This window comes from Dendronephthya gigantea, unplaced genomic scaffold, assembly GCF_004324835.1.
Source record: "Dendronephthya gigantea isolate DGI-Jeju-01 unplaced genomic scaffold, DenGig_1.0 000156F, whole genome shotgun sequence".
NCBI lineage: Eukaryota > Metazoa > Cnidaria > Anthozoa > Malacalcyonacea > Nephtheidae > Dendronephthya > Dendronephthya gigantea.
The window spans coordinates 250873-316948 of NW_021163166.1; the positions used below are offsets into that span (position 1 = coordinate 250873).

The following is a 66076-nucleotide window of genomic DNA, read 5'->3' on the forward strand; positions in this document are numbered from 1 at the left end:
AATTTTTTTCTCTAGGGCTACTAAACTTATTCTTTCTCTTTCATAACAAAGATGACCGATTTTTGTGTGTTTACTAGGCCCAGCCCCTGCCCTGCACTGAGCCCAACCCCTTCCTTAGACCCCTTTGCCTAAATTTTTCTGTTATGCTAATTGTAAATACTATTTTTCTAAGCTCTCGTTTCAGATAAAAGGTTCGTGGTGTTTTTTTGTTGTGTTGTCTTGTGTTGTCCTGTAACATTCGAATGCGTCCACACATTCACGGCTGCCCCACTAGGGCTTGGGTTCGACTCCCAAGAATGTGATAATTTAGCCCTAAATCCTGGTTGTATGCTGGTCGTATATTGCTTTTCCTGCCCCTTTTGGGCGAGAAAGCGTTGCGTTCATCGAAGCTTTGCTTCGAAGTTGGTTATATATGAATGAGGGGCATGTGCTCCGTGAATGAGTGCGTGTGCGAAACGAACAACGCCAATCGTGGGGAGGAAGTCGGCTGCGTCTGATCGTATGCTGGCTTTCTTACCGCCTTCGGGTGAAAAGGCGTTGCGTTAATCGATGTTTTGCTTCGAAGTTGCCCATAAATTATTAGAGGCCTTTGCTCCGTGAATTAGTACGAGAGCGAAACGAACGTCGCCTTGTCGTGGTGGGGAAGTCAGCTGCGTCCGATCGTATGCCACCTTTTTTTCCGCCTTCGGGTGAAAAGGCGTTGCGTTAATCGATGTTTTGCTTCATCGTACCATCTAGTAGCTGGTTCCCTCCGAAGTTTCCATCAGGAAAGATGGAGTTCATACATGCAGTTTTATCAGGTAAAGCGGATGATTAGAGGTCTTAGGGTAGAAGGACCTTAACCTATTCTCAAACTTTAAAATGGTAAGAAGTCCCACTCGCTCGATTGAAGCCGGACGCTCGAATGCAAGCTCTTAGTGGGCCATTTTTAGTATGCAGAACTGGTGTTGCGGGATAAAACTGAACGCCGAGTTAACGAAATGTGTTAGTTGATATTGACATGAGATTTTCATGCAATTTGCCTGAAAAGACAATGGTGCGAAGCTACCATCTTTTGGATTATGATTGAACGCCTCTAAATCAGGATTCGTGCTAGAACGCAACGATTCCTTTTCTCTTGACGACTTTAAGCGAACACGAATAACAGACGCGATCTTTCGCGCCTCCTGCGTCACAACGTGCCCACGGAGCGGACCATGCATGCGCCAAAGCACTACAACGATCAAAATCTAAATTTTCCAGAGCTAAATCATTTGCAGACCACCTGAATAAAGAACAGGGTAATGTAAGCAGTAGAAAGTAGCCTTGTTGCTATGATCTGCTGAGATTAAACCTTTTTTCTGCGATTTGTTTTTTTTTCAAAAAATCGAAAATCCTCGGCGAAGTCGACCTAAGAGCAGAACAAGTCCTGGTCTCTTGAACATGTCCGCATAAGAGGCCAACATCTCGAGGTCGATCGAACATGTTCGGCAGAAGACGCCAACAAGTCGTAGTCTCTCTAACATGAACGGCAGAAAACGGGAACAACTCGAGATCTTCTCTAACATGTTCGGGTAAGTAGCGATTTCGACCCCGACCAAGATGGGAAAAACTCGAGGTCTTTCGAACAAGTTCGAAAAAGTCTCGATTTCGACCAGCACTAAGACGGGTGAAAATCGAATTCTCCCGAACATGTCCAAAAAAGTCCCGGTTTCGACACGCCGTAAATGGGAAAAAAATCGAGGTCTCGCGAACATGTTCGAAAAAAGGTTGTGATTTCGCTGTGGTCGATTCGAGCGAAATGGCGATGTCGCTGAAGTTAGCTTGCACGGGTAATGACCAAGGAGGATGTTTGGGAAGATAGAATGCGGTTTGTGAAACATTGTCAACATCGATCTTTCCAGGAGGATGTTGCGGCAAACGGTTTTCCAGTTAATATTTTTACTATATATGAGGGACATGTGCTCTGTGAATGAGTGCGAGTGCGAAATCAACATTGCTCGTTGTGGTGAGGAAGTCAAATGCGTCCAATCGTATGGCTGGCTTTCTTTCCACCTTCGGGTAAAAAGGCGTTGCGTTAATCGAAGTTTTGCTTCAAAGTTGGCTATATAAGAGGGGTATATGTGCTCTGTGACTTAGTACGAGTGCGAAACGAACATCGCTCGTCGTGGTGGGGAAGTCGGTTGCGTCCGATCGTATGCTGCATTTCTTTCAACTTTCGGGTGAAAAAGCGTTGTTTTTATCGAAGTTTGTGTTCGAGGTTGGGCTATAAATGAGGGGCATGTACTCCTTGAATTAGTACAAGTGCGAAACGAACGTTGCTTGTTGTGGTTGGGAAGTCAGCTGCGTATAATCGTATGCTTAGCTTTCCTGCCGCCTTCAGGCTTAGAAGTGTTGCATTTATCAGGCCGCATTCTGCCATTCTCCAGGTAAGTGCCATCTGGCTGGAGGAAGGTAGGTGTATTTATTTGTTTATGTATTCCCCTCTGAATAGGAATGCACTCTACCCCGTCTCTGGTCAGCATGTACTAATTGTGTAATTCTTTTCTCTAGGGCTACTAAACTTATTCTTTCTCTTTCAGAACAAAGATGACCGATTTTAGCGTGATTACTAGGCCCAGCCCCTGCCCCTGCACTTAGCCCAACTCCTTCCTTAGACCCCTTTGCCTAAATTTTTCTGCCATGCTAATTGTAAATACTATTTTTCTAAGCTCTCGTTTCAGATAAAAGGTTCGTTGTGTTTTTTGTTGTGTTGTCTTGTGTTGTCCTGTAACATTCGAATGCGTCCACACATTCACGGCTGCCCCACTGGGGCTTGGGTTCGACTCCCAATAATGTGACAATTTAGCCCTAAATTCTGGTTGTATGGTGGTCGTATATTGCTTTTCCTGCCTCTTTTGGGCGAGAAAGCGTTGCGTTCATCGAAGCTTTGCTTCGAAGTTGGTTATATATGAATGAGGGGCATGTGCTCCGTGAATGAGTGCGTGTGCGCAACGAACAACGCCAATCATGAGGAGGAATTCGGCTGCGTGTGATCGTATACTGGCTTTCTTACCGCCTTAGGGTGAAAAGGTGTTGCGTTAATCGATGTTTTGCTTGGAAGTTGCCTATAAGTTATGAGAGGCCCTTGCTCCGTGAATTAGTACGAGAACGAAACGAACGTCGCCTTGTCGTGGTGGGGAAGTCAGCTGCGTGCGATCGTATGCCGCCTTTCTTTCCGCCTTTGGGTGAAAAGGCGTTGCGTTAATCGATGTTTTGCTTCATCTACCATCTAGTAGCTGGTTCCCTCCGAAGTTTCCATCAGGAAAGATGGAGTTCATACATGCAGTTTTATCAGGTAAAGCGGATGATTAGAGGTCTTAGGGTAGAAGGACCTTAACCTATTCTCAAACTTTAAAATGGTAAGAAGTCCCACTCGCTCGATTGAAGCCGGACTCTCGAATGCAAGCTTCTTAGTGGGCCATTTTTAGTATGCCGAACTGGTGTTGCGGAATAAACTGAACGCCGAGTTAACGAAATGTGTTAGTTGATATTGACATGAGATTTTCATGCAATTTGCCTGAAAAGACAATGGTTGAAGCTACTATCTGTTGGATTATGATTGAACACCTCTAAATCAGAATTCGTGCTAGAACGCAACGATTCCTTTTCTCTCTGGACGACTTAAGCGAACACGAATAACAGACGCGATCTTTCGCGCCTCCTGCGTCACAACGTGCCCACGGAGTGGACCATGCTCCCAAGCACTACAACGATCAAAATCTAAATTTTCCAGAGCTAAATCATTTGCAGACGACTTGAATAAAGAACAGGCGTAATGTAAGCAGTAGAAAGTAACCTTGTTGCTATGATCTGCTGAGATTAAACCCTTTTTCTGCGATTTGTTTTTTTTTCCAAAACTCGAACATCCTCGGCGAAGTCGACCTAAGAGCAGAACAAGTCCTGGTCTCTTGAACATGTCCGCAGAAGAGGCCAACATCTTGAGGTCGATCAAACATGTTCGGCAGAAGAGGCCAACAAGTCGTAGTCTCTCTAACATGAACGGCAGAAAAGGGGAACAACTCGAGATCTTCTCTAACATAATAATAATAATAATAATAATTTATTTATCCATCTTAGGTATAAAATTACAATGGATTTACAATTACTGAATATGATTAAAATGTATGTATATATACAAATATAATAAATTTACGATTTTAAAATTATGTCTATAATAGTGCATTAGTCCTTGGAATAAACGAAAGTTTATGCCTATTGGTATGAGAGAAGAACTGCGGTAGAGTTCTTGGAGTTCTTAGATTATATGTTGTCGTCACAATATCTGGTATGTATTTCCTGCAAGGGTGCATTTCATTATCCATAATTTTCTTGTATTCACGTATGGCGAGCATGTCACGACGCTGTTCAAGAGACTGAAATGAATCAGACGGCAGAGCAAGTATTTTTAGACTTCGAGTTTGAATGTTCTCCACCTCATCTATTAAATATTGTGGTAAACCACTCCAAATTGGGGCTGCATATTCCAAAACCGGCCTAATTTTCGTGAAGTAACAAGTTAAACCTACTTCCGTCCGTAGGTTTGCTCGGCGGCATTCCCGGAGGTGGAATAAACGTTTGTTTGCCTTTGAGGTAAGTAGGGTAAGTAGCGATTTCGACCCCGACCAAGCAGGGAAAAACTCGAGGTCTTTCGAACAAGTTCGAAAAAGTCTCGATTTCGACCAGCACTAAGACGGGTGAAAATCGAATTCTCCCGAACATGTCCAAAAAAGTCCCGGTTTGGACCCGCAGTAGTTGGGAAAAAAGTCGAGGTCTCTCGAACATGTTCGAAAAAAGGTTGTGATTTCGCTGTGGTCGATTCGAGCGAAATGGCGATGTCGCTGAAGTTAGCTTGCACGGGTCATGACCAAGGAGGATGTTTGGGAAGATGGAGTCCGGTTTGTGAAACATTGTCAACATCGACCTTCCAGGAGGATGTTGCGGCGAACGGTTCTCCGGTTAATATTTTTACTATATATGAGGGGCATGTGCTCTGTGAATGAGTGCGAGTGCGAAATCAACATTGCTCGTTGTGGTGAGGAAGTCAAATGCGTCCAATCGTATGGCTGGCTTTCTTTCCACCTTCGGGTAAAAAGGCGTTGCGTTAATCGATGTTTTACTTCATCGTACCATCTAGTAGCTGGTTCCCTCCGAAGTTTCCATCAGGAAAGATGGAGTTCATACATGCAGTTTTATCAGGTAAAGCGGATGATTAAGAGGTCTTAGGGTAGAAGGACCTTAACCTATTCTCAAACTTTAAAATGGTAAGAAGTCCCACTCGCTCGATTGAAGCCGGACGCTCGAATGCAAGCTCTTAGTGGGCCATTTTTAGTATGCAGAACTGGTGTTGCGGAATAAACTGAACGCCGAGTTAACGAAATGTGTTAGTTGATATTGACATGAGATTTTCATGCAATTTGCCTGAAAAGACAATGGTGCGAAGCTACTATCTGTTGGATTATGATTGAACACCTCTAAATCAGAATTCGTGCTAGAACGCAACGATTCCTTTTCTCTGGACGACTTAAGCGAACACGAATAACAGACGCGATCTTTCGTGCCTCCTGCGTCACAACGTGCCCACGGAGCGGACCATGCTCCCAAGCACTACAACGATCAAAATCTAAATTTTCCAGAGCTAAATCATTTGCAGACGACTTGAATAAAGAACAGGGTAATGTAAGCAGTAGAAAGTAGCCTTGTTGCTATGATCTGCTGAGATTAAACCCTTTTTCTGCGATTTGTTTTTTTTTCCAAAACTCGAACATCCTCAGCGAAGTCGACCTAAGAGCAGAACAAGTCCTGGTCTCTTGAACATGTCCGCAGAAGAGGCCAACATCTCGAGGTCGATCGAACATTTTCGGCAGAAGAGGCCAACAAGTCGTAGTCTCTCTAACATGAACGGATAAAAAGGGGAACAACTCGAGATCTTCTCTAACATGTTCGGGTAAGTAGCGATTTCGACCCCGACCAAGCAGGGAAAAACTCGAGGTCTTTCGAACAAGTTCGAAAAACTCTCGATTTCGACCAGCACTAAGACGGGTGAAAATCGAATTCTCCCGAACATGTCCAAAAAAGTCCCGGTTTGGACCCGCAGTAGTTGGGAAAAAAGTCGAGGTCTCTCGAACATGTTCGAAAAAAGGTTGTGATTTCGCTGTGGTCGATTCGAGCGAAATGGCGATGTCGCTGAAGTTAGCTTGCACGGGTCATGACCAAGGAGGATGTTTGGGAAGATGGAGTCCGGTTTGTGAAACATTGTCAACATCGACCTTCCAGGAGGATGTTGCGGCGAACGGTTCTCCGGTTAATATTTTTACTATATATGAGGGGCATGTGCTCTGTGAATGAGTGCGAGTGCGAAATCAACATTGCTCGTTGTGGTGAGGAAGTCAAATGCGTCCAATCGTATGGCTGGCTTTCTTTCCACCTTCGGGTAAAAAGGCGTTGCGTTAATCGATGTTTTGCTTCATCGTACCATCTAGTAGCTGGTTCCCTCCGAAGTTTCCATCAGGAAAGATGGAGTTCATACATGCAGTTTTATCAGGTAAAGCGGATGATTAAGAGGTCTTAGGGTAGAAGGACCTTAACCTATTCTCAAACTTTAAAATGGTAAGAAGTCCCACTCGCTCGATTGAAGCCGGACGCTCGAATGCAAGCTCTTAGTGGGCCATTTTTAGTATGCAGAACTGGTGTTGCGGAATAAACTGAACGCCGAGTTAACGAAATGTGTTAGTTGATATTGACATGAGATTTTCATGCAATTTGCCTGAAAAGACAATGGTGCGAAGCTACTATCTGTTGGATTATGATTGAACACCTCTAAATCAGAATTCGTGCTAGAACGCAACGATTCCTTTTCTCTGGACGACTTAAGCGAACACGAATAACAGACGCGATCTTTCGCGCCTCCTGCGTCACAACGTGCCCACGGAGCGGACCATGCTCCCAAGCACTACAACGATCAAAATCTAAATTTTCCAGAGCTAAATCATTTGCAGACGACTTGAATAAAGAACAGGGTAATGTAAGCAGTAGAAAGTAGCCTTGTTGCTATGATCTGCTGAGATTAAACCTTTTTCTGCGATTTGTTTTTTTTTCCAAAACTCGAACATCCTCGGCGAAGTCGACCTAAGAGCAGAACAAGTCCTGGTCTCTTGAACATGTCCGCAGAAGAGGCCAACATCTCGAGGTCGATCGAACATGTTCGGCAGAAGAGGCCAACAAGTCGTAGTCTCTCTAACATGAACGGCAGAAAAGGGGAACAACTCGAGATCTTCTCTAACATGTTCGGGTAAGTAGCGATTTCGACCCCGACCAAGAAGGGAAAAACTCGAGGTCTTTCGAACAAGTTCGAAAAAGTCTCGATTTCGACCAACACTAAGACGGGTGAAAATCGAATTCTCCCGAACATGTCTAAAAAAGTCCCGGTTTGGACCCGCAGTAGTTGGGAAAAAAGTCGAGGTCTCTCGAACATGTTCGAAAAAAGGTTGTGATTTCGCTGTGGTCGATTCGAGCGAAATGGCGATGTCGCTGAAGTTAGCTTGCACGGGTCATGACCAAGGAGGATGTTTGGGAAGATGGAGTCCGGTTTGTGAAACATTGTCAACATCGACCTTCCAGGAGGATGTTGCGGCGAACGGTTCTCCGGTTAATATTTTTACTATATATGAGGGGCATGTGCTCTGTGAATGAGTGCGAGTGCGAAATCAACATTGCTCGTTGTGGTGAGGAAGTCAAATGCGTCCAATCGTATGGCTGGCTTTCTTTCCACCTTCGGGTAAAAAGGCGTTGCGTTAATCGATGTTTTGTTTCATCGTACCATCTAGTAGCTGGTTCCCTCCGAAGTTTCCATCAGGAAAGATGGAGTTCATACATGCAGTTTTATCAGGTAAAGCGGATGATTAAGAGGTCTTAGGGTAGAAGGACCTTAACCTATTCTCAAACTTTAAAATGGTAAGAAGTCCCACTCGCTCGATTGAAGCCGGACGCTCGAATGCAAGCTCTTAGTGGGCCATTTTTAGTATGCAGAACTGGTGTTGCGGAATAAACTGAACGCCGAGTTAACGAAATGTGTTAGTTGATATTGACATGAGATTTTCATGCAATTTGCCTGAAAAGACAATGGTGCGAAGCTACTATCTGTTGGATTATGATTGAACACCTCTAAATCAGAATTCGTGCTAGAACGCAACGATTCCTTTTCTCTGGACGACTTAAGCGAACACGAATAACAGACGCGATCTTTCGCGCCTCTGCGTCACAACGTGCCCACGGAGCGGACCATGCTCCCAAGCACTACAACGATCAAAATCTAAATTTTCCAGAGCTAAATCATTTGCAGACGACTTGAATAAAGAACAGGGGTAATGTAAGCAGTAGAAAGTAGCCTTGTTGCTATGATCTGCTGAGATTAAACCCTTTTTCTGCGATTTGTTTTTTTTTCCAAAACTCGAACATCCTCGGCGAAGTCGACCTAAGAGCAGAACAAGTCCTGGTCTCTTGAACATGTCCGCAGAAGAGGCCAACATCTCGAGGTCGATCGAACATGTTCGGCAGAAGAGGCCAACAAGTCGTAGTCTCTCTAACATGAACGGCAGAAAAGGGGAACAACTCGAGATCTTCTCTAACATGTTCGGGTAAGTAGCGATTTCGACCCCGACCAAGAAGGGAAAAACTCGAGGTCTTTCGAACAAGTTCGAAAAAGTCTCGATTTCGACCAGCACTAAGACGGGTGAAAATCGAATTCTCCCGAACATGTCCAAAAAAGTCCCGGTTTGGACCCGCAGTAGTTGGGAAAAAAGTCGAGGTCTCTCGAACATGTTCGAAAAAAGGTTGTGATTTCGCTGTGGTCGATTCGAGCGAAATGGCGATGTCGCTGAAGTTAGCTTGCACGGGTCATGACCAAGGAGGATGTTTGGGAAGATGGAGTCCGGTTTGTGAAACATTGTCAACATCGACCTTCCAGGAGGATGTTGCGGCGAACGGTTCTCCGGTTAATATTTTTATTATATGAGGGGCATGTGCTCTGTGAATGAGTGCGAGTGCGAAATCAACATTGCTCGTTGTGGTGAGGAAGTCAAATGCGTCCAATCGTATGGCTGGCTTTCTTTCCACCTTCGGGTAAAAAGGCGTTGCGTTAATCGATGTTTTGCTTCATCGTACCATCTAGTAGCTGGTTCCCTCCGAAGTTTTCAGGAAAGATGGAGTTCATACATGCAGTTTTATCAGGTAAAGCGGATGGACTTAGTAGAAGGACCTTAACCTATTAAACTTTGGTAAGTCCCACTCGCTCGATTGAAGCCGGACGCTCGAATGCAAGCTCTTAGTGGGCCATTTTTAGTATGCAGCACTGGTGTTGCGGAATAAACTGAACGCCGAGTTAACGAAATGTGTTAGTTGATATTGACATGAGATTTTCATGCAATTTGCCTGAAAAGACAATGGTGCGAAGCTACTATCTGTTGGATTATGATTGAACACCTCTAAATCAGAATTCGTGCTAGAACGCAACGATTCCTTTTCTCTGGACGACTTAAGCGAACACGAATAACAGACGCGATCTTTCGCGCCTCTGCGTCACAACGTGCCCACGGAGCGGACCATGCTCCCAAGCACTACAACGATCAAAATCTAAATTTTCCAGAGCTAAATCATTTGCAGACGACTTGAATAAAGAACAGGGGTAATGTAAGCAGTAGAAAGTAGCCTTGTTGCTATGATCTGCTGAGATTAAACCTTTTTCTGCGATTTGTTTTTTTTTCCAAAACTCGAACATCCTCGGCGAAGTCGACCTAAGAGCAGAACAAGTCCTGGTCTCTTGAACATGTCCGCAGAAGAGGCCAACATCTCGAGGTCGATCGAACATGTTCGGCAGAAGAGGCCAACAAGTCGTAGTCTCTCTAACATGAACGGCAGAAAAGGGGAACAACTCGAGATCTTCTCTAACATGTTCGGGTAAGTAGCGATTTCGACCCCGACCAAGAAGGGAAAAACTCGAGGTCTTTCGAACAAGTTCGAAAAAGTCTCGATTTCGACCAGCACTAAGACGGGTGAAAATCGAATTCTCCCGAACATGTCCAAAAAAGTCCCGGTTTGGACCCGCAGTAGTTGGGAAAAAAGTCGAGGTCTCTCGAACATGTTCGAAAAAAGGTTGTGATTTCGCTGTGGTCGATTCGAGCGAAATGGCGATGTCGCTGAAGTTAGCTTGCACGGGTCATGACCAAGGAGGATGTTTGGGAAGATGGAGTACGGTTTGTGAAACATTGTCAACATCGACCTTCCAGGAGGATGTTGCGGCGAACGGTTCTCCGGTTAATATTTCTACTATATATGAGGGGCATGTGCTCTGTGAATGAGTGCGAGTGCGAAATCAACATTGCTCGTTGTGGTGAGGAAGTCAAATGCGTCCAATCGTATAGCTGGCTTTCTTTCCACCTTCGGGTAAAAAGGCGTTGCGTTAATCGATGTTTTGCTTCATCGTACCATCTAGTAGCTGGTTCCCTCCGAAGTTTCTATCAGGAAAGATGGAGTTCATACATGCAGTTTTATCAGGTAAAGCGGATGATTAAAAGGTCTTAGGGTAGAAGGACCTTAACCTATTCTCAAACTTTAAAATGGTAAGAAGTCCCACTCGCTCGATTAAAGCCGGACGCTCGAATGCAAGCTCTTAGTGGGCCATTTTTAGTATGCAGAGCTGGTGTTGCGGAATAAACTGAACGCCGAGTTAACGAAATGTGTTAGTTAATATTGACATGAGATTTTCATGCAATTTGCCTGAAAAGACAATGGTGCGAAGCTACTATCTGTTGGATTATGATTGAACACCTCTAAATCAGAATTCGTGCTAGAACGCAACGATTCCTTTTCTCTGGATGACTTCAGCGAACACGAATAACAGACGCGATCTTTCGCGCCTTCTGCGTCACAACGTGCCCACGGAGCGGACCATGCTCCCAACCACTACAACGATCAAAATCTAAATTTTCTAGAGCTAAATCATTTGCAGACGACTTGAATAAAGAACAGGGGTAATGTAAGCAGTAGAAAGTAGCCTTGTTGCTATGATCTGCTGAGATTAAACCCTTTTTCTGCGATTTGTTTTTTTTTCCAAAACTCGAACATCCTCGGCGAAGTCGACCTAAGAGCAGAACAAGTCCTGGTCTCTTGAACATGTCCGCAGAAGAGGCCAACATCTCGAGGTCGATGGAACATGTTCGGCAGAAGAGGCCAACAAGTCGTAGTCTCTCTAACATGAACGGCAGAAAAGGGGAACAACTCGAGATCTTCTCTAACATGTTCGGGTAAGTAGCGATTTCGACCCCGACCAAGAAGGGAAAAACTCGAGGTCTTTCGAACAAGTTCGAAAAAGTCTCGATTTCGACCAGCACTAAGACGGGTGAAAATCGAATTCTTCCGAACATGTCCAAAAAAGTCCCGGTTTGGACCCGCAGTAGTTGGGAAAAAAGTCGAGGTCTCTCGAACATGTTCGAAAAAAGGTTGTGATTTCGCTGTGGTCGATTCGAGCGAAATGGCGATGTCGCTGAAGTTAGCTTGCACGGGTCATGACCAAGGAGGATGTTTGGGAAGATGGAGTCCGGTTTGTGAAACATTGTCAACATCGACCTTCCAGGAGGATGTTGCGGCGAACGGTTCTCCGGTTAACATTTTTACTATATATGAGGGGCATGTGCTCTGTGAATGAGTGCGAGTGCGAAATCAACATTGCTCGTTGTGGTGAGGAAGTCAAATGCGTCCAATCGTATGGCTGGCTTTCTTTCCACCTTCGGGTAAAAAGGCGTTGCGTTAATCGAAGTTTTGCTTCAAAGTTGGCTATATAAGAGGGGTGTATGTGCTCTGTGAATTAGTACGAGGGCGAAACGAACATCGCTCGTCGTGGTGGGGAAGTCGGTTGCGTCCGATCGTATGCTGCATTTCTTTCCACTTTCGGGTGAAAAAGCGTTGTTTTTATCGAAGTTTGTGTTCGAGGTTGGGCTATAACTGAGGAGCATGTACTCCGTGAATTAGTACAAGTGCGAAACGAACGTTGCTTGTTGTGGTTGGGAAGTCAGCTGCGTATAATTGTATGCTTAGCTTTCCTGCCGCCTTCAGGCGAAGAAGTGTTGCATTCATCAGGCCGCATTCTGCCATTCTGGCCGAATGCATTCATCAGGTTGCATTCAAGTGCCATCTGGCTGGAGGAAGGTAGGTGTATTTATTTGTTTATATATTTCCCTCTGAATAGGAATGCACTCTACCCCGTTTCCGGTCAGCATGTACTAATTGTGTAAATTTTTTCTCTAGGGCTACTAAAGTTATTCTTTCCCTTTCAGAACAAAGATGACCGATTTTAGTGTGATTCTAGGCCCAGCCCCTGCCCTGCACTGAGGCCAACCCCTTCCTTAGACCCTATGCCTAAATTTTTCCCATGCCAATTGTAAATACTATTTTTTTAAGCTCTCGTTTCAGATAAAAGGTTCGTTGCGTTTTTTTTTGGGTTGTCTTGTGTTGTCCTGTAACATTCTAATGCGTCCACACATTTACGGCTTCCCCACTGGGGCTTGGGTTCGACTCCCAAGAATGTGACAATTTAGCCTTAAATCCTGGTTGTATACTGGTCGTATATTGCTTTTCCTGCCCCTTTTGGGCGAGAAAGCGTTGCGTTTATCGAAGCTTTGCTTCGAAGTTGGTTATATATGAATGAGGGGCATGTGCTCCGTGAATGAGTGCATGTGCGAAACGAACAACGCCAATCGTGGGGAAGAAGTCGGCTGCATCTGATCGTATTCTGGCATTCGTACGCCTTCGGGTGAAAAGGCGTTGCGTTAATCGATGTTTTGCTTCGAAGTTGCCTATAAATTATGAGAGGCCTTTGCTCCGTGAATTAGTACGAGAGCGAAACGAACGTCGCCTTGTCGTGGTGGGGAAGTCAGCTGCGTCCGATCGTATGCCACCTTTCTTTCCGCCTTCGAGTGAAAAGGCGTTGCGTTAAGCGATGTTTTGCTTCATCGTACCATCTAGTAGCTGGTTCCCTCCGAAATTTTCCTCAGGATAGCTGGAGTTCATACATGCAGTTTTATTCAGGTAAAGCAAAAAATCGAGGTCTCTCGAGCATGTTCGAAAAAGTTGCATAATTTCCTATTCTACTTTTTTGAACACAACACGTCGAATTTTCACTCTGTGTTTTTATACTCTTTTAGGTATATAACTTTTAACGGTGGATCTCTTGGCTCGTGCATCGATGAAGAACGCAGCGAGCTGCAATAGCTACGGAAGTGTTAATTTTAGAATTGAGTGAATCATCGAATCTTTGAACGCAAATGGCGCTCTCGGTTATACCGGGAGCATATCTGCCTGAGTGTTGGTTATTTAAAGGTCAAGTGGGTCTCGACTCGACTGGGGCGTCGTGCTGTAGCTCGAAGAGGCGTGTTTCTCGAAGAGCAGCACACGTCGCCGTCGCGACGTTTAACAACCTGCGAACGAAGCCTAAACTATTGCATAGGAAAGGAGCTCTTCGTTCTGCGCGTGCCAGCCGTCCTGACGCGCACAACGTATTCCATTCATTCATTAACCTCAGATCAGGCAAGATTACCCGCTGAATTTAAGCATATTTACAAAGCGGAGGAAAAGAAACTAACAAGGATTCCCCACGTAATGGCAAATGAAGAGGGATTAGCTCAACATGAAAATCTCCCTTGTGTTGCAACGGCGACTTTGAATTGTAGTTTCGAGAAGTACTTTCCCTTCCTGCACATGACAATAATCGGCCGAATAGCTAATTGCGATATTGTGTCTAAGACATGGTGAGATATGCAAAATGAGATAACGTTGAGACGCCATCAACAAATATGAAGCCTTATGAGGATAAACACCAATTAATCATTGGCTAACTATCAGTTTGAACTAGATATCAAAAGGTTGAGTGTATTCCCTCACAGGTTATATCATCATCAAATGCATTTTTATATCTGATGCAGTAAGGGTTTGTAACGCGAACATATTCAGATCGTTTCAATGGACCACTTGCATAATAGACCAACTTTTGATTCAGGTGACAAAAAGGGAATTTCCTAAAAGAGCATACAAAACTTAGTAAAATTGCCAAGTTTCGCTGTGAAATATTGTAAAGTGCCCCAGATATAGCCATGCGAAGTTAGCGAATTTTGTATACTTTTGTATTACGGCCGGACGCGTGTAACTAAATTAGTTACACGCTTCCAGCCGTAGTAAAAAAGTATACAAAATTGGCAACTTCGCATGGCTATATCTTCCGTACTACTTTACATTTTGCAACCAAACTTGGCAATTTTACTAATTTTGGTATGTTCTTTTTAGCTGTTGTGATATATTTCCTGCTTGTCACCTAGATCTGAAGTTGGTCTATTATGTAAGTGGTCCATTGCCCATTCAATAATTCGAAACACGATTTTGAGACTTTCCATTCCCTGCTTCACCAGTTTAATAGAAAAAACTTTCTCCACTCAAGTGGTACAACAGGAATTTGGGTCAATTGTTGTACATTTTCAGCCAATATACAATCATGGTCTTTCTGTTGTAAAAAGAAATCTGAGTATTCAAGTATATTGCGATTGCTCATAGCACAATTAATTTCGGTTTTCATCAGGTTTGTGTGTCATTGGTGTTGCAAAATTTTGCAGAAAATTGCGGTTTTTCAATACTTCTTTGTGTCCGGCCATAGGTTTAGTCTCTGTTACCAGGTTTTTCAAAATGGATTTTGCAGCAATAATGAGATCTACATATTCGGAAGTACGATTACATTATGTCATCCGCCCTGTAATATCCGTCCCCGAGGACGGGTGAATTCAAAATTTAAAAACTTGGGCAAAACGAATACTTGGGACATGATTCAAATCATAAAGATGCATTTTGGAAAGTATGATGCAATGTCTTATCTTTGTAGTGTTGTATCTTCGTTTCTTTTCAGCCAAAAGCGACGGTTCGCCAACCATTTTGTTTATAAAATCCTGCTCTATGGTCGGCACTAGATCATAGACAACATATACACATATCTGAAACTGCTATATATTACGGTCAGCGATGTTGCACTTGCTCAATACTTAATATAAATGTGGTCTTATTATACTTAAAAATTAAAATACTTTGTAAACGCTTTCAATTCATACAACTCAGGACGATACAATTTGACTGTAATGACTGACTCACAATTTAATAATGAGTATTACAAAATGAATTGCCCAAGTCAATCACAGAGATAGATTTCTCAAGCAACCTTTACTTTTCAACAAAATCCATTTCTTTTCCATTTCTCAACAAAAATCGCAAAGGGAAGGTGAAGTTTGCTGAAAGGGGGCCAATTTCCTAAGAATTTTATGTCCCCCCCCCCCCCCTGGAAGGGTGATATTACTAGGGGGGGGGCAATATAATATATATATATATATATATATTATATATAATATATATATATATATATATATATATATATATATATATATATATATATATATATATATATATATATTATATACCCTCCATATATGATATATCAACCTATGAAAGAATGCTTAAAAACTTATTTAACCCATTAATTAACCAGCAGTACTCTACCACTGATAAGTAGAATCGTCTGGCGTTTATAGATTGAGTAAATTCTAAAGCAGGCTGCATTTCCCACCAACGGGTTTAGCTCTGGCCTTGTAATCAGAAGAATATGCAACTTTATGGTATTAACAATGCACTCAAATGTACTGTTTATATACAGGTTTATATACTGTTTTTTATATTCAGCTATTTCAATTAAGGTTCCAGTGGGACATTAGATGAATGGTTGAAACTTGAAGGAAATTTTCACCAACTAAGTCACAGAATGATCCACCAACTATGTCACAGAATGATTTATCGATATCTTTTGCAGGGTATAATATTTTGCTTTCCTTCGAACCAATTTTGAATTTTTCAATTTTCGCGCGCTATTTTATTATGAAATCAAATTAAGGCAACCGCTGACCAATATATATAGCAGTTTCAGATATGTGCATATGTTGTCTATGATCTAGTGCCGACCCTGCTCTATTTTTGTACTAAATATCATACGCGAGAAGTACATATTTTTCCTTAAATGTGGGAATTTGCGCAAACACTCGGTCGGGCGGAAATCTCCTTCGGGCGTCTTTCGGGCGTCTTTCGGGCTGTATGTTTTGATATGTGTATCCTAGGAAACCAGATGCCCCGGAAATCGATTTTACCGGTAAAAATCATTCAGACGATGTATTTTAGTTGATTTTCAGCCAAACGTGTGGCTGTCCTTCGCAATTTTTAAGGATGCGGTCGCATGTAAGTTTGGGATTAAGTTCAATCCGGACGGGGATAGTTATGAATTGCAAAAACAAAAATACATCAGATGAAATATGATACTTTAAGCTTTCTTGCTAAGATAACCTTGCGTAAACATAACGTCTGGAAAATGGTAGACCCTCGAGTCCGTACAACAGCACATTGCAAATTAGCAAAATTGCTCGGGGAGAATTTTGTTAATCCACATCGTCATGAAAAGGAGTTGCATATCGGATAGAAACTAGGGTGGTGTTCCCTATTTGTATTGTTTAGGTATAACACAAGCAAGATTAGGAATTTGCCAAGGTATATGAGCTCTTATAAGTTTATGTTTGCATCTTCTTTACATTTTTCAACCATATAGAGAGTGAAAAGCTGCGCGTGGAAGAACAAGGCACTCATCTTGGTTTCGCTTCCTTCTCAAGCGACAACCGAACTAGAGAATTATTGGAGGTTGGCGAAATTAAGAACAAAACATTGTTGATGCGGTGGCTGGATAGAATTGACTTTAAAAATAATACGAGCGGCAATACGGTGTTAAAATGTATGGGGAAAAATGTAAGTAGCCCTAAAATGTTTTACCGATGTAATTCTCAATCTATTTTACTAGGAACAATTGTGATAAAAATGTACTTGGAATCATCTCAAGATACAAGATAAAATATTTATTGAAAGTTTAAAAAGATGATGTTTTGACGCTAACACACGCCATTACCAAGTCACTAAGAAAATAAACGTTCTACAGGGTGTCCCAAATAAACGAAAACTATTGAAATCAGTCATTGTTAAAATTTGAATGCCGTGTTCACGAATTTCAGCTCGTGGGGATTTAATGCAACTAATAAAATGCCAAATGCTTTGTGTTGCTAAAAAAATGGGACATGTCGAAGGTCATGGTCCTTGAGATATATATTTAAATAATGTTATCCATATTTGTAATTTGTAAATATTGTTAGTAAATATCATATTTGCGAACAAGCAAATTTTACTGCATCATATGCATGCATAAAAATGAGTATAGTAAACATTCATACACCTGTGGGTCCCTACAGAGTGCTTAAGCATTCAAACTCTAACAATTGATCTAATTGAACACTCTGCCTATTGAACGTAAGGGTAAGTTTCTTGATGAAAAGCATCTCATTAACCAAGCAGTCAAACTTGCTCTTACACTTTCGCAACACACGAAATTGGTCTTCATTTAACAAAGTCTTATTACCATGACTGTCAGCCAGATGTTTACCAATTGCAGAATACTTATGCTCAGCAACGCCTTGAAGAAGGTGCCGAGTTGTACACCCGACATAGTCTGCATCGCACCGACCACATTGAAAAAGATAAACAACGCATTGCTTGTTGACAACAGGTGGCTTTGTTTCTCCCGGCTTTAAATCTTGTTGAAGCTTTGGTGTTCAGTGTTTTTGATGAAGCACTGCTATTCCAGTGCATTAAGTGAAGACCAAATTCGTGTGCTGCGAAAGTGTAAGAGCAAGTTTGACTGCTTGGTTAATGAGATGCTGTTCATCAAGAAACTTACCCCTACGTTGAATACGCAGAGTGATTCAATTATAGAGCAAAACTATTTGTTCCTTGACCTGATAGGCCGTATTCTGTGGCCGAAAAGTCACTTAGAAAACGATTTTCGTTGCCCCCCTTCAGGCACTACTTGAAAACACGATAGAAAATTAGGACAAATTATAGAAAGTCCAAATTCACTTGTTTTCACCTCCACAAACCTGCAGTTTTCCAGCATTTCATCTTCGAAAAATCAGTGAGTTTGCATGTCTCGCAATACATCGAAGCCATTTTGATTCAGGAAGTGTCTTGGATACTTGGTGTAATATACGACATATATAGCAGATTCAGCAGTTTTATTTGTAAACATGGCGTCTTCCGACTCATGTTTAATTCATTTTGACGGAAAAAAGGCCCACTAACGACTTTTAGTGATGTGTCTTTTCAAAAATTTTTGGATTGTTGTAGTATTTGGCTAACGCTAGATGGAGAACATCGTGATGTTGCACGGAGAAGTTTGGATCTTGTCAGCGAAAACGTGAAAAATGTTAAAACTGACGGTATCGAATATGCAAATTTCTCGTATCACAGAGCTTGTTATTCGGCATTGACAAATAATGTTCACATCAAACGAGCTCAAGTGCGGTGTCAGGATGAAAAAAAAGAACGTAAAGCAGTTGAACTCTCATCTTCTGTTGGTGAAATTGACGAAACAGAACCAGAAGAAGTTCAACCTTCGAAAAAGATGCTGCGGTCTAATCTGGGTTCCGCCTCAACGAGTTCGGCAGTAAGATCAAGGAATCCGCACGTGTTGCTGCACATTTGTATTATTTGCAAGAGAGAAAAGTCTTACTTCACTGAATCGGTAAGTCTGTTTAAAAGGGGTTTTTCTTACTCTCTAAAGTTTTGTATTTATCTTTTTAATAAAATTTGTTGTAGATCATAAATTGTCATGCGTTCATGTTTCGACGATTATATAATTTTTAAGAATAGCTCGTTACATGTCTATATTTAAAAATCGAAAAAAATCAAGTTGGACAAATTGGTATCAGCAGAAACGGTTGATGGGGGGAAATTCAAGGAAGCTGCAACAAGGAAAAATGATGAAAGTGTTTTAATACAAATTGCTAATAAGGACATGGTAGCTTTGGAAGTGAAATACCATAAACGTTGCTATGAAAAGTATACATCATTTCTGACAGTCAAATGAGAAAGAAACAGAAAAACATGAATGCAAATATGAGAAGTCCTTTGATGTTTTCTGTATGGAGTTTGTGAATGCAAGAATTATTAGACAAGATAATATATTCTACATGAAGAAACTGACGAAAGAGTTCATCAAGACTGTGCGACGCGTTGAAAAAGAGGATGCCTCGAGTTATAGATCCTTCCGACTGAAGAAGCGCTTGCGTAAAAGGTTTCCACAACTTGTATTTCATAGACCAAAGGTTCGATCTAAGAGTGAGATTGTTTATGCAGAATGTCTTAGTCAAGCAAGTGTAGCAGAAAGTTTCATGGGCAATAATGAAGAAACATCTCAGAGCTCACAAGAGTCAGATTCTTTTGAAATTGATGGTGAAGGATATGCAAATATGCATGATAGGAGAGCAACACTGAAAGAATTGTATACAGTAGGCATGACATTAAAGAGTGAGTTGCAAGACTAAGCATCCACTTGGTATGAAAACTGGCCACCACTTGCATCGGATATTACTGCTGAAAATGTTCGAAAAGTGGCAAAACCTTGCTTGTTTAATTTTATGACATGGCTGCTAGGGTTTTCAGATGACCCAGAGGATACTGATTACATTGAATTCGAAGAGAAAACAACAGCAAAGGTTTTTTCTCTATGCCAAGACTTAGTGTATGTTGCTAATAAAGGGAAAGTACAGACACCAAAATCCCTAGCATTGGCAATAGCTGTTCGGCAAATATTTGGCTGTTCTGGCTTATTAATATTTTAAATGGTTTTGGACATTGTGTATCACTATCATCAACCATGGCCTATGACTCTGCAATTGCTCAAACAACAATTAACACATCAAACATTCTTCAAAGGGAATTTGTTGCAACCGAGTATGTCAACTTGGTTTACGACAACATAGATTTTGGAGAGGAGATTGAAAAGCAGACTCATGTAACCAATGGTATCATTACACAAAGAGTCTCAGTTCAAACACCATTGAATTCATCAGAACACCCATCAACTGCTATTAAAAAGACACAACGCACAGTAAAAATGCCTTCAACTGACATTGTGCCTTACAGTATAGGAGTAAAGATGACACCAGAATTTCAAACTGTTGAACTGGATCCTGAATATCTAGAACTTTTGTTCAAAGAAGATCCCGCGATTAATGCTTATAAACTGGACTTAGCATATATTTTAGTAAAGTATATATGTTCTTCAGATGAGGAAGTATTGCCAGGATGGACTGGATTTAACACCATGCTTTGTAGTAATGAAACACCTGATGTATCCAGAGTTGGATATTTACCAGTCATTGATGGATCCCCAACAGAATATTCAACCATCAACACAATCCTCACACGGAGTACTGAGATTGCAGATAAATTAGAGCTGAGATATGCTGTGTTAGTTTTCGATGAAGCTGTTTATGCTAAAGTACAACATGTTCGCTGGAAAGAAGAGACATTCTTAAATCGGTTTGTTGTTAGCCTTAGTGAGTTTCACACCATCATGTGTTACCTTTCTGCCATGTCAAAGATCTTTGAAGATGGAGGCTTAAAGGTAAGGACTCATTTTTTTGCATTAGTTTTGTATCATGCATCAACCTCATGTCCAGTGTATTTGTTCTTAAGGAGCAAAATACCAATCCCAACCTCACTTTGAATAAATGAATAGCATAATTTCTCAATTGCCATTAACTGATGATAATAGATTCTTGTGTTAGGTGCTGTACAAGGCCAAATGATCATATTAAACATATTAGGTGCATTTAAAATGATGAGAACTTAGAAGAGGCAAAAATAGAAAACTAGTAAAAGTTTCACTTTTCATTCTATTTCTATATACAGTATAGTCTTAAGTTTATTTTTGTTCTACTTGCAGGATGCATTTATTGAATCTGGTATTGTGAGTGAAGGATCAATCAAAGGTATTCTCTCTGGCAAGCATTACAACCGGGCTGTGTCATGTCACAAGATTATGTATGAAGCACTTCAACGTCTAAGGTTTCAAGCTTTTCTGGATTCCATGACGGAAAAAGACCATGCAGGACGATATTTCTTCATTCATTGAGAGTATGGCAAATTCATTTCCACACGACAAGTTCCTTACTGATGGCATTGAAAATCCAAAGATGCTGCAAATATTACAAGCATGTGAGTGGTTCATTAACGATATGTGTAGTAAATCTAGAACATTTTCATTTTGGAGCATGTATATCAAGATGGCAGGTAATTGTATTATACAATGTTCCATTAATATTGTTGCAGTTCGTTCTTCGTAATAAAATAGAGTATTTTTTTACACATACAGGTGTACTACTGATGTTTATTAGAGCAACAAGAGAAGTAAATTGGGATCTCCACTTAGCAGCTTTCAGAGCTATGCTTCCATGGTTTTTTATTTGTGATAGAGTCAATTATTCCAAATATGGCTCGGCATATATGCTAGAGATGACCGCATTGGAAAGTACGCACCCAGGTACAGTATATAGTTTTATTCATGTTGAAGCAGGATTGTTCGAACAGAGAGGAAGATTATTCTACTTACAACATACCACGTGCAAAGAGCTCACCAGTAAATAATATTATTTGGATAATATTATACTGTAACCAAAGAAATCTCCTATATATTTTTCACTGTGTAGGAATTCATGAAGAAATCTCTAAGAACTTTGCTGTTCAGCGTCAAAGCAGACACGGTTTCTCTGCAGTTGCATGTGACCAGACAATAGAGCAGACTACAAACAGGGATTCTAAAACGAAAGGTGGTTTGATTGGGTTTTCAATGAATCGTTCAACTGTTCATAGATGGCTACTCTCGCAATCAGAAAGAGCTTCAATAACAAACAAGTGCAAAGATATGGCTGGAAATAGTTGTATACCAAGGTAATTTTATAAATTGGGCCGTTGTGCATTCTGCTGTTCATCATTATGTATCATATGCATTCAACTTTTTTAAATTTTATATTCAGAAATCGCAAAGATCTTGATCATACAAAGTGCAAGCGCCATGAGAAATCTGTCAATGATGTGATGAGTACAATTTCGAGTATTATAAACCCATTTGAAACAGAGCAACAGGAGCTAATAAGTTTTGGCAAGTGGTGTAATGGTTGGAAATGATGTTGCGGATACTCTTCTGAACGCAGAGAACATTGGGGAGCAACAGTTTTTGGAATTTACGAAAACGAATTTGTTGAGCGAAGACCCTGACATCTTTACGAAGTTGAAAAAGAACAAACTTCAGACATTTTCCTCAACAAAATCCGTATATTTGAACAACAAAGAAGGAAAGAAGGTGAACATCATGTTAAACAGAAACTTGTTTGCTCGATTATTGGTCATTGCTAAGAGTCGGCATGTCGATCTAAATGAATTGCTCTCGTACAGCCTTGGTACATATCCTCTTTCGTTGTCTACGGCAACTGGAAGACTTGTGAAAACTGCCTAGTCTAAACTTGCTGAAGTATTGGAAAATGAATCTGGAAATCCAGAAGTCAATGTTTGTGCATTTAACAACAATGCACTGATTGTAGATGCTATGGCAGTTATTCAGGCGATGAAAGGAAAATGGAAAACATTTGGCGAATTTGCAGATGCTCTTTTAAACAACCTCATAATGCTAGCACGAAAGTATAATTCCAAACGATTAGATTTCGTTGCAGACAGGTATCCTCTGTTGAGTATAAAGAATGCTGAGAGACAACGAAGAGCTGAAAAAGGAGTCCAGAAAGTTCACATCTTTTGAAAAGATCAGAGTGTTCCAAAACAGTGGGAAAAGTTTTTAAGTTGCGGTGAAAACAAGGAATCCCTCATATCTTTCTTATGTGAACACTGGAGGTCATGTAACTCCTCTCGGTGGTGCTCCATTTCAACTATGTACGTAACTGCTGAAGAAAGATGCTATGTTTTAAATCCCGGTGATTCCCCGAACGATCGTGTTACCAGTAATGAGGTGGCTTCGCTTCATAGCAACCACGAAGAAGCAGACACTCGTTTAATTCTACATGCTAACCACGCAGCAGCAACGTACGATAAAGTTATTATCAACAGCTCTGACACAGATGTTCTTATACTTGCGATTGCCATGCAACAACAGATACAGAAAGAGATTTTCTTTTTGACTGGCACGGGAGATAGACGTCGTTGCGTATCTGTAGCAATTATCTCGAAATTCTTGGGCGTGGATGTTGCTCTTTGTTTACCAGGCTTTCATTAGAAAATATATTTTTTTTCCCGCTTAACGCTTAGGTTGTGACTGTACGAGCTCTTTTCACGGAAAGGGGAAAAAACTGCGTGGAAAACATTGGCTGAATTGCCTGAGTTTGTTGAGTGCTTTTCAATGCTTGGAAGAAACTTCCCTCCTTCAGAAGATCTTGTCAATGAGCTGAACAAATTTACTTGTTTATTGTATGGAGACAAAGCCTCAACAAGTGTGGATGACTCTAGATATGCCTTTTTTAAGGCAGGAAAATGTTCCGATGACGTCTTGCCTCCAACTTGCGATAGCCTTGTCCAACATATATATAGAGCAAATTTTCAAGCAGCATCATGGTATCAGTGTTTAAGGGCAGAAGTCGATCTTCCATCACCTGCTGGCAATGGCTGGACGCTTGACGATAAAGAGCTGGAGATAACTTGGATGACACGCCCACCCGCTCCGCGATCTTTAATTGAGTGTGTTGAGTGTAAATGCAAGACTGGGTGCTCGACCATGCGTTGTTCCTGCAAAAAGGCTGACTTAATGTGCACCGACCTATGTTCGTGTGGTGATTGCCAGAATGCAGTTGTTGAAGATGGTAATGACGATGATAGCAGTTATGGCCTGGCTCAATCTGATGACGATGATGAACTGGATCTGGATTTCGGAGATGGCGAAGATGATGAGTTGTGGCATTAGCTGTCCAATTGAAAGAGTTAAGTTGAACATTTTATTTGTGTCCTAAACTTTTAAGGTGCTCGTAATTCTCCAACAATTTAGGGCATGGGATAGCAGGCAAGGGTCACGTAATCTCGCAAGAAATATCGAAGTTTTTATTGTTAAATGTACATATATTGATATTTGGTTGACATTGATTTAAGATATGCAGTATGTTGTTTCTGTATTACATAGTTTTAACTAGCAAGTTAGTTTATTATAAAGGAGAGGAGTAGCATCAGTGTATAGGATTAGTAAGGCTGTAGGATAATGCGTTCTTTCATTATTTGTAAAATTCCAGGCCTTGTTGTCTGCCAAGTTTGTGTCTTCTTTTCAGGTCAAAGAAAGAAAGATCATCACAATGGAAGAGTTACCAAAATTCAATTACAAGAAGAAAGAGAAGTGCTAGCTTTTAACCTCCAAAAGCGTTGCTGCAGCATGGGAGGGAGAACACGTTCCAGATTTTTCCAGACGGGTTTTTCCTGGTTTTCGTGTACGGCTCAGCAACATGGTATTAAAACATCAGGCTGATATCAACTTTGGTATGCGTGTTTAATATTTTAACATGTACAGTAGTTGTACGTTGCAAATCACGTATTAAATAGATGTACTCTAATTATCTTTTTAGTGGATTGATGATAAGATAAAGGCGTTTGGTAATCAACTTTTTCAAGAAACTGAGATTTTGTAAATAGTTTTGTTGAGAAAACGTATGTATTATACTTGTAGTTAATATAAAACAAAGGTTATGCTGAAAAGTATTGTGTAGTAACTATTTTATAGAACTTGACTAGAAACAAAACGCTCGTTGATGATTTTGATGCGTGTAAATAAAGTTGTTCTAATTTAGTTGTAAATTCCAAGAGCAGAATGCTATAAAAAATTGCAAATTGTCGAATGCTTTTCCGTTTAATTGTTGTCTAAGTCTTCTCTGACTAATTTAGTTTTGAAAAACTAAGAAAATTTGCGAAAAACCTCGTGAAACGCCACTCAAAGCTTCCTTGTTAAAGCTGCTTGCATAGCAAAAATGCTGGAAACTTCATTTAAATACCGGTATAAAACTGCTGAATCTGCTATATATGTCGTATATTACACCAAGTATCCAAGACATTTCCTGAATCAAAATGGCGTCGGTGTATTGCGAAACAAAGGCCCAATTTCCCTTATAGGGAAGAGGACAAGATGATGATGATGATGTATTGCGAAACATGTAAATTTACTGATTTTTCGAATATGAAATGCTCAAAAACTGCAGGTTTGTGGAGGTGAAAACAAGTGAATTTAGACTTTCTATAATTTATCCTAATTTTCTATCGTGTTTTCAAGTAGTGCCCGAAGGGGGGCAACGAAACTGAACGATAATCAGCCACAGAATACGGCCTATGAGTTTCAGACCATTGAATTAACAATGTTTAATCATGCATGAATGTTAATGATCTATTTGTTTTAACTAGCATATTATACAGGGTGTCCCAAAAAAAACGAAAACTATTGAAATCACTCATTGTTAAAATTTGAATGCCGTGTGCACGAATTTCAGCCCGTGGGGATTTAATGCAACTTATAAAATGCTAAATGCTTTGTGTTGCTAGAGAAAAGGGACATTTCGAAGGTCATGGTCTTGAGATGCACATTTAAATAATGTTATCCATATTTGTAAATTGTAAATACTGTTAATAAATATCATTTTTGCGAACAAGCAAATTTTACTGCATCATATGCATGCATAAAAATAAGTATGGTAAACATTCATACACCTGTGGGTCCCAACAGAGTGTTTAAGCATTCAAACTCTAACAATTGCATTGTTATGGGTGATTTCAATAGTTTTTGGTTTTTTTGGGACACCCTGTATAACTTTTATTTTCTTAGTTACTCCTATTGGCTTGATAATAGCGTGTGTTAGCGTTGAAACGTCGTCTCTTTAAACTTTAAATAAATGTTTTATCATTGTATCCTGAGATGATTCCAAGTCCATTTTTATCACAATTTTTCACAGTAAAATGCATAACAAAACCGCTTCTTATGTGTTTTCAATCTTTGCTCATATTCGATCGTGTTATTAAGAGAAGTTACGTCGTCGCCAGGTGGCGGACGTCGGTACGTAAATGTGACGTCGGTACGTAAAGACTGTAAAGGGTATACAACCTAGATAAACCTATCCCAGTCTATGATAATATAAAAGGCGAATAATTTGGTTATTTTAATTGGTAATTTATGTATCGTTCTCCGGGTGATCTGAGAATGAAAACTAGCAAATCATAAACCAGAACCTCGAAGAAAATCAGTTATCATTTCACATGATAACCAGGGCTTCAAATATGCAAGGAAATTTCCTTGCAATTGACAACCACAAAGGGGGAAGGGATCTGTGTTAATAGGATATACTAGAAAATCTTATCACAACCCGGTGTTTTATTAGATGGCATATTCTTAATCACTTGTTCGATTTTGGTGCAAGATACTGGGTTAAGCGAAAACTGGGGTAATAAAGAATCAATTGTGCACTCGGGTTGAGTGTATTCTATGGATTCCATTATTAAAACATAGTCATCTGCCAGTTTCTGTGCAGACTTAGCTGTTGTCTCTCCTAGACTCCTACCGATATAAAATGGTTATTAAATTCTTAATAGGTTTTGTATAGCATGGTTTACCGTTTGTTTTAGTAGGAATACATCTGCGAATAATTTTCCAAATACAACGTGGTGCGTTCTGATTTAATAAGATTTGTTCCTAAACATATTGTTGTTCTGCAACTCGTAATTCTTGTTTAACTTTGTTCTTAATATCTTTGAAAACAAGCCAGTCCCTGGGTTGCGAGGTTTGGCGACCTATCCTGTGCAATAAGTCCTTCTCTTTAATTATTTAATTATTTAATTATTTAATTATTTATTTAATTATTAATTATTTAATTTGATGTATTGCATCCGTTTAATTTGGTTTTTAGTTTGTGTGTTTATCATTATATATAGGGCCGCTGTAATTGGCTAAAGCTGTAGCGTGCACCTAGCCAATTCTGTTTAGATGTATGCGTGTGTGTTTTCCATAACTATATCTAGTATATGTATTTATATAAATGTCAGTATATTCATTAATTGGCGAAGATGAATAAATTCTAAATTCTAAATTCTAATGATTTTATTTCTTACGTAAAAAAGGCAAAGGTTTCGTTTTCATCTTAACGGACCTTATGGGAGCATGTTTATCCAATACACTAAGGAATAGGTCATTAAATGTATCAACCCTGTCCGACACATCATCAAATATCTCTACAGTATCCCACGGGACTGCAGCAATATCTTTCGCAAACTCCGTAACATTATAATCTCTATAGCTTCGCACTCTGCTAATGGTTGGGTTTGTTTTTGGAACTTTGAGACTAAGGCCTGTATTCAAAAAGCTCACTCACACTCACACTCAATGAGTTGCTACTCAACCTTAGTAAGGACGAGTGAGCACTTATCAGGTGTCAACTCACACTTGTCCGGTAGAAGACTACACTCACACTCCAAGCATTCAAAGACAATGCTCACCCTTAAGGGAAGTACTATTTTTGAGTGGAGTGTTAGTGAAGGGTATACCTCCCTTCAGACACACTCCAGCGAACAAACGTATAACAATATGGCGGATCGATGGCTACGAAGGTTAGAATTAGTGAACAATATCCCACGAAACGACTTAAATAGGAGCAAATTATATCATTTTGAGTATGACAACTATGATAATGATCAATTTCGGTCCCGATTCAGGTTAACAAAGTATGGATTTCGTGCACTCCTTGACCTAATCAGAGACAAGTTATTTGCACCTAATGAGAGAGGAAGACCTATTCCAGCCGATATACAACTTTTGTTGACTCTTCGATTTTATGCTACGGGAACGTTCCAAGTAGCTTGCGGCGACCTGTGTGGCATTTCGCAGCCATCAGCAAGTAGAATCATCAAACGTGTATCGGTTGCAATTGCCGGTTTAAAGAATCAATACATTTGTTTTCCTCCTGTCGATATGCTGAATGTTGTCAAATTAGATTTTTGGAGAATTTCTGAATTTCCAGGCGTTGTGGGAGCTATTGATTGTACGCACGTTAAAATACCAAGTCCTGGGGGAGTGAACGCGGAACATTTTAGGAATCGAAAAGGGTACTTTTCGATAAATGTGCAAGCTGTCTGTGGACCTAATTTAGGAATTCAGAACATTGTTGCCCGATGGCCAGGTAGTGTGCATGATGCAAGAATTTTTGACAACTGCATGTCGTCTTTGTGCTCAGTTTGAACGAGGTGACATAGACGGCATGTTGCTGGGTGACAGCGGTTATCCGTGCCGCCAATATCTCCTGACACCTCTTGCTGACCCGCAAACTCAACCAGAACGCCGAAACAATGTTGCACATATACGAACACGAAATACAGTAGAAAGAATGTTCGGCATATGGAAGAGATATCATAAATATCTTTCTTGTTTCATTTTTTTGATCTTGTATTTGGTCTCCGTTGTTGTTCGTCTGTTGTCTTCATTGCCTTTGTCACAGACGTCCAATATTCAAGTTCGGCGTCTAACACCTCCATTTTTCTTTTGTGTTGCATCAACAGATTGGCTTTTTGGAGTTCTAAGAGGTCCATTTCAGCTTCATGCTGTGATGTCTGCATTTTCAAACATTTTTCTTGCGCTGCTGATATTCTTGGCTTTGTTGTGCCTGAGTCCTTCAGAGCCGCCTCAACGATGATAGATGATTTTTGCTGTTGGTTCTGCGCATTTGTACTCGACGCCTGTGAATTATCACTTTCGTTATCTGTGTTGTCTGTAACGTATAAATACATTTCGACGGCTTATTTTAAAACACCGATCACATATTACAAGCATAATTTATTGTGCACTTCAATTACCTGCGACGTAATTATCGTCGTCAAACGAGTTGCTAAGGCTGTCTATTTGATTGGGAATAATTGCGGCTACGGCCGCATCCTCGTCTTCTTGTTGCACACACGATGGACCACCACCCGTCAATTTTGCACGTCTCTTCTCCTTCGCAAGATTCTTCTTGGCACGGGCCTTCACATTTTCCCAGCATTTCATTAACTGCTTCGAATCTCTTTTCGTAACACCAGATTGGGTATTAAATTCTTGTGCTAACTCTTCCCACGCGAGGGTTTTTTGTCTAATTGTCTTATAATCGTTCTTCTTATTTTCGATAACATCTTTGTGTTTTCCAACTAGTTCTATTAACAGAGTCTTTTCTAATTCTGAGTAAAACTGCCTAGGTTGCGACATCTTGTACTGCCTGGTTCTCACTAAATTGTGTGTGCTAATACACCAATAGTCAGCTATTTAAATTACGGAGGTCACAGACATTCGTCACATGTACAACACGAGCTATAGTTAGATTGAATAGGTTTAATTAACAAATCAGAGGCCTCGTGGGATTATATAAACATTATATTTTATTTCCTCGTTGCTGTACCGATGTATAAACCTTCAGTTAGAACTGCGAAATTGATGTTCCCATACGTCATTTACCCTCAATTGTACAATTGTCAACCTTAATTGAAATAGCTGTATTATCCTAATTGTCATTGTACAGTTCTACTTGGATAAGTCATACTCGAGTGCGCTTTATGAATACAAATCGACACGATTTTCCAATGGATGAGCGCACACTCACACAGTGTAACGTTGCACTCATACTCCACCCTCACTCACATTTCAACCATACTTGAGTCAACCTCACTACAGTCTGACTCAGGTGTGAGTGTGAGTGAGCTTTTTGAATACAGGCCTAAGTTGTGCTGTAATAATGTAATGATCGCTGATAGTTGACTTCACCACCCCGCTCCTGTTTACAATACTGGGATTAGAAACCAAGATCACATCAATTATAGATTGGAATAATGCAGTTACCCTTGTCGGTTCAGTAATTAACTGAGTTAGATTCATTGTTAAGCAGAGCGTGTTGAGTGCTTGTGCTTCAGGGCTATTTTCATTCATAATATTACAATTCAAATCACCACAAACCACGATGTCTTTATTATAACATAGCGCCCTGGTATATGTGGGCATAAAATACTGCTCTAAGCATGTTGATGGACAGCTGGGTGGCTTATATGCTACCCATATTAATAAAGACTTTAATTTCCTGTTTTGAACTTTAAACCAAAGTTGTTGAAATCCAGTTTCAGATGTTGCAGTCAATTGCCTAATAGCGTGTACCTTGAGACTATAGTATGAACATAAGCACAAACGCCCCCGCCAGCTTTTTGGACCAGAAACTGGTCCCTAACCGCTGCTAATCTTGTTGTTGTTGTTGTTGTTGTTGTTGTTGTTGTTCTTGTTCTTGTTCTTGTTCTTGTTCTTGTTCTTGTTCTTGTTCTTGTTCTTGTTCTTGTTCTTGTTCTTGTTCTTGTTCTTGTTGTTGTTAGGGGGCGACACTCTTTAAAAAAACCCTAAGGCTCTAGCATTACTTGTTTGATTGGAATGAACCTTGGCACAATTATTCTAAGCAATATTCCGCATCGTTTGACGGAGTTCGAATTTTTACTTTTGACCCTTGAAGCAAGTTACAGGCAATTGTTGATATATTTGCAGCAAATAATATATACATACCATTAATATTCAGCCAATATATAAGTAAACGGAAACTATTAGAAATACATTGTCCTCTCTATTGTTATAAATACAACGCACTTCAGAAATTAAACTCGGTTACGCAGTTCCTGGTCCACTATACAGTAGTACGATCGTACTTGTTTAAAGCGATCATGTCTAATAAGATTATAGCCTTCTATATGAACCTCAGCATTTGATACATTAGAGTTCAGCCAACTTTCTGACACGGCAAAGATGTTATATTGGTTATCAAAAATTAGCTGTTTAACCTGAACCATTGAGTTCTCTGTTTTTTAAGGAGCGTACGTTAAGATGGGCTATACAGGGTGTATCAAAAAAGTGTCCCAAATGTAAAATTTTCGTTTTTCATGATATTTTGCATAACTTGGCAAATTTTTGTGTTCCTAGAGATAGTTAAAACTTATCTGGTATACCTAGGTCAAGTTTGGTTTTTCATTAACAAAATTATGTTACCGGGGGGGTGGTTCCTTTCCACTGATGCTTGGAGGGCTTGCGCGCAAAAATGTAACGCTGAAATTAAGATATCATTTAGATGTCTAAAAGTAGGAAAGCTTTTTAATAAACTGTCAAAGTTTCAGAAAAAATAATGCATACTGGGAGCAACGCGCGACCCCTAAAGGTGACAAATATTTCATTGCGCGCAGTGGATTAAAAGCATCGTTGATTTTAGCGTGACCGATCTCATGCCAGGCTGGGCAAATGAATAAATTAAAGCGAGAAACTGAACACAAAAACAAAGCGATTTATTCGTGATGTTAATCCTCAGCATGTCCACCATTTCATTCTAAGCAAAATGCGGCTCGTCTGAGAATAGTAAACACTGAACAGCGAACCATTTGTTTGTCCATTCGCCTACATTTGCCGTTGGTAGCGTAAGCGATTTGCAAAAAAAAATTTCGAACGAAATGGAGAATTTGAGGCAGGAGAGACAAATGGTTCGCCGTTCGGCATTTACCATGCTCAGACGAGGTGCAGTTTGCTTAGAAAGAAATAGTCGAAATGTTGAGGATTAAAATCACGAATAAAAATCTTGTTATTAAATCGCTTCGTCTTTCTGTTCAGTTTCTCGCTTTAATTTATTCATTTGCCCATGCACCCTTGAAAGAGATCGGTCACGCTAAAATCAACGATGCACTTAATCTACTGCGCGCAATGAAATATTTATCAGCGGGTCGCGCGTTGCTCCCAGTATATGCATTATTTTTTCTGAAACTTTGACAGTTTATTAAAAAGCTTTTCTACTTTTAGACATCTAAATAATATCTCAATTTCAGCTTCACATTTTCGCGCGCAAGCCCTCTCAACATCAGTGGAAAGGAACCACCCCCCCGGTAACATAATTTTGTTTTTGAAAAACCAAACTTGGCCTAGGTATACCAGATAAGTCTTAACTATCTCTATAGGAACACAAAAATTGGCCAAATTCTGCAAAATATCCTAAAAAATGAAAATTTTACATTTGGGACACTTTTTTTGATGCACCCTGTAGTAGTGTCCTTTCCAGTACTTGGACGTAATACTTGTTTTCTCTTGTCTGCAGTGTTTGTTTGTTTGTTCTGCGTGTTTGAATATTAACTCTGCAGTTTATGCGACTAAATTTCTTGTGTTTTCTATGATCATTTCGAAAGGGTGATATAATTGTTGGAATAGCCATACAATTCGTAGCTACACAACTTCTAGGGGATAACAAATCAATCTGCTGTTTACGACTGTTGGTAAAATTATACATTGTAGACGTCGTGTTTATCGAGCATGACTGTCCTCGAGCATATGGCGTCTGGTCTAACTGAACGCTTCCGTTTAAAGTTTGAGGACCAGGGTTTGAAGAAACATCTACACATACCGTTAAGTCTTCTTTAAAGGGTTTCATACATAAGACCAAACACACTGATCCATGTTTTGTTTCTTTGACAACTGCAAATGCAACCTTGAATTTCGATTCAAAGCCGACTCGCTGTATGTTAACATGATATCGAAACGCGATATCGCTGTAAATTCCCGACACTAAGCCATCCACGACCAATCGTTTTAAATCCACAGAAGTAGGACTGTTACATTTAGTATTAGTTGATCCAAATGTACGAAAATTTGTAGATATAATAAAAATAATAAAAATTATGTATGCTGCCGACCGATGTCGCTCCGATGTCGCTGCTCGTTGACATCCACACGAGCTATATACGTAACAGACCATGGTCAGCAACAGCAAGCCGCAGGTCGAGCGCCACGAAATTATCAAGCACAGCAGGCCGAAATGCTGCCAGCGGCACAGCAAATTGGTATTCCCTACGCGGTTGCTGGAGGACAGAGGCGTCCTTACCACGCCATAGCTCATGAAAATACTGAGGCGCTTAACACGTTTCTGACTAGAGAATTGCCAGTTCTTTCTCAACAGATGCAACAAACAATGGACCTGATGAATTAACTGATTGGAAGACAGTGGAACATATATATTTTTATTTATCGTTTTATTTATTCTACGAAAATAACATATCACATAGTTTCAATTTAATAGACTCGGGAGCCGGCTTTATCAAGCCCGTTTAGCTTATAAAATGTCGATAATTCAAAATTAAATAACACTCTTAAATCTCTCTCCTGAATGAGTGCACTTCAATATTATGCACTGAATATGTAGTTGTAAACAATATCCTTGTGTTAAGGTTAAAAACATTTAGTTTGCTTGTTGAATAAAACGATAGACTTCTATTTTCAACAACTATTTAAGCTAAACGGGCCTGATGCAACCGGCCCCAGGTTATAAATTTTGAGTGAAGCATAGTTACGTTACCTTGATACTAACTGAAGCAAAAGTACAGTTAAAAAGTGCTGCATAAACTACTAAAACGTATAATTACTCCGGCATCGGCGACGAAGTTGAAAATTCGCCCCGGTTTTTTTTTGTTTATGTTTTTTTTTTCTTTTTCGTCGTCGCAAGTCAGAAATGGCGCGAATTATTCTAGTATCTAAAACGTGTGTATGACCGTATTTACCTACGTCTCAGTCTTATCTCCCAAGAGTTGTGGTGCACAGCTTTGGCTAATTTTCCAATGCGCGATTCGATTTCGCTCGCATGATACGGCAATTCCTCCAAGAGGAACAAATAAACCGTTGTTTTCATGCTGTTCGATTTAGATTGAATTGGGGTAAAAATATATTTAATACATATAGATTCCGGTCCTATTTTAATAACATCGCTGCTATTTCGCCGTTTAACAAGATGATGTGGTCGTGCATGGGCGCGTTGACACGTCGCGTAGTTTGCAGATGCAGGATCGAAGATTTAATATAACTATATAAGCGGGAATTCTACTACGTCATCAGCCTACGGTCGTTACGGAGTTGTACGGAATTGATACGAGATAGTGCCGACTACTCGCCGAGAACCAATTGTGCTTCGCTTCCCGCCGAAACCAGACGTGTGCTTTTGTATTCTACAAAATTCGCTTATTTGTAAACTTTTTAAAAAGCAAATCCATTCCATCGTTGGACAATTATTTAGGAAACAGAAGAGACAGGATCCCCATTGGATGATTCAGGCATCCTTGAAGATAAGTACACATTATATTGTCACCAATTGTTCCCTTTTCTTAGGAAATCGCTCAAGTGAGACAACGCACTCACAGAGATAAACAAGATGTCTGTTGATGGCGATGCCGTAACAAACACTATTGATGAAATTCCTTCGGAACCTGTTTCTAGTGTAGATATAGCGTCGGTGATAAGCCAACAGAACGCCTTACTTCAAACGCTTGTCAAGCGTATGGACATCTTGGAAGACAAAGCAGCTTCCTCTAGTAGTAGCTCGAGTAGTAGTACGAAAGATATGAACCCCAAGCGGGTCCATGTGATTCTGTCCGATAACTCGGACGAACCAGCCCCAAAGAGGGCCAGAACTGCCCCACAGCTAGGGCAACAGCATGGTAGCAAAGACTTCACTGACGAGCAAACCATTGAGGTCGAAGAGAATGACGATACATTGAGCATTTTTGGCAGCTCAAGTGTAAGCGACAATGAGTCAGATGTTAACGATGAAGATTTTCTTACTAACATCTCACAAGATCTCTATACCTCCGAGGATGTAGGCCCGCCTATTTCAGAAAAACTTGCCAAAGACACTGACAGAAATTTCGAATCGGAATTGACTACTGAGAAACTGAAATGCCTGTTGAATAAACATAAGCGCCCAAAGAATTGCAAGTCATTATACGTACCAAAAATAAACCCCGAAATATGGGGACATTTACCAGGGTATGTCAAGAAGAAAGACATAAAGCTTGCAAATCTGCAAGATACCTTGCTGGTCAGCATCGCTGCACTATCAAATTCCATGAATGACCTTCTGGCAATGTCGAATAAAGAGGCTGATAAGCATACAAGCCATAGATCAATTGCCTCAAAATTAACGGATGCAATAGCAATGATAAGTCACGTCTCCAAAGAGCTCTCTTTCCGGCGTCGAGATCAGATTCGACCACTACTTAATAAAGATCTTAAGCAGGCTTGTGCACGCAATAACAAAGTTGACACAATGTTGTTTAGATCAGACTTGGCCAGTAAGATCCCACAGTTCAAACAAGCTAGTAGGGTAGTGCAGAGTGTGGCCACACCAGATCGTTTTGCCACACCTGGCTCTCGTTCCCAACAAAATAACTACCGCCAACAACCGAGTCATCGTCCTTTTTTATCCCAGCGGGGGAGGGGCCAGTACCCTCCCAGTCAATATCCTGCCAGGAGACACAATTACCAGAACCAACAAAACCAGTTCCAACCCAAGAAGAGATTTCCGAAGAACTAGGCTGTGTTGAGGTAAATAAATTTCCTGTGTTTGTTCAAAATAGACTTCTTCCTTATTTGAACTCCAAAGCCGCCGCGTTTAAAGCTGGGCAAATTAGCTTGTATTATAATAAATGGGCTGAACTAACATCAGATAGAGAGATATTACAAACAGTAAAGGGCGCGGTCATTGACTTTGTGGACACACCACCTATACAAATGGCGTATCCACATAACTCTATTTGCAAAGACCATGCAAGCTTGGTGGAACACGAAATTCAAACGCTCATTGAGAAGCGGGTCATTGTACCTAGTAAACATGAAGCTGGAGAATTCATATCACCAGTATTTTCAGTGCTTAAGACAACCGGCAAGGTACGTCTCGTATTAAATCTGAAAAAATTTAATACATCGGTATCCAATGCGCATTTTAAAATGGATAACATCCACACGGTACTCAAGCTAGTTACCAAAGATTGCTGGATGGCATCTTTAGATCTGAAGGACGCATATTACAGTGTAAAAATAGACCCAGGTTGTCAAAAATTTCTAAAATTCTGTTTTGCCGGTAACCTCTACCAGTTCACTGTCTTTCCGAATGGCTTATCCACCTGTCCCAGGAAATTCACAAAACTTCTTAAACCACCACTGGCTAAGCTGAGGGTAGACAGTCACATTATAATTGCATACATAGACGATCTATATTTACAAGGCAAATCCTTTTCCGAGTGTGTGAACACAGTAATCAAAACTGTTAGGCTCCTTGAAGAATTGGGGTTTGTCATACATCCGGATAAATCCGTACTAACCCCATGCCAGACATTAACTTTCTTAGGCTTTGTCATCAACTCTAAGACTATGAGAGTTACACTGACAGATGAGAAGGTCAAAAACCTGAGAGACCTTATAATATCAGCTTTAGACTCAGCAGACTCCATAAAGATACGGTCAGTTGCTAAAATAATTGGTCACATGGTAGCTAGCCTACCAGCTACCAGATACGGTGCATTATACTACCGTAAATTAGATATGGATAAAACAAACGCCTTGAAAAGAAATCAGGGCAACTTTGACTCCTTGATGAGTATTTCAGCAGAAGGCCGACATGAGCTGACATGGTGGCTAGATAATGTAGAGGATTGCTTTGGTGATATTATCAAACCCCCTATAGATGTAGTGGTATACTCGGATGCATCCCTGAAGGGCTGGGGGGCCGCCTTTGAGTCCTTAAGAACAGGTGGAAACTAGGACACACTAGAATCAAATACTCATATTAATGTGCTTGAATTGAAGGCGGCACTATTTGCCTTGAAATCATGTAGTACCGAGTGTTGTCAAAAACATGTTAAGATAATGATAGACAACAGTGCTGCTGTCTTTATGATTAACAATATGGGTTCAAGTCACACAGAATTAGGTAATTCTGTAGTTGTTGAAATATGGGAGTTCTGCATTAAGTCAAGAATCTGGCTTACTGCAGCACATGTACCCGGTGCCCTTAATGTAGCTGCAGATCAGGAATCGAGACGTGTCTATAGAGATTCAGAATGGAGGTTAAACCCCCGTATTTTACAGGACGCTTTAATTGCCCTGAATTTCAAGCCCGAAATTGATCTTTTCGCATCTAGACTGAACAATCAATGCCCAAAGTACTGCTCATTTAGACATGACCCAGGTGCATCAATCATTGATGCATTTACAATATCATGGAATGGCCTAAAAATATATGCCTTTCCACCTTTCAGTTGTATTCTCCAGGTGGTACAGAAGATAATCCAGGACAGAGCGGAAGGAATTTTAGTCGTTCCGAACTGGGCGACACAATCATGGTTTCCCCTTCTGAATCAACTTCTCGTTCAACCCCCAAGGACTGTGCGGCCCTCCAAACAGATGCTAACACCCCCAGCGATGCCGGAGGAGATCCATCCAATGCATCGAAAGCTCGAGCTACTGATATGTCGTGTGTCAGGAACCAGATAGTGTCCCTAGGGGTATCCGACTCAGCTGTTAAAGTCATTATGGCATCTTGGAGAGAGGGTACAAGAACCCAATACCAGACCTATTTCTCAAAGTGGAAAAAGTTTTGTTTAACAAAGGAATGTGATTTTCTGACAGCACCAGTGACCACAGGCGTTGATTTTCTTGCTAGCCTCTTCGACTCAGGTTATTCTTACAGCTCCATAAACACGGCAAGAAGTGCATTGTCGTCTCTGTTCCACATCGACCCACCATTTGGGCAACAGACCTTAGTCAAACGCTTTATGAAGGGTGTTTTTGAGTTAAAGCCGAGCCTGCCAAAATATTCAGATATATGGGATATTAGTACAGTTTTTAATTTTGTTCGAAACCAACCGGATATTTCCATGATGACACTAAAGGAACTCACTCACCAACTAACTTTCCTCTTACTTATACTAAGTGGACAAAGATGTCAGACCATTCAACTGTTGTCAATTGAGAATTTAAGTATGACATCTGATAAATGTATTTTTTATATTCGTAGTAAGGTAAAACAGACCCGACCAGGGACACATGTACCCCCTATTGAGTTTTGCAGTTATCAGCATGACAAAAAGCTATGTGTCGTGCATCACATTAAACATTATCTAGAACGGACAGAAAAGAAACGCCAGGAGAACTGCAAACAGTTACTAATCGGACTCCAAAAACCTCACGCTGCCGTATCGTCAGAAACTATCGGCCGTTGGTGCAAGGAATTCTTGAAGACTGCTGGTGTTGACACAAACAAATTTACAGCACACAGCACCAGAGCTGCGTCAACTTCGCATCTGGCATCCAATACGGTTGATGTCCCGTCCATCCTTAAGGCAGTCGGCTGGTCCAATGAACGTACATTTCAGACTTTCTATCACAAGGAAACTGAGAAATCTTCGTTTAATTTTGGTTCGGCATTACTAAATAGCCTATAATTCAATAAATGTTTGTAAAACCCTACACAACGATTTATTACCTTTGTACCGTGTTTTTTGCTCCCTGCCAGCTTTGAAATCTCGTATCAATTCCGTACAACTCCGTAACGACCGTAGGCTGATGACGTAGTAGAATTTAAAAATTCAACGAGGCTTACCTGTAAGGTGAAGTTGGATTTGAATTCTGCAAGTCATCAGCCAGGGAGTGAAGGAGTTGTACGCCCTCCCGTAAAGCATCAATAGATTTCAGAGAGGATACCAATATAGAAAATTCCCCGCCCTTTACTCTTCACTCCACGCATGTAGCAAAAAACTCAGCTATGAAATTTGGTTCTCGGCGAGTAGTCGGCACTATCTCGTATCAATTCCGTACAACTCCTTCACTCCCTGGCTGATGACTTGCAGAATTCAAATCCAACTTCACCTTACAGGTAAGCCTCGTTGAATTTTTAAATTCCAAAGGCAAAGTGTAAGACGAAGCGAATGTATCATGCGGTTTATTTACGTTTTTGAACAATTGAACTTCTATACTGCGATGTGCTTCTGAATTTCGCGATCGAACACTTAGGTTCGCAAGGCATCAAATGCGAATATGTATGCGAAACAATACGCGAACTGTATAGTTTATGTTCAGAAGCTCTATATTGAAGACTGGCACGTGCGCCGGAGTTAACGCCAGAACGGCGTCTTGTTGCATTTTAACATGCAAAATGTATGATGACAATAATGACAACTTAAATATGTCAAATCAAGAAATTATTTAACGTTAATTCAGTTGTGACCTATTCTGTAAACTAATGTATTGCAGTAAGGGTATTAAAAGTTTTGCGAGAGTTCAATATGTCTTTGGGCCAAAAAAGCACAAAGTTCATTGACAATTTGAAACATCCAACGCTCATGACACCAAATATGGTGTACGGCTCCGTATTCTTTAACTCTTCTGATGCAATGTTCGATGCGTATTCGACATTTTGAAAACTCTCTGTTGAACAATTGTTTCCTCAAATTACCACCAACCTGTCTATAGGGCGTGAGAAAAGGATAAATGCCGGGATATCTTTTGTCATCTAAAATGTAAACACCAGCAGGCAAATGAAGATTTTGACCAGTTCCTATGGAAGGCATCATGTTAAGTTGGCCACTGTCGTTGTTATGACCCAAGAACCGCGTTTGAATAAAGACAATATTGGCTTTGTTGTCCATGATAATTTGAGTGGAAAAGTTATGGTATCTAGAGTGTCCATTGTAAAAATCCTGCTGAGGCTCAGTTTGTGGTCATTGTATTTGATGACGAGTTCCATCAATGACTGCTACAGCACCTGGAAACATTTCCCAGTCATTTGCTATGGCCAACTATTCTTCTTCCGTACGCCATTTTACAAAACTTTTAAAGTAACTCCACAAAACAGGAAGTAAAAATCTTATCTCTCTTTCAACCGTCACTGGACTAACCATGAACAATCCGCTAAGCATGACAAGTTCAGGATACATTCGAAGCCAGATGATAAACATGAGTATCCGATTTCGAATATCAAGTGAAAAGGGGTTGTCACGAATCCTTAGTCTCAGACGACGGGTGAACATTTGTAAATGTGGTGTCACATCATTAACTATTCGTCGAAAGGATTCGATGCTTTCTCCAGACAAGCTCCAAAATAAATGCTCGCAAGTTTCCAACTCTTCGAAAAAGTTTCTCCCACGGAAATTAAAATGGACAAAGTTGGGGTGCAGTGTATGTTCCACTCGCGGTCTGGGTATATGTATATGCCCGCATGTAGCTGCCAGTGCCAGTAAATCGTTAAGCGACCGAGAAAGATTTAGTGAAAGAACGAAGAAGTGATTGGATTGACTCGTTGGATTGACTCGTTATTCCTAATCACGTCGTATTCCTCTTGCGCTGCTGCTTGAAGAGTCGGCAAATATACTGATGTTAAACACATAACAACATTATTCTAATGTATTAGGGCTATATTCAGAACTTGCATTTCATTTGCCATCTTTAGTAATTTACCAAAGTTGTTTGTTTGTAATACCCCAAAAAAGCGCACAAAAAATCCTGTTGATAGAATCTGAATATACATAAATAAAACCCCTATTGTTTGCGAACCCTATACTTTATTTATTCAATAACAATGACCCTGTGGACAATTGTGCTGTTAGGATACGATTAAAAACCTCATATATTCCATATTCCCTATATATATACACCCGTTTCACCTGTTCTAAAACGCTATCTAACGTTAATTCTAAAATTTAGAAATGCGCTTTGAAGCGTCACCAAATTATATTCTGTGCATGCTGGGCTAGGGATGATTGAGGTTTGATATATTCAAAATGGCTGATCGTCGAAGAACGTACGAAGTGATAAGCGAAGCGCAGAGGAAGATTCTTTGTGACTTCTTCGATAAAGGCATGAATTCAACAGCTAGTAACATGCAGAGAACTATAGTGGAGGCTTCTGATAAAGCTAACGTAACTGTAGAACGAGTGAAGGTATTTATTTTTGTCTTTGAAGTTTAGATGGCGTGTTAATTTGCATATTGACGCAAGTTTTGAAATAAACGCGTTATGAATATTGTATATCTGTAAATACGCACTAACTACACTTGCTATTGTTAGCTACATCTATAGCTCTGTGGCATGAGCATTGTACATTTGCACGGGCATCGCAATTCGCAAAAACGTAGGTTCGATAACTTCGATTCATTCTGAAGACCAATTCATCATTCATTCTTGTTTATGACTCCACTCGAAATTAAAACCCTTAGAACCTTAATTATTTTTGAAAAACGTTACTGTAATCGTTTGTAGAAATGGATTGGAAACGAAAGGCAGAAACGAAAAGCCTCATCTGCTATTGGGACAGATGCACCTGGTGAGACCTCTGGCTTGGCAACAAGAAAGTGTCCTGTAAAGCGTGGGACCACAGCATACAACCTTTTTTGCTCGAGCATGCTTACCTCAGGTTAGGTTCATAATAATCTCTCATTTAATAAGCCCCCTTTCAAATAAGCCAAATTGTACTATGTTCTCTGATCAAATTTATAATGGAATTATGAAAACTTATTGAACTTATCAATCCCATCTATTTCAGGGCCTTTTTGGCTTGTGCTGAGAGGGGATTTATAGAGGGGACCTTGTATCATAAAGCATGAATGAAGAATAGAGCATGTCTCAATTGTGTTGGTGTGTAAGGACAATGGACTAAATTGCAGTATCTTATATGGTGCTACAAATATTTTATATGAATGGTGCTATAGTATAATTATATGTTTTATAATTTGCAGATGAATGCAAACAGCTTACAAACTCTGAAAAATTAAAACTCACTGTTAGTACATGGAACTCACTCACCTCTGAGGAACGAAGTAAGTGGATTGAAAAAGCAAAAGAGCTACAAAAGGTTGTTGTTAGTGAATTATCTGAAAAGGAGTGTAATCAGAGAATCAAAAAAGCGAGAAAACAACTTATCTCCCAGGTATACACCTATACTATTGTTTGTGAAGATGACAATGTGTTGAGACCTAGTCTTCCAAAGCTCCAAGCATGAATATTTTAGAATTGTTAATTTGGTTTATGAAATTGAATTGGCATTGTTATTGTCCAGTTAATAACTGTTCTTGTCATAGAATATGAACTTGATGGAGGTTAGGTGTAATCATGTATTTTACACCTAACCTTATGCTTTGAAATTTGGGGAGTATGTTGGTAAGTCTTCATGCAATCTTAAATTAAGTTATGTACCTACAGGTGTTACTTTGAATATTTAGTGGTCGGTATTAATATCAATTTCAATATTAATATTTGGTTGTAAATTATGAATAATAAGGTGTTTTTTAGCAAATAAAACTTCTGATCAATTAACTAATTGTCAAAAACTGTACTAATACTTTTGTTATTCTTTTCTTTAGACACTCCACACAGAGTTAATTTCAAAGTTGATGATGTTGCAAAACTCTTCAACAAAAAATACAGTAAGCATTTTTTAGTATCTCAAACCTCTTTTAATGCTCGTTGATGGGTTGAAACTTGATGCAATAATTAGTGGAGCGGTACATATTCACATATTCGTTCTGACCGACGGAATTTTTTTGTACTTTCATTTGTTTTCGAAATAAAACCGCCAGGTACAGTAGAACAGAATATATGAATATTCGTCCCAATTATCGCGCTGCTTTCGTTCACGTTAATGGCCCGGCATCTTGTTCGTTGTTGTTTGAATGTGGGTTTGCAATAGTTTGTACTTTTCAAACCCACATTCACACCTGCAAAGATAGAATCAGGATATTTCTTTTAATAGATATCGCTTGCTTTTACGCTTATTTGAACGCGCTTTTCTTTATATTACGGCCAGACCGGTCCTATTGAATTTCTATACTGAGCGGATATTTCTAGTATTTCAAGAACTCTGCGTTTACGTGTATCGTTACGTTTAAGTGTATCGTCATGTTCATCTGCCTAGCGCGCAAATTGCTGTTTTACTGTTATATTCATAAGGAAACACTCTATTTCAATTCAAAATTTGACCGGTCTGACATTTTCGCCACTTAAAGGAAAGCCCCTTATGAATATATACATTATCTGGCTTGACAAGGACAAGACGGAACAAGAACTGTGCTACAAATTACTTGTCGAACAGGACAAAACATTCATAGTAGCCTTGAACGTGATCAGCAAAGATCAAGAAAATCTTGGAACACTGAGACTTCGAAAAGCTCTTGAACTCAATTATGGTGCCAAAATAACAATGCCACCTGATTTTGACATTACAATCAGAGAATGCTTAAAACATCAAGGGTTTTTGTAAATACAGTACGAAGGCTTTCATTACTCAGTTGGTTATGACTGCATTAACTCGTTCCAATTCCAGTTTTTGGGTCATTGGGTGTACATGCAATAGTTTTGCTTTGGTTTGTTAATAAAAGTACACTGATTTACAGATTCACGATGACTGTTCCATTGTTTTTTGTGCTAGACATTGACGCCACCCTACAGAGGGATTAGGGGAAAATCTCAGATTGATCTGCAAGGCTTAAATCCTTCAATGACACTGGTAACAATTAACCTGGGGCATATATACCTGTAGCTGTATCAAATATTAAAAAACCATTATACACATATTATACATAACCTATCTGGTTTACCCCAACCAAACACTTACATATATTTATTATAATTATGTATTGTACCTATATTCTTAGTAATATCACAATTTAAATTGTGCTAATGATCAATGAAAGCTGTTCCAATTATCCATTATCATATAAACTAACCATACTCATCAATACACACAATATTTCTAGCAATGGAAGTCGGGCAGTTTCTTTGATGGCTTGAGCTCATCACAATATGATTAGGAAACAACGGTACAAAACAACCAGCCTATATTTTAATTAAAAATTGAAATTAAATTGATAAATATCCCAAGCAAAACATGGCTGTACAGCTGATAACAAAACAGGAAACTTCGAAATCAATATAATATATATATATATATATATATATATATATAAATATATATATATATATATATATATATATATATATATATATATATATCGCTACCTTAAACATTTCAAGGACATGGAAATAATTTCGTCCACCATGACTTGCTTTGGCACAGTTATAACAATAGTGCACGTCGTGCCCACAATCCTTACAGCGAACGTCAGCAGGTGAATCGCACTGACAACAAATTATGCCCTCTACAAAGAAATCCACCTCATAACGGCTACTCAGAAGCCTTTCCCTGATCTTTTCCCATTCCTCGAACTCTCTCGTTCTTCTTTTTTGATGCTTTGAGGGCATATTTGTATTCGACTGACTCGCGTCCTCACCATCACTTTCTAGCAAACCAGTCGTGGTGCTCGGGCAAGTCATCGGTGTATCTACAATCTCCTCGACTTCGGAATTTTGCAATTTTACCTCGGAAGTTGATCCATGGAGGTCAACACTACGAGTTCTTTTATTCCCCGATGTAGACACAGAAACAACTTTAATTTTGCAAGCTTTAAAACGCTTTCGCATTATACGTCCTCCGGACTTTTTAGGTGCCATGTTTTTCCCAATCATAAATCCTAACAGTGCACCAGTTCAGGCAATTCTCTCGCACCGGATGTTATTAACTACAATCAGCCATTTTGAATTCAGCCTAGCATGCACAGAATATAATTTGGTGACGCTTCAAAGCGCATTTCTAAATTTTAGAATTAACGTTAGATAGCGTTTTAGAACAGGTGAAACGGGTGTATATATATATATATTTGTGTTATTAAGCAAAGACAAAGTGGTGTTCATAAAAAAAAGGTTGCCTTTCTTAGATACAAACATTGTAAAAGGGTAAAATTGTTGCTTGTAAGAAAAAGCTAAATTATACACATGTTATATTTTCACCAAAATTCAATACTTTTAATCTTTGCTGTCATTTTTCACGCATTCTAGCACTTAGCCCAGTGCTACAGGGTTTTAGAACTTCTAGCAATAGGCTAGTTTAATGACGCCGGATTCTTTACTTGTTTTCGAAAAAAAGCACGTGTTTATAAATTGGCGATATGTATACTGATGTCCATGCTTTAACAGCTGTGCTTACTTTGATTTGATCACATAACAAAAGCCAACTTCTTATGATATTAATGAAGCTATTCGTTCGTTCTCGTGCTACGGTGAAAGTTATCTATTACGTTCAGTCTAAGTAAAATAGCGACTGGCTATTTCAGATCGATCGGAGAAATTTTATATTTATAGCTCTGGAAAAGTTTAATACTGGACAAATTTTATTTATTCTAGTTCATGCAGCTCCGAGGCAAAATTTTTTAGAACTGAATAAAACCATATAGTTTTAACCATATAGTTAAAACCTATAGTTTGTTATCTTGTTTACAAAATCGTAAACTATCCACTATTAGCCAATTAGGTGTGTCTGGTCTTGGTAACTATAGTGATTGAAGATTCCTACAAGTCTTTTTCACACAGAGCAACTTGGCTTGCAATATAGCATGAAAAGATTTTTATATTTCTCAAAAGAAAACAATTTTATTTTGGTATCCGGCTACCTAAAAATGTTTAATAATTAAGTTTTTAAAATTTGCTTCACCTTGTAATCATACTCAGTGGCATAGCCAGCCTGCCGATTTAGTCATGCTATGCAAATTTTATGTCATTATCATTATTCATTTTTTTAGAAATTCATTGTTTTCACAGTTAATGAACACCAAAATATTAGCATAGCATGAATAAATGCCGGGCCGGCTACGCCACTGATCATACTGTGTATGAGTGATTTATTTTATGCATTTTCTGTGCATCATAGGTATTAGTAGTTTGTGTGGATCACATGTGAACTACATGTGAACGTCGAAACAGAGTAACATTCCCTGAACTCATTCACCCGCGCGGGTGAAGCCGACGGTAATGGAAAAGCCTTAATGGATAGCCTTAACAAAAGCTATAATCTAGCAAGCGATCATTAAAAAATCACAACCGTGTTGTAATAAAACTAAACGATGTAATTTATGCCTATCTGAGAAATCTACAGGGTGTATAAAAAAAAGTAGACCATTGTTAAAATGTCCATTAAACTGAAAATTTCGCAAAATGTCTAAAGAACGTGTGTTGATATAGGTATTTTAGGGTCTCTTGACCACTTAACACTCAAATTAAATAAAAAAAATTATATCGACGTGTAGGAATGATGATTTCAAACACCACCTAAAACAACCCTCGCGCACAAAAAGGGACGGTTTAAATCTTAATTCACTATCATAGGTTGAAAGTTTGGGTAATGTTTTATAAACTATCAAAGTTCCAGACAATTTGGTGTACACTAAATCCGCCGGGCGGCCTCTCGAACTTGGACTTTTTTGCTATTTTTGGCCTTTCCCACATACTTTTTGCAGCTCACAAATGATTTCACGCATGATTAATGTAAAATATCAATAATGCATGAATTATTACCGCGTGAAACGAAAAGTATGTGGGAAAGGCCAAAAATAGCAAAAAAGTTCAAGTTCGAGAGGCCGCCCGGCGGATTTAATGTAGGGTTGTTTTAGGTGGTGTTTGAAATCATCATTCCTACACGTCGATATAATTTTTTTCTAATTAATTCGAGTGTTAAAGTGGTCAAGAGACCCTAAAATACCTATATCAACACACGTTCTTTAGACATTTTGCGAAATTTTCAGTTTATGGACATTTTAACAATTGTCTACTTTTTTTTATACACCCTGTATTTTTATTAATCATATATGTCATCCGGAATTACTCTTTGAACAAGCGCAATGAACTTGTTTTCACATGCTGTCATCGAAAGAAGATTTTTCTAAGTAACACCTAGTAAGCAATTACAGGTAACATGACCTAATTAATTATGCGTCTCTTGTATATAGTCGTTGTGCTGTTGTAATAATATTATATTATATATATATTTACCTGATGAGTGTGGCAAGCTTAACGCTTGTCATACGAAACAGTTCTGCAGTAAATAAAATTCGGCTAAGTAACTCGTGTTTCTCAACCTGCGTTCAGTGCGTTCTGTGTTCATATATTCTGTTATACCAGCCTAGCTTATACTGAGAATATATTGTATGAATATGGTCCCCCTCAATTAGCCGTTAGATTGACGCCAATGCTTACTGTAGCGATCTTGAGTCAGTAGATTACAATTCAAACAAAAAAGGCGATATTATTTTCCAAAATACATTAACCTACCTTCAGTTTGCCGATTTTTGTCTACCACGAGAATCTTGCTCACGCGGTTTTGCCTTTCGGTAACGGAATATGACCCAAAATATCTTTACTGGAGACATTCACTTTTATCATACTGGATAAATAGATTGCATTCAAATAGAGCAAATCTCCAATTACGTTGAATGGCGAAGTGGTGAAAAAGTAGTTATACTCCATTATTATATTCCTATCCATGCCATTGTAATTCTTGCCAATTATTTCATGACTTTAATTCCAAGGATTGTGCGTTTGTACGTACAGTCGCTTGCTGGGGTGATCCAGGGTTACTCTGTTTCCACGATACCTGTTTGAAAACCGAGATATATCCTTGACCTTCTTTGTAACCATGTTTCTCCGCACCAACCTTTCATCACCATTGTAAATGAAAAATAAATATCTATACGAAGGTATATAAGAATATTAATACTGCTTAACTGCACCTGATGAGGGTACTTGTTTTCGGCTAGTACATTAATACCCTGCATTTGACATGAAAATTCTGCCTTATGGACGTTGGACGTTCAATGGTCAAGGCTGCTTCGCGCTTGCGAACAGTTTGAACGAGTATAAAGGCTGATAACAACAACATCCTGATTGGCTCATGCAAAATGTTTGTACTTTAATGAAATCTTCAGCAAAAAACAGCTTTGTGAAACAAGATATTTTGTGAGAATGTTTTGTGCACTTTAATTAAAATTATTATACATTATAGTAGTAAAAGCAACTTGATTGGCTAATAGTTGACAGATAAATCGCGCAATCACGCAAAATTCAGTTATCTGGTAGCATATAACTGAGTTATCTGCAAGTGAGCCTGCGGTGGTTAACAAGCGGTATTCATTTGAATATATTTATGTATTAATAATTGATGTATTTTTGGATGTTGCTATTAAGTAAGGTTTTTCATTCGTTAATACTATGTTTACTATTCTTCAAATGTATAATAAAACAATTATTGAATTCGGTTTTTGTGATATGCAGAGTTATCAAGGTCTCGCCTTCGGCTCGGCTGATAACGCTTACCTTGCACCCTGTAGCACTGGGCTAAGTGCTAGAATGCGTGAATAATGACAGCAAAGATTAAAAGTATTGAATTTTGGTGAAAATAATGTGATGTTTGGATATCTGTGTTACATTTGTGCACGGCAACGGGCATTTCACAGTGGAAGTACAAATCTTTGGCACCACTATAGAGACAAAGTAAGATTAGAGATAATAGAAAGAAAACGGAAGTTTTATGCAGATAAAGTTCAACATCTGAAGAAGAGCGATACTAGATCTTGGTGGAAGCTTGTCAAGCGAATATCTGGTCAATCTAATAATATAGCGCCAATTCATTTCGAAAAGAATGGAGTAACTTTGACGGACGATCAATTAGTAAACTCCTTAAATGAATTTTATATCGCGGTGAATGCAGATATTCCTCCCCTTGATATTCACGAGTTACCAGCATTTCTGCCAGCGGCTGAGCAAGTACCGGTGATACACTCTTATCAAGTCTGTATGAAATTACAAAAGCTCAACCCTTATAAAGCAATGGGTCCAGACAATATTCCACCGCATCTTTTGAAAGAATTCGCTCATGAACTGGCTGAACCAATTACTGATCTTTTTAACATTTCTTTATCTTCTGGAATCGTTCCTGATACTTGGAAATCTGCGAATATTATTCCAATCCCTAAAGAAAAACCACTGAAAGAGGAAAGCGTCTTACGACCAATCTCTTTAACACCCTGCATCTCTAAAATGATGGAGGAATTTGTAGCAGAAATGATTCTTGAATATATCGTACACAAGATAGATCATAAACAGTTCGGCGTTACAAAGGGCACATCTACAACTCTATGCCTTTTGGACATGTTTCATAATTAGCTGTTAAATCTGGACACGCCCGGTCAGTATTTGCAAATTTGTTTCTTAGACTTTAGCAAGGCCTTTGACTGCATTAACCTTAACATCTTGATCACCAAGTTGTTCCTTTTGGGAGTACGAAGGTCACTTTTGCCCTGGATATGCAGTTTCTTGTCAAATCGTAAACAACGGGTTAAGTTGGGTAAATCTTTGTCGGAATGGCTCACGGCGAACGCTGGTGTCCAACAGGGCACAAAATTGGGCTCTATATATTGTTTCTTGTTATGATCAATGATCTCGCCCTACCAACCTGCGATTATTGGAAATATGTAGATGATCTCACTGCTTCTGAAGTCATACCCAAACATGGCAACTCAACAATCTAGTCAGATCTTGATTAAATATCCTCTTGGGCCTCCCCAAAGTAAAAATTATATGATGTTAAACGTGAAAAAATGTAAAGAGCTAAGAACTTGTTTCTTCCCCTCTTAATTTGAATTATCAAAATATCGAATGCTGGAAATTTTAGTAAGATAACTTTAAAATTCTTTATGTTTCAGAAATTTTTAAATAAAATATATCGAAAGAAACACAGCGCAAATAGTTGTTTCTGTACATGGTCAAACTGTTTACCTGGCGCCTCAAAAGAGCACTTGATAACCGCTACACTATTGAAATCGTATCGCACCTTAAAAGTGTTTAAAGCAAGGCTTTGCTGGAATCCAGTATATTAGTTATCGGTTTATTTTTCAGGAAGTAATTTCATTAGCTATCTTCAAGTCTGAAATCTGCTGCATATGCGGCAACTTGTGTTCCACAAACGATTATCGTGCAAAAAGCATTCAAAAGAACAAAAGTAGCAAATTTAGTGTTTAATAGAGTGAAAGAAAGCGAAATGTTTCCGCCCAGGATTGCTTCAATGATGTAAAACTGATATATACATGAAATAAGCCAAAAATTAAATAAAGCCTTTAGAATAGGCAGCTTCGGAAAACCGCAAAGAACATTAAGCGGAACAAGAATGGAAAAATTGTGTCTTTAAAAGCGGGAAACAAAGCGAATTGTTTTCACCCAGGATATAACTGGGGACCTTGCGCGTGTAAAGCGCACGTGATAACCAATACACTGCGAAAACTAGATACGTGATAACCGCACGTGATAACCGCTACACTACGGAAACTGCCTCGTCCCCAATCGCTTCAATGATGTAAAACTGATATATACATGAAATAAGCCAAAAATTAAAAGAAGCCTGAGGACGAGGAATTTACGGAAAACCGCAAAGAACATTCAGCAGAACAAGAATGGCAAAATTGTGTCTTTAAAAATGGGGGAAAAAAAGCGAAATGTTTCCGCCCAGGGTTGAACTGGGGACGTTGCGCACGTTAGGCGCACGTGATAACCGCTACACTACGGAAACACGCAAAGCACATTCAGCAGAACAAAAATGGGAACAGGGAAAGAAAGCGAACTTTAAAATTCTTTATGTTTCAGAAATTTCTAGAAGTCAAAATGGTTACAGGTTTAAATAAAATATATCGAAAGAAACACAGCGCAAATAGTTGTTGCTGTACATGGTCAAACTGTTTACCTTGCGCCTCTAAAGAGCACTAGCTTGATAACCGCTACACTAGAGAAATCGTATCGAACCTTAAAAGTGTTTAAACCAAAGCATTGCTGGAATCCGGTATATTTGTTATCGGTTTATTTTTCAGGAAGTAATTTCATTAGCTATCTTCAAGTCTGAAATCTGCTGCATATGCGGCAACTTGTGTTCCACAAACGATTATCGTGCAAAAAGCATTCAAAAGAACAAAAGTAGCAAATTTAGTGTTTAATAGAGTGAAAGAAAGCGAAATGTTTCCGCCCAGGATTGAACTGGGGACCTTGCGCGTGTTAGGCGCACGTGATAACCGCTACACTACGGAAACTGCCTCGTCCCCAGTCGCTTCAATGATGTAAAACTGATATATACATGAAATAAGGTCGTTTTTCTTACTTATTCCAAATAGGTTAAAATAACCTATAGTTAACTAGTAGTTTTAACCTATTATTAACTGGTTTAAAGTGGTGTTAACCGATGATAATAGGTTATAGCAACCTATTTCAAAACAAACATGACAAAAATGTTGGCTTACATGATTTCACTATATTTCAATATCTATAGGTATTATTTACAACAGTTAGAAAATTTATTATTAAGTTAAGCATGCAGTCACATTAAGGAGTCAAAAGAAACATTTGCATATAAATAACTATAAATGATTACAACAATTTATTGCATGACGTATACCAATAAGTTGTACCATAGAGCAAAATTTATAGGCAAGGACAACAATTTTCGTAGCACACATGAGTTACAATTAAGCAAACACGTTGAAGCAATAATAATGCTACAATATATAAACTTATATTACTACAGTTTTTTATGCAATCAAAACAACAGAGCTTATCTCTTTAAGTCATCCAGCTGCCAATAGTCCAGGTGATGAACAGTTTTTGATTTTTGATGCCATGTCAGAGTCATCCATAAAGAAAAATGGGTCGACATAAGAACATATAATAATTAGCATGATATGAATACATGTAACTTTTACAAATAATACAACATAAAATATGGTATGTATTCATGGAAAAACTAGATTTGAGCTAATCATTATTATAATATAATGTTACCTCTTTAATCTAAAACTTCATTAATTATCAGACTTGCTCAGTTACCATGGGTCTCTCATCTTTTTGTTGAATCCTCTCATGTCTTTCCTGATGCAATGTCGCAAAATTCTGTTCTAATCTAAAAGAATAAAAATAATGAGTGAACAAGGCAATTAAGCAATATACCCAGAGCAATAACAGCATTATTAGTGTCATCATCAAGACAATAATAACTCATGGATAAAGGAACATTATGCTAGCTTTCTTCACCCGGCACTAATAAAGTACTGATTGAGTGCCATTGTGCCAGAATTTTAAGCACTTTTAATCTTCACGGCAACTATAAATATCAATGTTTACCTGAATCCCTCTGTCTTGTTCAGAGTAAGGTTTCATTCCAGGATTTGTCTCAAAAAATATGGTCATTTGACAATTCACCATCTAGGAAGGATGCATAACCAAATTTTGTAAGGCAATATATAATTGGTAATCTAATTTCTTATTAAAAACTAAGGTATAACCTAATATTCCTAATAATCAGTACTCAAAGTTTAATTCATGGCAGAGATTTTATATTTATATTATGTACTTGAATCCATGCTAACCATCAAAGAGCTTGCATATTTTGACCATGACCCAACATCAGAATCATACTTTATATAATATAGTGCTTTTAAATTGACTATTTAGTATTAATTAACATCATCACATTTAAAGTTGACATGAGTATAAAACTATAATATAGAAACCTTTTCGCGCCAATCAAATAAGATGTCTGTTGGCACCTATGTGGCGTCTATAATTTGAATCCTTACCTCTGTGATTCTCAGCAACGTCTAAATCAATTTCCAGAATCTTCTCCCGCAACATGTGCGACATATACGTGATAACCACTACACTACGAAAACTTTCTTGCAGTTGGAAAAGAATATTTCCCCTCTTAATTTGAATTGGCAAGATATCGAATGCTGGAAATTTCAGTAAGATAACTTTGAAATTCTTTATGTTTCATTCTTTATGAGTCATAACGGTTACAGGTTTAAATAAAATATATCGAAAGAAACACAGTGCAAATAGTTGTTTCTGTAAATGGTCAAACTGTTTACCTTGCGCCTCTAAAAAGCACTTGATAACCGCTACACTAGAGAAATCGTATTGCACCTTAAAAGTGTTTAAACCAAAACATTGCTGGAATCCGGTATATTTGTTATCGGTTTATTTTTCAGAAAGTAATTTCATTAGATATCTTCAAGTCTGAAATCTGCTGCATATGCGGCAACTTGTGTTCCACAAACGATTATCGTGCAAAAAGCATTCAAAAGAACAAAAGTAGCAAATTTAGTGTTTAATAGAGTGAAAGAAAGCAAAATGTTTCCGCCCAAGATTGCTTCAATGATGTAAAACTGATATATACATGAAATAAGCCAAAAATTAAATAAAGCCTGTAGAATAGGCAGCTTCGGAAAACCGCAAAGAACATTAAGCGGAACAAGAATGGAAAAATTGTGTCTTTAAAAGCGGGAAACAAAGCGAATTGTTTTCACCCAGGATATAACTGGGGACCTTGCGCGTGTAAAGCGCACGTGATAACCAATACACTACGAAAACTAGACACGTGATAACCGAACGTGATAACCGCTACACGACGGAAACTGCCTCGTCCCCAATCGCTTCAATGATGTAAACCGATATATACATGCATAAATAAGCCAAAAATTAAAAAAAGCCTGAGGACGAGGCATTTACGGAAAACCGCAAAGAGCATTTAGCAGAACAAGAATGGCAAAATTGTGTCTTTAAAAGCGGGAAACAAAGCGAATTGTTTTGCCCAGGATTGAACTGGCGACCTTGCGCGTGTAAAACGCACGTGATAACCACTACACTACGAAAATTTTTTCGTGCCTGGAAAAGAATATTTCCCCTCTTAATTTGAGTTATCAAAATATCGAATGCTGGAAATTTTAGTCAGATAACTTTAAAATTCTTTATGTTTCAGAAATTTCTACGAGTCATAACGGTTACAGGTTTAAATAAAATATATCGAAAGAAACACAGCGCAAAAAGTTGTTTCTGTATATGGTCAAACTGTTTACCTTGCCCCTCTAAAGAGCACTTGATAACTAATACACTAGAGAAATCGTATCGCACCTTAAAAGTGTTTAAACCAAAGCATTGCTGCAATCTGGTATATTTGTTATCGGTTTATTTTTCAGGAAGTAATTTCATTAGCTATCTTCAAGTCTGAAATGTGCTGCATATGCGGCAACTTGTGTTCCACAAACGATTATCGTGCAAAAAGCATTCAAAAGAACAAAAGTAGCAAATGAATGTTTTCTTTGTAAATTTGAATTGCCAAAATGCGAAAACCTCGCAATCTTAATTCAACAAATTCAGAGGACTTTAGGCTTCAGAAATTAAAAGAAAAACATTTTTCTACAGGCCCTCGTATTCCAAGGTCTAATTAAAAAATAACGCACTTCCAAGCAAACAAATTTGTATATGTTATTGGAACACCCGGTGCTTTGCCAATTTTCGCATTCTTTATCTTATTTATATGGCAGGAAAAAAGAAGCACAGCGCACATGTGGTTTGTTTCCGCTAAGTTCTGAATTGAGTTCTCTGGCGTGTAAGGTGCACGTGATTACCGCTACACTACATGAATTGCGTAACATCTTTGAAGTGTTCAAAGGAAGGAGCTGGTGCAATCCGGTATATTTATGAGTTGTTTATTTAAGGAAAATTTTTTTCATAAGCCATCTTCAAGTTTGAAATCTGCTTTGCGATAACATTTGACCACAAACAATTATCCAGGGTTCAAAATAGGAAAAGTATAAGCAATGTATTTCCGCCCAAGATTGAACTGGGGACCTTGCGCGTGTTTTGCGCAGGTGATAACCGCTACACTACGAAAACTACGTGGTCCCTACTCGCTTCGCTGATGTAAAATTGATATATACATGAAATAAGCAAAAAATTAAGAAGAGCCTGTGAACGAGGCAGTAACGGAAACACGCAAAAAACAGTAAACAGAACAAGAATGGCAAATTGTGTCTTTAAAAGAGGGAAAGAAAGCGAAATGTTTCCGGTTTGAACTGGGGACCTTGCACGTGTGAAGCGCTTGTGATAACCACTACACTACGAAAACTTTCCCGTGGTTAAAAAAGAATATTTCCCCTCTGAATTTCAATCGGCAAAATATCGAATGCTGGAAATTTTAGTAAAATAAATCTAAAATTCTTTACGTTTTAGAAATTTCTACGAGTCATAACAGTTACAGGTTTAAATAAAATATATCGAAAAAAACACAGCGCACATAGTTGTTTCTGTACATGGTCAAACTGTTTACCTTGCACCTCTAAAGAGCACTTGATAACCGCTAGTTTGCAGAAATCGTATCGCACCTTAAAAGTGTTTAATAGAGGGAAAGAAAGCGAAATGTTCCCGCCCGGGAATTTTTTTAATATTTATTGATAAATATATATTCTATAAAAAAGATTACCTATATAAGTAAAAGGTAAAAAGATACATGCATTCCAATCATTTTCTTAGTTTATGTTATGAATCAAACTAAACATAAACATAAACATAAACACTAATCAAACTACAAACATACATGTAAACAGATAAATTTCAGTACCTGAAGGGTGGATCCCCGTAGGACTTTGTCTATTACAACTAATTCCAAATCAAACGTTCGTTCTACCTCGCTCTTCCCCTGACGCTTAACTGATTAGCAGTCACTCGTACAGTATCTTTTATTAACTTAATAACTAAGATAACTAGTTAAGAAATAGAAAACATTTTCCGTGTTTCTATACAGTTATATAAACACGCATGGGAGTTGTGGAGAACGAGAAATAATCAGTGGGAAAACGAGCCCATAGGGCGAGTTTTTCCACGTTATTTCGAGTTTTCCCAAACTCCCACAAGTGTTTCTATAACTGTATAGAAACACAGGAAAAACGTTTTCTATTTTTTTTATAGTATAACTCGATAAAAAGATTTTGTACAAATATTATAATTCGATTCAATTACAAATTCTCATTACATCGCTTCGCTTGCCAAGTTCGGCGGGAAAATTCCCGTGTTTCTATACAGTTATAGAAACACGCTTCTCGACTAATCAGCAAGCACGTACTATAAATGTTATATTATAAATATATTTATTACATTAAAATTCATTTGATTATGATGGAATGTTGTTGGGTATTCAAACCAACCCTCCGGGCCCACAGTTCGTGGATGCTCGTTCATGGGCTACTAGCTTCTATTAAAACACATAAACGTTGCACTGACCTTTTGTAATTACCATGCTGTGTTTTGACCAAAAGATTCCTTACCACACCATCCTTTCTAGGGTAAACTTTTTCAACTCGGGTTAACTTCCATTTCCCGCGCGGTGTCTCGTAATCAACCATCAAGACCAAATCGCCAAATTCATCTGTCCTTCTTTTAATCGCCATTTTCCTTTTTTCTGCAACGTCGGGAGATACTCTGGAATAAATCTCCCCCAAAATTGCTGAGCCAGGCTTTAGACAAACTCAAACCTTCGAATTAAGATTTCACTTCTCTAGAATGACCCGTGCGGAACGCTGTTCGATGCTCGACCGATGAGAAAATTTTTAGGGGTTGCAAATCATTGGGATCGTTCGATGGGTATCCTAAGGGTTTTCCGTTGATCAATGACTTAACTTCGGAAAACACTGTGTTTATTTCGTTCCAAGATAACCGTTGGCTTCCGATCACAACTTGAATGGCATGTTTCACTTGTTTTATCAAGCTTTCACAAATTCCGCCTTGACGAGGGCTCCGGGGCGTGGTAAAAATCCAGCGAAGTTGATGTATGGTTGCGAAATCTTCGAGCTTCTGTGGCAAGTTTGCTAATAGCTCTCTTAATAATCTCTCTTTTCCAACAAACGGCGTACCGTAATCGGAAATTATCGTGCTTGGCCAACCATGATGGGAGCGAATCGTCTCATCGCGTGGAGAAAGGCTTTGGATGACATACTCTCGACGACTTCTAAATGGATAGCCCGTACTGTAGCACAAGTGAAAATTGCACCCCAGGCTTTAACACTCTTGTTTCTTGAAACCTTAAGACTGAATGGACCGAACAGATCCACGCCAGTTACTGTAAATGGTGGGAAAAATGGTTTCACTTGCTCTCGAGGAAGGTCTGCCATCAAGGTGGAGTTGGGTCGCTGGCGAAACTTACGACATATTAAACAGTTCTTCTCTATTTTGCATCTCTTGCTGGATTTGAGGTCTAGAATATAATTTCTATGGCTACTTTGAGTGAACTTATCGCCTGCTCAACTATGTTAAGAAAGGGAGAATATGGCGGCAGCAAGGGCAGATGAATATGGTGTGCTGGTGATTCGGCATTAAGATGGACAGGTGCCCCGTCATAAATAATATGAGTCTCCTCTTCATTTAAATTGTCCGCACAGCCCTGCAGGAACTAGGCAAATCTTTTGTGATTCATGCCCCCAACGGCTATGGAGTGGTGAAGCAGACCATAGATGGGCGATACAGCCAACGTTATCGTGATATTAGGGCCTTTCTGTCCGAAAACCTCTCGGTATGCTTTGTTTCCTCTCCTTGTCCTTCCATGACTTTTCGAGGTCCAAATATTGAACCCGCATTCATCAACAATGAGTAGAAACCGCCGCATATTCACGCCGACGTTCTACAGTGTGTATAAAAAAAATTCGAATCCAACTTTGACAGGCTGCCCGCTGCTGTGTATAAAATACTGAAGTAAACGATATAATTTTTATATGGCAACAAAGATTAGCTTATTTAGTTTTCGATTATACCATTCTTATATCGACACGACCAAAACTGGCCGAGTTATCGTCTTTTAAAAATTGTTGCTCGAAATCAAAATTTTCCGCCGAAGGGAATTCGAAGTGAGACCTCCAGACAAAAGAAAATGCAAATTTAATTAAATCGACAAACTGTTATGTAGAAAAATTTACATAAAACCTGTTCATTTAATTACGAATTTAGGGTCCTATGCCTCAACATGTCCTCCGTTTCTATCTATGCAAGTTTGACAGCGTCGAAGGATGCCTTGAACTGCTCGTCGAACATTTGAGGCATTGTGTTCTTCAAAGCTATCGTTGAAAATTGAATAAGCAGAATTTTTCCGATAAATTTGCATTTTAGTTTTCAGTAATAATTAGATTTTAAAGCCCTTTGGGACTAATTTTCAATAAAACAAACGTCCAATTCCCATCGGCAGAAAATCTTTATGAACTTTTTGTCGAACCAGTACTCCTTCATTTTTCAACTAACTGACACGCGCAACCTGTCATTTGAAAGAGAAAAAATGAACTTAGCGATGGTGTAAAAATGAACGAAATTTAGCAAATATATTTTGCATTATTACACGCAAAATTTAGATTCGATTTTTTTTATACACCCTGTATAACATCTGGTCAATCTCTCTCCGCTGTACATCTTCGTGCAAGCTTTCGGGTTTAGAGCATCCCATACAACACTTTACCAAATGTTATGAATGAATACGTGGTTTTTGTGGTAGTCGTTCTCGTAGCTGTTCGTTTACTGCTTCTAACGTCGACATTGGATTTTCGTTGACAATTTCTTTAATACATACATAGTGTCATGTTGGGATCAACCTTCGTGTTATTGCGTCCACCATCAGAAGCTCTTCTATACGGTCGTGCTCCAAAAACGTCTGATGATTCCTCTTGCTGTTGATGGATGAATTTCCAGTGTGTCTGCTTTATTTAGATAATCTTGCTCAGGGTCATTTAATGCCCTAATTAACTTATAACCGCTCCCGGTTCTCTTGACTTATTCGTTGTCTTCGCCGAACAGCAGCCATTCCAAATCAGTAGAGTTGTACTAAAATATCGGTTGTTTTGGTGCCTTTTATAAGATTTGAGATCAATTGTCATGAGATTTCATTTGTCTCAGGCATGACGCGTGAATGGAGATGTCATATCGGGTTATTTATTGTATGTCGTTAACTTGTATTTGACAACCGTTGAGTTGAATTCTCTTTTTGCCTAAATAATGTTGTGTATTTACTCAATTGATTTTACTATAACTCCCTTGACACTACAGTTTACGCTTTTAAAAGTGTGTTTTGTCATTCATATGAAATTAACATTCTTGATTTTCCAATCATGTTGGTGTTAATGAGAACAGTTTTCCTTAAATAAACAATTAATATTTATACAGGATTACACCAACTCCTTCCTTTAAACACTTCAAAGATGCCACGCAATTCATGTAGCGAAGCGGTTATGACGTGCACAAGTTATTGAATTAAAATTGCGAGGTTTTCATATTTTGCCAATTCAAATTTAGAAAGGAAACATTCTTTTTCAAACCCTTGAAAGTTTTCGTAGTGTAGTGGTTATCACGTGCGCTTTACACGCGCAAGGTTTCCAGTTCAATTCTGGGCGCCGGTAAACATATCGCTTTCTTTCTCTTTTTTAAACACACAATTTTCCCATTTTTTGTGAGTGTTTTTTGCATTTTTCTGTAGTGTAGTAGTTATCACGTGCGCCTAACACGCGCAAGGTCCCCAGTTCTATCTTGGGCGGAAACATATTGCTTCTACTTTTCCTTTCAATTCAATCCTGGGCGGAAACACACTGGATAATCGTTTTGGTCAAATGTTATCGCACAGCAGATCTCAAACTTGAAGATTGCAATTAAAATTAAGAGGAGATTTTTTACAAACTCGCGTATTGAGCGCTCAAAACCAATCAGATTGCTGGGGAGTGGAGTCTGGAAGCTGATCGAAGCAATTCCATGTAAACATGGCGGCCGGATTTCAAACAGTATGAGTGTTTCAGTGCTGTTTTCACAACCATAACTCTCGGAAAGTTATGCAAATTAACAGAAAATAAAAAGCATGTGATCATCTGAAAATATGAAACTCCTAGACAAAATGGATTCACTGTTTGCCAAATAATTAAGGACGGTTGAATGTTATACAAGAGTTCGCTGTGATTGCAGTTTATAGAAGTTAGGATTGTATGATGATCATTTTACTGTTTTTTTAGCTAGGTAACTGCCTGTGATCACAGTGAATAAAATATAATGTAATCCTTTGACATATCAGTGTTAAAAAATTGCAGTTTCGTAGAACTTTTAGTGCCTATAATCTTATTAATATACCATTTTATTTTACAAACAATTCAATATTGGAATTGCCATTGGAAAAATGTATTACAATCAGCACTTTTGACGGTATATCTTAAATATTAGACGGAAATGCTGTATTGTACGTGATTTTCTTTTGCTATAGATGTATTTTATGTAAAAGCATGCATTAGTTTTAAAATCCAAACATTAGATGTACCTAAAATAATTGCTGAGGTTTTGCTTGATTTGACATGAACTTAAAACATTAGTCTATTGCTAAAACCTATGTTCAACACTGGTAAATTACCCCAAAACTGTTTCCGATCAAACTAATTCATATTTTGCAATACACCCTGGGTATTGTAGTTTACAAAAAGTATATTTTGATTTAAATTTGGGTGGTAGGTCCATGGTCGTTTTTTTGACATTTTCAAAATCAAACAATTTTCCAATTATCACAGCACATATTTACCTGACATCTCAGAATAGCTGTCTACTTCTTGAGTAGAATTTGAATAGAGATACTTTGAACCATATAGACACCTTCCTTAGTTTATATTACAAAATATGTAGCAATTAATTTACTGAATAAGCAATTTTCATCTAAAAAATCCATGTTTTTTTTTAGGTCCTTTTTGTCGAGAAGGGACTTTATGCGAACCTTAAGTTTAGCCATTAAAATTCAGTGCAGAATTGTTTCCAACCAAACTAATTTATATTTCATGATAAGCCCTAGTTATGGTTGTGTGCAAAAATTACAATTTTGTTCAAATTTGGGTGGTAGGTCGTTTTTTGACATTTTTAAAATCAACCATATGATGTATATTTACTTTAGGCTAATTAGTATACCAAATGAAGTGGCACCTGTATTAACAATATTATTGATGTAATTGAAATACCTAGGCAATTATATTTATAAGGGATATTATTTGCTGTGAAAATAATAATTAGTGGCACAATAACTTTGGTAGTTTGCCATTGTAGTTAAGGTGGCTTTGTTACATTTTTTTACTTGAAAGAAATGTGCTAGGATTATGTATTAAATTACATTTCCTTGTGTTTAACCATAAAAAAAAACAATGAAAATGTTTCCAATCAAATTTTCTCTGTATTCACCAAGATGAGTATTATAATTTGAAAGTATTCGTAAGTATTTAGACTCCCTCCTAATTATTACAGTATAAGTGAACTACACTATTTATTGCAATTATTGATATAATATTTTGACAACAAAGTCACATTATAATTTACAGCTATATGTACACATATATCACACTATATGGACAGCTGCATAATTTTGGAATAAATTGTCCCATGATTGTTCCACCAATTGTCCTACATGTCCCATATTATGCACCCACCACACAAGGAATTCATTGTTAAAATAGAGAGGGCAGTTTTTCTTGAAATAAATGAAAATAGTTTGACTTTCTCTTTCTTTCTTGTGTTGTTTCTTGAAATACATTATTTAGGTTCTTTTTTTTATTGTATATTCAAGCCACTACACATAAGTGACATAACCATCCACTATGCGAGTTTTGTAGTTTACTGGTATCTGAAACTATTGTTCTGATTTGTTCATATTTTCCAATATGCGTTGGAGACCTAGGAATAAATACGTTGACATTTAAGAATTTTATTCTATCACAAGGTTAATTCTAAATCACTAAAATCAAACTTAATCAGCATATTTCAATATGCTTTGTGTCACTCCTTCGCACTAATAAAAATGTACGGATGGAAAATTATATTATTCAAAATACTAAAAAAATTGAACGAACACTCACCTGATGTTCTTCTTTATTTCAAGGAGCTTTTCGCCTTTTGAAATTCTCCAAAAGTTAGTAAAACAGCTGTCTCTCGACACGAAAACGTTACCAAACTTGTAAATTCAAAATGGCTGCGAAGCATATTTTAGCGAAGGCCTGGTTGCTAAGTTTGAGCGATTTGGGGCAAAAATACGCGACTTTCTAAAAAATATCCTCTTAAAGTGAATGTTATATATTTGATGCTCGTACACCGACGCAGTACCGAATTCATATGGGCGTTGTATAGGCAGTATAACATTATTATACAAAGATGATCCAGATGAAAAAGAACGTGAATCTTATTTTGAAATTTTAAAACAATTCAGATGTTTAATTAAATTGACTAACATGCAGGTGTTACAAAATATTAACATAGTCTTTTCATTATGAACCGACTGTATATAAAGCGCTAGACCAACTATATATAATACACACCGGTAAGTTTTAACCAAGTATATTGCCCAGTGTTTATCTTATTAAGATCGATTTACAAATATGTAAATAGAAGCAGCGTGTTATACATAATATACACACACCGCGGTTGAAATTGCGACCGCTTCGCATGAGCAACTAAAAATAATTCAATAATGGCAATATCGCGGCGAACGTAATTTCAGTACTTTAGAATATGGTTTCTCCAAGCTAGCGTTTGGTCGTAAAATTGTAAAATCTACCATCTACAATCCCAACTTTACATAAAAAAGCAAATTTCATTAATTGAGTTCAACGATTAGCGCTGGGTCACGCCTGCTTGGCGGCCATACTGGCCTGCATTTCTGGCCATGTCTTGTTTCTGGGTACTAACTTGAGACATTTTTGCTTAATTTTACGACGCGAATGACAAAATATCTCCTGCAATTTAGAAACGTAAAAGGTAAAAAGTGCATGAGTGTGCATCAGGTTTTAGAACGCCACTTGAATCGGGGACTTTTGAATGCAAATGTGGAGCTTGTTTTATTATTAGTGTTACGCCAGTTTTTGCATATTTTTGCGTAAAGAAATGAGCGCACTTCGCAACGCTGAGTGGCCCTTTTAGTCATCGCTTTATCCTTAGCCGCGCAAGTCAATTATAAGGAACAACTCTTTAAAAATTTTCGCCAAGCGAACATGCATGTGTTCCGAAGAAAAACAGGTATTACAGCACTTGATTACATGAAGTCTTGCACTCTTAGCGAGGGAGTTCATGATATTTATATGAATATATATAGTTTTTTATAAGCTGAATAAATTAGACGGGAAACTTTCTAAAATGGCTACAACTGAAGACAAAGAGCCTAATGGCAAATTAACCCATTTCACTTAATTTCAGATGTTGTGACAATGGGAAAAAGCAGGTCAATTTTGCGGCTGTATTAATTAAGATATTTACTTTGCCAACGCAAACTATACATAATTGACGAACAAGTAATTTAGTCAATTTAAAAATGCGCCTGAAAACGTATATACCTCACCTTCAAAATGGCTTGTTTGATGAGCATTTGTGCGTTCATTTTAATCTCAAAAATACTCCAGCCAAGCGAATGTGAAATCATTCATCAGGCTTTCTTTCGAAAACACACACAAAAATGTCTAACGAATCATGTCATTGATACCAAACATGCAGATACAGAGTTTGAATGTTATATGTTTTGCGTCGGATATGATTCGTGTGCGTCTGTGAATTTTAAAACCTCTGGACTCGGGAAAGGTCTCTGTGAGATCAACAGCAAGACACGTCGAGAGATATCTTACGCTGATGAAAGCTTATATAACCCAGAGTTCAACCATTTTCACAAAATTGAAAAGGTAAGAAAACTATATTTGCCGCTGCTAAATAAGCATACTGTTGTAGTATCCTACTCAAAGGCAACGCATGGATACGCTTATATGCATGATTTATCAGAGAAGTTAATTGTTAGATGAAGGACCTTTTTAGAATAGCGGGTAATTTGTATACTAATATACCGGCGACGCAATTTTAAAAATTTGACCTAATTTTTACATAGTTATATCCGTAAAATATTGTTCTGATAATGACTAGAAAAATAAACTAATTGTTTTTTTTGCAAATTGATGAATATATATTCTGCAGTTTCAGTTCTGATGACTGTGTTACTTAATATTTTCTGTAGCAACACATAAATAATATATTTCAAAGAAAACATAACTAAAATGCATGTAATGGCACGGGTGTGCTGTGTCATCGTTACAGCATATGAGGTTATATACTAATAATAAAGTGTTAGGAACCCAGGCATCAAGAGATGATCATTTTCCTAATAAATTTCACTGCATTATTTTTCAATCAACACTAGATTTTTAGAGCGCTTTTTTTCACCTGCACTAGACTTCAGTATGGATTAGCAATCTACATCCATTCACTTCTCGCCTATTTAAAATGATAAAAGACGGCTTTAATTAAGCGTTTACTCGAGCTAAAGGAGCTGCTTTTAGCGGAGAAAGTTTATAAATAAAAGCAAAAGATTGTAATGCACTGCAAAAACATCGTGTGCAAAAACAGTCGTGAAGTTAATTTAAAACGAGGACTATCTTTAAGAGCAGAATTTTAAGAAAATAGTAATTATATTATTAAATTTTGAAATATAATATAATTTTCGAATACAGAAAATGAAGGCGCACTAATTTAGTTTTGATCGAGTTCAAGGAATATTCGTGCTGTGTCGTTTGGCATCGGTCGATTACACAGAATAGTTAACCTGCACCGTAGAACAAGAGCGAACGAGTAGTTTCATTAACTGAACGAAGCCACGATTCACAACCTTCATATAAACAGTTTCTATTGGCTAAAAAAAGTTTCATTATCATATTTCTTTGTATACTTTAAGCCATAACAAATGCATATTAATTTTGGTCATATATTTTTATGCTGTTATATCGTGTATATGGTTATAAATATTGCTTGCATGTAACAGGATGGAGATGATTGATGAACTGTAATGGTAGTTTCTGAAACTTTGGAATAAGCCGAATAACTAAGTTGTGTACACATGGAATTCAGACAGAGTGACTCTGCAAAACTGCAGCAAATAATTAAGTTGCTATAGCAGCTACTGCTGATTTGCACTTCAATTCCTGTGGCTGCATGTGGAACTTATTATGCTTCTGGCATTTAAAAATAACAACACGAAGTCAAGTTAAATTTAATGCTACTGATTAATTTCTGTATGAAATTCCTTTCTATTGTGTTCACGCACTTTGCTTAAATCACAAAGGTGATGAAATTACAATATACGTTTGGCGTTTGCAGTTATTCTGAAACACTCTGTTCTAAACTGTATGAAATGTACACACGTTTTAATTTTTGCCAAGGGTTGAAGACCAAGTAAACACAACGCAAACAAATACATTGGTGCACATGCAATGTATCTTGTTGTCAAGTTGCTACAAATCTGCAGCAGACTTTCGTCAAGATTGATGACTTCGAAGCCATGTTTGCGAGTCATGAAGTCTGTTGCGAATTGTTCCAACAAACTTGCTACAACTTAATTGACAAAACAGCTGCATTGCTACAACTTGTTGACAAACTTGTTGCGATTAAAACCTGTTGACAAGAAGTGAGATTTTTACGTGCATTTGTATTGCATATTCCCATATACAGGATGAGTAAAAAAAACCTGACACCTTTGAAATTCAAATTAGCCGTATAGAGCCTGTAATGTGACAGAAGTTGCCTAAAATATCTCATGTGGATACGAAGCATATCAAATAAGTGTACCCCATTAATTAACCTAAAACATAACGTTTGTTTCCTTTCGGAGTTAAAAGGCATTCTAAGCTTTTATCAAATCGTTTTTCTATCGCCCGCGCCACGCTACCTATATACCGATTTACTGGAGATGCACGCTTGGCTTTCCTTCCCGTGTTGCGCGGAAAACCTTATATTCTACGACGGGAACCTCGTGTTAAAGGCCGGCGGAATACAAGTCGTGCTGTCCGAGTGGATCTCTGTGCATTAATTCCTACCCAAAATATATCTATTCTCTAGCTCAGGAAGTATACTGCCAGATTTAATAGCTCTATCGCAGCATTTTAACCTTTGTATACGGCTGTAGACAACAGTATAGCCGGTTTTCCACTAGCGCTATTTTTCGCGCGAAGCGACTTTATTCCTTTGTTATTTGAGCAATTTGTTCAAGATGGTTGCAGTTGAGAGCTCTAAAACAAAAGTAAAATGTCAATTCGCGCAAAAAATATCGCTAGTGCATGGAAAACCGGCTTATAGAATGGCTATACTACCTGCTTTGCCGCTTTTAAAGGCGTATTTCCACTTACTGCAAAATCGTTCCCTAGCGAAATATTAGCATATTTTCTTTTGAATTTAAACAGCATAAATAAATTAGTGCGACTTGAGTGTTCTCAATTCAAAAGAAAATATGCAAATATTTCGCCAGCGAACGATTTCGCTGTAAGTGGAAATCCGCCTTAAGTGAGGCTATATAGCGAACATTTACTAATATTCAAAGCAAATGGGAGTTTCTGGTTCAGTTAAGATTTCCCAAGTCACGGTTTGACTAGTCTACGACCTTCAGTTCTGCAGCGGTTTGAAACATTTTAACGTGTTTGAAAAATTTGCAATGCCAATGAATTAAGTTATGCATGACGCTTTCAAGTTATGCATGCTATAGCGGCATCTG

General features: G+C 38.5%; 3 protein-coding genes and 4 non-coding genes across 10 annotated transcripts; 3 read left to right on the plus strand and 4 right to left on the minus strand.

Annotated features, from left to right (window-relative positions):
- The first annotated feature begins 13220 nt into the window (after nucleotides 1-13220).
- LOC114537317 lies at nucleotides 13221-13378 on the plus strand. The gene has a single exon (XR_003688584.1). It is a non-coding gene; the product is annotated as a 5.8S ribosomal RNA (ribosomal RNA).
- A 3089-nt stretch (nucleotides 13379-16467) lies between these two features.
- On the plus strand, nucleotides 16468-24655 carry LOC114537302. 2 transcript variants are annotated; one of them, XM_028558444.1, is made up of 9 exons: nucleotides 16468-16599; nucleotides 16691-16884; nucleotides 18310-18706; nucleotides 18897-20593; nucleotides 20915-21261; nucleotides 21344-21511; nucleotides 21678-21918; nucleotides 22005-24492; nucleotides 24579-24655. In XM_028558444.1, exons 4-5 carry the CDS (start codon nucleotides 19841-19843, stop codon nucleotides 21101-21103), a joined length of 942 nt encoding a protein of 313 aa, XP_028414245.1. In that variant the 5' UTR covers nucleotides 16468-16599; nucleotides 16691-16884; nucleotides 18310-18706; nucleotides 18897-19840; the 3' UTR covers nucleotides 21104-21261; nucleotides 21344-21511; nucleotides 21678-21918; nucleotides 22005-24492; nucleotides 24579-24655. The 2 variants fall into 2 exon arrangements, with proteins under 2 accessions (XP_028414245.1, XP_028414246.1); XM_028558445.1 differs by lacking the exons at nucleotides 16468-16599; nucleotides 16691-16884; nucleotides 18310-18706 and having other exon boundaries at nucleotides 18881-20593; nucleotides 20915-21186.
- A 3755-nt stretch (nucleotides 24656-28410) lies between these two features.
- Nucleotides 28411-29218, minus strand: LOC114537311 (myb/SANT-like DNA-binding domain-containing protein 3). Its single transcript, XM_028558452.1, has 2 exons — nucleotides 28834-29218; nucleotides 28411-28748 (listed from the first exon to the last, which is right to left on the minus strand). Exons 1-2 carry the CDS (start codon nucleotides 29216-29218, stop codon nucleotides 28411-28413), a joined length of 723 nt encoding a protein of 240 aa, XP_028414253.1.
- Nucleotides 29219-40490: 11272 nt separating this feature from the next.
- On the plus strand, nucleotides 40491-41939 carry LOC114537299. 3 transcript variants are annotated; one of them, XM_028558442.1, is made up of 3 exons: nucleotides 40491-40770; nucleotides 41089-41242; nucleotides 41565-41939. In XM_028558442.1, the coding sequence occupies exons 1-3, from the start codon at nucleotides 40612-40614 to the stop codon at nucleotides 41825-41827; spliced, it is 576 nt and encodes a 191-aa protein (XP_028414243.1). In that variant the 5' UTR covers nucleotides 40491-40611; the 3' UTR covers nucleotides 41828-41939. The 3 variants fall into 3 exon arrangements, 1 of the variants encoding a protein (XP_028414243.1); XR_003688574.1 differs by having other exon boundaries at nucleotides 40491-41463; XR_003688573.1 differs by lacking the exon at nucleotides 41565-41939 and having other exon boundaries at nucleotides 40491-40960; nucleotides 41089-41525.
- An 8260-nt stretch (nucleotides 41940-50199) lies between these two features.
- On the minus strand, nucleotides 50200-50272 carry Trnav-aac. The gene has a single exon. It is a non-coding gene; the product is annotated as a tRNA-Val (tRNA).
- Nucleotides 50273-50710: 438 nt separating this feature from the next.
- Trnav-aac lies at nucleotides 50711-50783 on the minus strand. The gene has a single exon. It is a non-coding gene; the product is annotated as a tRNA-Val (tRNA).
- A 2259-nt stretch (nucleotides 50784-53042) lies between these two features.
- On the minus strand, nucleotides 53043-53115 carry Trnav-uac. Its single transcript has one exon. It is a non-coding gene; the product is annotated as a tRNA-Val (tRNA).
- Nucleotides 53116-66076: the final 12961 nt, after the last annotated feature.

Bases quoted from the DNA above. Each gene is read 5' to 3' on its own strand.
- LOC114537299 (XM_028558442.1), top strand. From the start codon at position 40,612: ATGGCTGATCGTCGAAGAACGTACGAAGTGATAAGCGAAGCGCAGAGG. The intron at 40,771-41,088 runs GTATTTATTTTT...AATCGTTTGTAG, and splicing joins TAACTGTAGAACGAGTGAAG to AAATGGATTGGAAACGAAAG. The intron at 41,243-41,564 runs GTTAGGTTCATA...TATAATTTGCAG, and splicing joins CTCGAGCATGCTTACCTCAG to ATGAATGCAAACAGCTTACA.
- LOC114537302 (XM_028558444.1), top strand. From the start codon at position 19,841: ATGGCCTATGACTCTGCAATTGCTCAAACAACAATTAACACATCAAAC. The intron at 20,594-20,914 runs GTAAGGACTCAT...TTCTACTTGCAG, and splicing joins TTGAAGATGGAGGCTTAAAG to GATGCATTTATTGAATCTGG.
- LOC114537311 (XM_028558452.1), bottom strand. From the start codon at position 29,218: ATGTCGCAACCTAGGCAGTTTTACTCAGAATTAGAAAAGACTCTGTTA. The intron at 28,749-28,833 runs GTAATTGAAGTG...TATACGTTACAG, and splicing joins CGACGATAATTACGTCGCAG to ACAACACAGATAACGAAAGT.